At 35.1% G+C, this 72,089-nt stretch overlaps 3 protein-coding genes across 16 annotated transcripts; 2 read left to right on the forward strand and 1 right to left on the reverse strand.

The window, feature by feature from the left end:
• Positions 1 to 15,492: 15,492 nt before the first annotated feature.
• LOC112273487 (LOB domain-containing protein 15-like) lies at positions 15,493 to 17,352 on the forward strand. Of its 2 annotated transcripts, none has more exons than XM_024502358.3 (2): positions 15,493 to 15,637; positions 16,311 to 17,352. In XM_024502358.3, the coding sequence occupies exon 2, from the start codon at positions 16,366 to 16,368 to the stop codon at positions 16,930 to 16,932; it is 567 nt and encodes a 188-aa protein (XP_024358126.1). In that variant the 5' UTR covers positions 15,493 to 15,637; positions 16,311 to 16,365; the 3' UTR covers positions 16,933 to 17,352. The 2 variants fall into 2 exon arrangements, with proteins under 2 accessions (XP_024358126.1, XP_024358125.1); XM_024502357.3 differs by having other exon boundaries at positions 15,494 to 16,222.
• Positions 17,353 to 17,786: 434 nt separating this feature from the next.
• LOC112273183 (uncharacterized) lies at positions 17,787 to 26,850 on the reverse strand. 2 transcript variants are annotated; one of them, XM_073529309.2, is made up of 7 exons: positions 26,161 to 26,850; positions 25,544 to 25,621; positions 24,777 to 24,899; positions 24,146 to 24,553; positions 21,145 to 23,505; positions 20,277 to 20,719; positions 17,787 to 20,163 (listed from the first exon to the last, which is right to left on the reverse strand). In XM_073529309.2, the coding sequence occupies exons 1-7, from the start codon at positions 26,848 to 26,850 to the stop codon at positions 18,549 to 18,551; spliced, it is 5,718 nt and encodes a 1,905-aa protein (XP_073385410.2). In that variant the 3' UTR covers positions 17,787 to 18,548. The 2 variants fall into 2 exon arrangements, with proteins under 2 accessions (XP_073385410.2, XP_090101457.1); XM_090245331.1 differs by lacking the exon at positions 26,161 to 26,850 and having other exon boundaries at positions 25,071 to 26,087.
• Positions 26,851 to 47,843: 20,993 nt separating this feature from the next.
• On the forward strand, positions 47,844 to 58,871 carry LOC141044561 (uncharacterized). Of its 12 annotated transcripts, none has more exons than XM_090245333.1 (32): positions 47,844 to 48,371; positions 48,851 to 49,057; positions 49,215 to 49,358; positions 49,797 to 49,862; positions 50,045 to 50,130; positions 50,365 to 50,449; positions 50,746 to 50,781; positions 50,906 to 51,064; positions 51,205 to 51,246; positions 51,397 to 51,468; positions 51,806 to 51,882; positions 52,126 to 52,165; positions 52,368 to 52,481; positions 52,696 to 52,779; positions 52,923 to 53,051; positions 53,234 to 53,344; positions 53,541 to 53,610; positions 53,796 to 53,920; positions 54,204 to 54,317; positions 54,481 to 54,567; positions 54,855 to 54,982; positions 55,186 to 55,258; positions 55,413 to 55,454; positions 55,774 to 55,950; positions 56,320 to 56,553; positions 56,782 to 56,859; positions 57,020 to 57,123; positions 57,287 to 57,401; positions 57,540 to 57,593; positions 57,725 to 57,827; positions 57,992 to 58,077; positions 58,562 to 58,871. In XM_090245333.1, exons 2-32 carry the CDS (start codon positions 48,938 to 48,940, stop codon positions 58,571 to 58,573), a joined length of 2,967 nt encoding a protein of 988 aa, XP_090101459.1. In that variant the 5' UTR covers positions 47,844 to 48,371; positions 48,851 to 48,937; the 3' UTR covers positions 58,574 to 58,871. The 12 variants fall into 12 exon arrangements, 10 of the variants coding, with proteins under 10 accessions (XP_090101459.1, XP_090101460.1, XP_090101462.1 ...); XM_090245334.1 differs by lacking the exon at positions 47,844 to 48,371 and adding an exon at positions 48,383 to 48,540; XM_090245336.1 differs by lacking the exon at positions 47,844 to 48,371 and having other exon boundaries at positions 48,547 to 49,057; positions 58,369 to 58,871.
• Positions 58,872 to 72,089: the final 13,218 nt, after the last annotated feature.

The raw sequence follows: 72,089 nt of genomic DNA on the forward strand, positions 1-72,089 counted from the left end.
GCCTCTGAATTTCTTCAATCTTCCGTCTTGGATCCGGAATTGGCTCCTTCCATCTTGGATCTGGAATTGGCTCCGTCGTCAGAGCTTTTTCCTCTGTTTTTACCTTTAAGAGATCTTTTTACCGAAAGGACGTCCCTGGAACAGCACAAAGGATGAAACAGCCTGAAACGGAATCGGAGCCTTGTAATTGGGACAACATTGAGTCGCCCGACCAATTCAGGTCTCATATTGGATAAGAGGCCCATAGTAAGACCTCGTAGTAAGACCTGGATGTTCCCACAATTGGACCGCATTGGGTTGCCCGACCAATTCAAGTCTCATATTGGATAAGAGGACCTGGATTGGATGTCTTGAAATTGGATCCAATTGGCTCTTCGAACTAGGCTCACCCGTCATTGAATTGGTCCTTTCTCTTTCTGCTGACTTCCGTTATTGAGATCGAATGGAGCATTTCAGTAAGCCCTGGCTGACTGTAATGGGGTGACTGAACCTAGCCTCTCAGTATTTGCACTGGAATTGGTCGTTGCTCCCAATATTCGAGGTAACTGAAAATTAATAAAAGTCATCTTTTTTTATATTTTCACAGTATACTCGTGTTACAACACGACAACGTAAACTTGAGACAAGTTTCAAATATTCGAAGGAAGAGGGCTTATTTATTAATAATAGATTATCTATACTCATAGGTATATAATGGGTATTAAAGATGGCTGATAGTTGGTTTTGGATCCTAATACCAATTGATTAGAAAAATCAAAAGTAAGATTAGAATAAACCGGATTAGAAATTGTTGATTCAGACCCTGAGTAAAAGGTTAGAAGTGGAGCACTTAGTGGAAGTTTTCTTCAGCATTTTGAACATTATTTTTTGTGATGTAACTATTGAAATGTAGGATTTACTTTAGTAAGCAAGAAAGTAGTGTTAGTGCGAGCAAGGAGTGAGAAGCAAGTATTCCACAATATTGATGGAAAGAATGTAGAAACTTGATATGGCCCATACCATCAAACTTGAAAATTTCTTGAAATTTTTTTAAATCGACTAACATAAAGAAGTACCAAATCATTTGGCATAAAAGCCTTTGGTCTAAACTTACTATCATAACAAATCTTCCTTTGTTTTTGTGTCATTTCTATGATCATTAATACATTGGCTCTAGTTTCATCCAATTTTTTTAATTCTTCTAAACGGTGCCGTAATGAATCCTGATCTCCCAATCTAATATCTATAGCAATTCATAAACTTTGGACTTCCAATTCAATAGGTAATATTGCTTCCTGGCCATAAATCAATTGGAAAAGGATAGCATTGGTAGTAACTTTATATGCAGTACAGTATGCCCATAAAGCTGCGAACAACTTAGTGTCCCAATCTGTTCCCGCTCTTGAAACTGTTTTTGTTAAGATTTTACATAAAATTCCATTAGTCTTTTCTGTTTATCCATTGGCTCTAGGATGATATGGTGTAGACTTTTGATGTTTTATCTTGTATTTAGCTGTGAGTGCTTCGATTGTACTATTTATAAAATGAGTTCCTCGATTACTAACCAAAACTTGTAGACAACCTAACTGTGTAATAATATTTTCATACAAAAAAGTTGCTATTGTACTTGAACTATCATTTTTCGTAGCTACAACTTCAGTCCATTTTGTTACGTAATCCGTTGTTATCAGTATATACCATTTTTGTCCATTTTTCGAGGCTGGTGCAATTGGTCCGACAAAATCAATTTCTCATTTTTCAATTGGTACCAATAGCATTATTGAAGTTCTAGTAGGTCGACCCATTCTCTGACATGGGTCACAATGACAAATAAATTGGTGGGCATTTGCAAACAGTGTTGGCCACCAATAACCAACCTATAAAGCTTTACAAGTCATACTGTCCTCCGCAAAATGTCCACCACAATTGTCCAAGGGGCAACCTTCCAATATAGTACTCACTTCAATTTGATAAATACAGCATCACAAAACTCTATCCTTGCCTTGTTTATATAAAGCTTCACCAATCATTGTATAAGGTGCACATTTTAATATTAAGCATTGTTTAAGCTTTTCATTGAAATTAGGTGGGAAGATTTGAAATTTCAAGTATTGAATTATTTTACTATACTTCGGAGTAATTACATCTATTGCAAACAGTTCCGCATCGAGTAGTGCATCGTTAATAGATTCATTACTTAATATATTGGATAACCGAGATAAATGATTTATATTGGAATGTGATTTCGTTTGTCTTACCTAAATAATAAAGTCAAATTCCTGCAAGACTAGAACCTACCGTGCAATACGACCACTCAATTGACGCTTATTAATCATATATTTTAAAGCATCATGGTCAACATGGAAAAAAAATTTATAACCAAGAAGATAATGTCAAAACTTTTGTATGGAATAAATCATTTCCAATGATCCTCTTTCGGTTGTTGTATAATTTCTTTCAGCTGCTACCAATTGATGACTTGCATAATAAAAAGGGTGATCTAAACTTCAGTCATCTTTTTGACTTGCTACAAAATCAATCGCAATATTAGATGCATCTACATAAACTTGGAATGGTTTTGTCCAACAAGGTGCCACCAATATTGGTGCTGAAATCAAATTTTGTTTCAATGTTTTGAATGCAATTGTACATTCCTTTATCCAAAATGCACTGGTCCCATCGATTGGTGGTTTTTTCAAGAGATTTGTCAAGAGAATGCATATAACTACGAATAGATAGATAAATCACTGATAATAACTGACATGGTCGATAAATATTTGAACACCCATAACAGTGTCTGGTTGCTTTAATTCTATTATAATCTTTATTTTATCTAGATCTGTAGCAATGCCTGCCATCAAAACTATATGATCCAATAATTTATCAAAAGGTACACCAAATTGGTACTTTTTTGAATTTAAAGAAATTCCATATTTGGCACATTGATTCAAACATTGACCTAGACATTCTAAATACTTGAGTCTCGTATTAAATGTACAAAAATCATCTAGAAATATTTCCATTGAAATTTGTAGATAATCTTGGAACGCTTGCATCATTATCCTTTGAAATATAGCTGGTGCATTACAAAGCCCAAATGGCATAACCTTATAGGCAAAGGTCTCCCAATCCGTAGTAAAAGTAGTTTTTAACTAGTCTTCTTTTGCAATCCTAACTTGATTATAATCGAAGAATCCATCAAGAAATGAATAACATTCATATCCAATGACGGCATCCAATATACTATCCATGAATAGTAAAGAAAAATAATCCTTTTTAATAGATGCATTCAATTTTCAAAAATCTTCACAGATGCAAACTTTTCCATTCTTTTTTGGTACCATAACAATTGATGAAACTCATTCACTCAAAGATATCGGATAGATAAATCCAACCTCCAAAAGTTTATTCAATTCTTTTTTTACCATAAGTGAGTATTTTGGATTAAGTTGATGTTGTCTTTGGCATACTGGTATAGCGTTCTCCTCCAATATAATTGGATGCTCACAAACTTCAATTGGAATTCCTTTCAAATCCACATACGACTATACGAAAGTAGTTCTATGCATTAAAAAGTAATCCATCCAAATTTTTTTCTCCTTGTCTTTTATACCATCATAAATCTGAATGATTTGGAGAGCCTCTCCTGTACCTAAATTAATTGGTTGACATCGTGGAATTTCAGGAGTCAGATGTTCTACTCAATTTCAAAATCTTTCATAAAATTCAACACATTAAAACTTTTCAACTTCAGTTCCATAGTACTAACGTGATTGACATCCTGTCTATTCATCCAATATGCAATCATATGATCAGAATCGTCAATAATATCCGGAAGAACTAAGTACCTTCTCGGTCCCCTACATTGGTAGTTCATTCTAGTATGCTCAATAACTTACCTTGTATCAGCATAAATTGGGTCAAGTGCACGAATTTCTTCTTCTGTAGACTCATCTTTACAATCCAACGTGAATTCTAAATTGGCAACTTGAGTTTCTCCATGATATTGGGCAGGATATATTTGAAGCACAATTTTATCATTACCTTTCCCAATTGTCAATGTACCATGGTGTCGAAATAGAGAGAGTTTGCCTCAAGAAAATGCTGGGCTTCTGGCTGTCACTAATTATTCAATCAAGCTTGAAAATAAGGAAAGCCCTAAGTTTATATATAATTTTTCCCTTTTGAGTAATTACACCAAATACACAATCCTCAAGTAACCCACAACTTCCAAAATATGATAAAATCTTCTAAAACCTTGTTTATTCTTATGTGGAGATTTTTCCGAACTTCAACATCTCATATCTCCTAATCCAACCGTCCAAACAAACTCAAATTTTACATGAGGTACTGATGTATTCTTATTAACTTCTACAACAAATTTCAACTGCAAATTCATTGCAGATCTTGAGATATCTTGAAAACCCTAACAGCCGCTTCAAACCCCTGTCTTTATACATCCACGTGCAATTTTCTTCATATCTCACAAAATATAAGCTCAAATGCCACGAAATTTGTATGTATAGATTTTTAACACAAAAATTTACATTTTCTAAAAGTTTGTGCCAAAAATTCATCCGAATATTCAAGTTATGGCTCCAACCATTTCTACAAACAAAACCACTTACTTATTGCCTTTGATTTGGAAGCGCCACCTTCAACTCCTTCATATGAACTCCAAAAGCAATAATTCTTTTGTAAAAGATGTAGGCCTTAAAATCGCCATTTTAGTCGCATCTTCCGATCTTCAAAAGCTACTGTAAAACTCCTCGTACTCTCAAAAGAGTAACAGTATGTCTTAAATAAACACCTTAACTTCAAACGGCTATAATTTTTTCATTCTAACTCCAAATTCTCTAATTTTTACACAAAAATTGTACCTCAAACCCTAAACTTTATAATCCTTGCTTGTAATCTCTGAATTCCTCGAAAGAGGAACCTTAATTCCTAATAAGGCCTCGGACAGCCTCCTTGAAGTCCATTGGGCATGGTATTCGACCAATAGGGATGAAGTTCCCCATTCCTTGCCTTCATCCAACCATGCTTTGCTTTTATCCCTGCCAATTAGCTTCCTATTAATTTAAATTTTTATCCTTAGGCTTCCACCTTCTCCCAAGGCTTCATACTAAACATTTAGGTCTTATATATATATTTTTTTAATGTCAAAATCAAAAAAAGTAAAGAAACAAAGTAAAGTTTCTTATACCAACTCCTTTTAATTTAATCTACTAGCCACTCTAACACATATCTAGATTTATTAACATATAATATGTTCTAACTAATTTTTACATACTGTAAGCATTTACAGTATGACAATGGCCCTAGTCATTTCAAGCTTTAGCTTGATATAACCACTGTCACCCCAATAAAATTGGGTATGACAATATAGAACTTTGCAATTAGAAAATAATATAATCAATTTTATAGGTAATCCCCGCAATTACTGTATCAATAATTTGTTAAATACCCTTAGGTTTAACTTGACTGGAGTCAACCATTCTCAAAACCACTGTAGTAGGTAATAAGTGATCCAAACCCAGCTCCTCTATTGTAGTGGCATTCATAAGATTTATACTAGATCCTCCGTCTACTTGCTTTTTCAATAATAACACTTCATCAATTGAAACATCAATCGTAGGTGCACTCGGGTCAGGATTTAAACTTATTTCTCGGATTTCTTTATATCGAGATCTGCGACAAATTAATGAGGAATTCAAGATAGTTCGGCACTCGGGTACTACCGCCAATAGTTGCTTCATAGAGATCGTGGGCTGTATGGTGTCCAAATCTTTTAAAATATCATATGATTCTATATTAGTGATAATTCTCAATGTTCATTTCTTCTTCCCAGTCCTAGACATCGACGTAGATAAATTGGTTTTCTCTATATTAAAAATTAGTAAAGCTCATGGAACTCAATTTGACGGAGCTTATAAAATCATTTCTTTCAATGGATAAGATTATTCTCTCAATTCGGCTGATATTGGTTCCTTGGAATTCATGCCTCTTAGAGGATCTTTCGACGGAAAAGGACATTTTCTGAAACTGTATAGAGAATAGAACAGCTCGACATAGAATCGAAGCCTCCATAATTAGTACCTCATTAGGGTGCACAACCGATTTAGGTCTTATACTGAGTAAGGGGCTCATTTCAGGACTTGGATTGGATGGCCCCGTAATTGGGTCCAATTGACCCTTCATTTCAGGATCACCCAAATGTTGAATTAATCCTTTTTCCATTTGTTGACTTTTTGTATGGACAGCTTGGACTACTTCTACCCGATGAAGTGGTGAATCTTGAAGACCTTGATTTATCTCCTCTATTTTTCCTTGGCTTTGGATCTACTGATTTCGATTATTGAAATTGAACGGAGCATTACATTGTTGATAAGTATGTCCCGACTGCTTACAATTCGTACATATTGGTGCATAATCATCACTGGCTATGGGATTGGGACATTCACTGGCATAATGACCAATCTGTCTACAACAAAAACAATGAAGTGGTCTTTTTGCACCTCCATGTGGCATATTGGGTGTCTCCACTGGTATATACCTACTAAGTTTGTTCCATATAGGGTTAGAAAATGATCCTGGTTGTCTCATTGGTACGGAGGGTATTTGGTTCGATGACATCGGTGGAGCATATTACTGATAGCTCTGCTGCTCCTTCCCGTAGTTCTAAAGATTTGATGTAGATCCCTGATTAAAATTGGAACTTTGAAAATTATTGAATGTTTGATTTTATTGATTAGATCAATTTCCATTCTATCCATATGTATTTTCCATTTGAACTTGATTGACTTTCCACTGAGTCGATGGGATCATGGTCTGATTATTGAATTATTGTTGCTTTTGTAAATACCAGCAGTTTTGAATAAGATGCTTTCCTCCGCAAAAGGTACATTGAATATCCGTTTGTCTAGATGATGGATATTTTGTATCAAAATGACTTTGTCCCTTACAATTATTACACCATACATCAGGTCTCGTATTAGAAGGCTTATGTTGTTTTTCCTTATCTTTAGCCAAATTCACGACCAATTCTTCCATCTTCTTTGTTAGATTTAAAAACAAGGCTTCATTTGGATCTTTAACAGTCGCATTTGTGAACAACTCTGATTGTTGATAGGTTGGCAATGTAAAATAAAGTGTCATCATTATTGGCGCTATTGCTTGGAGTGGTGTAGCATTAATTGGTTATTCTAACATAACATTCTTCACATTAGAGGCAGCCATTTGTAGATAATTATCCATCGATACATTTCCTAATTGTATTTGTTGGCTTCTTGTACTTGGAATCATCGTGGCCTCCATTGTTAATAATTGGTCATAATGACATTCTTTCCACACCTTTGCTCGTACCAACAATGCCTCTACTATAGCTGGTCGAGCCTCTTTTATAAATATTTTTAATTCTAGTGGATGCAAACCGTTGATTAATATCAACAATATAAATGCATCTAGCATTTGATTATTTGACCATTTACGAAGTATATCCACGATCCGGCCATAATAGGACTCTACGAATTTCTTTGCAAACATCCTGCTATTCATAAAACTTTCGTAAAGCCGATCTTCAAATCCAATTGATCTAAAATGGATTAGGAAGGCATTCCTCAAGGCCTTCCAATTGGGAAATCTATCCATTAATTGCCGAATATACCATTCAAAAGTTCTATCTTTTAAAGTTGCTAGCAACTATCTCAATCATATGTCTTCAGTTCTATCATTATTAGCCACGCAGGCTGTCGAGAATTGAGATATATGGTGATTGGAATCAGAGCCCGACCAACTACTAAAAATAGGTAATGGTGCCACACTTGTAGTTCGGTCTCCTACTGCTTCTATTTATACTGCAATTGGTACTTTTGGCACTCTCGCGGCCATTGGTGTTATCACTGGTCTCCTTCCTATTTGAATCTGAATTTTTCTTCTTTTGTTTTTTCTTGGACCTACAATTCCTTTTTGTCGTTCCCGTAGGATATTTTGTATGCATAATTGCTCATGTCTTTCTTTTATTTGTTGATTAATTCTTTGATAATCCTCCCTCTTGTAATTATCACTCATAATCTTTCATTCTTCTTTACAAAATCAATAGTACCTTGAATTATAACTCACATATTTGTAACCCTAAAATTGGTTCTTCTCATGTTTTCATTCGACATATAATTCCATCTTTCATACAATCAATTTCTAACATTTCATATTGTTATCATTTCCTCGGCAGCGGCGCCAAAATATTGTTCTTGTTGCATTCAAGCTTCAGTAGACCAAAGCAATTGAACTAATAGAGGTGGGTTCAAACACAGGGAAAGACTGGTTATATGAATTGGATCTATTAGTGTCACAATTGACTGTACTTTGGCTATCTGAAATCAATTATCAAACTACAAAACACCGAGGCTTACTACTTCTGTCTTAATTCAACCCATAATCCATTCTACGATTATCAATTCAACAATACTTCTCTCTATCACAATTCTTCATAAGCAAATAATAAAGAAAACAAAGAAGTAGCACCAAGCTTACCTCGGCTTACGACTCTCACAGTCTGGCTCTCGAGTTACTTTCCTCAACCTATTTATTCTACCAAAAAGATGATCCATCGTCCAGAGGATTCCAAAGGTTATGACCTTTTGAATTCTTAACTATTTATTCCACTAACAATCTACTATTACCAACTAAACTGCCTAACCATCAGTCTAATTCTCAAGGTTATCAATAACCAACCAGTAATTTACTACAAAGTTTATTTATCTATTCTACAAAGACTAAAAATTATTTATTATAAGAAGAATAAGATCTAGAGAAGATAGAATTCTATCTTCTATTCTTATTTGTAGTTTTTGTATATTTGTAGCATTAAAAAGATGAGAACCAATAACTATCAAATTCAACTTAAGAGCTATTCTTTGCTAACTTACTAGACAAGATATTGTGATTGATACAACTTTCAAGGCAATATAAAAAATATGAAATTCTTCAAGAACAACATATTCTATTTTGAATACATGGCAAAGTATAATGCATTTGGTATCAAGATCTTAGAAGAGACTCTCAATGTTTAGTGATTTTATTAGATGTAAGAACAATTCTTCATAGTGTTTCAAATATTTCATTTGAAAGAAGTTATAGAGGCCTGAAGAATAATCAAATAATAAGGTGGTCTTTTTGTCCTAGTATGGAGCACTACCAATAGCTGAGAGGACCTATTAACTACTTTCAAAGACAATAAAGATCAAAGTATGTGACAAATATAATTTATTGCATCTTAGAATTTCTCAATATATGATAATTATACTTTATGGAATTCATTCCTAAAATGAGGGATAATATCATAAACATGTATGTTTATTAATATAAGAAGTACTAAATAGAAGATAAATATAAGTAGATTTGATATTATCTTGTAGTATAGCTTCTTAGAAGCTTTATAAATTGGTATTTGATTTTATAAATTGGTATTTGATTTTATAAATTGGTATTTGATTTTATAAATTGGTATTTGATTTTATAAATATTTATTATTGATTTATAGATTAAAAACTTGACCAACAAGTTAGCTATATGTGGTACATATAGCTATCTTGTAGTATAAGCTAACAATGTGGCATACATATAAAAAAATTATCTTATAAGTTAAGATAAGTATCTCACAAATTAGACATGTATTGGAGGTCTTATAAAACATTGTTATGTAATAATATGGCCATTAGGTGAAAGAAAAAAGAAATTATTTTATTATAAAAGAGCCTAATTAAAAATTTATAATAAAAAAATATAAATAAATGATAGGCATGTAAAAAATATCTATTAGTATTAGAATTTTTTTATGAAGATAGATCTATTTGTTTTATAAAGCCATAAATAAGGCAAAATAATGTAGATTAAAAAAATAAAAAAATATAAGCATATGTAGGAAGAAGTTAGAAGTTCATTTTAGCAAAAATTACCTCAAGAAGATAAGAATTGATATCTCAAGAAGAAAAATTTCCAACCAAGTTCAAAATCAAATCTTAAGGCATAAAATCAAGCACCTATAGCAACTATAGAATTCTTTTGCAAACTAAAGAGTGGAATTTGAAAGCAAACCTGAAGAAAGATTTTTGAGTATTGGTTTCATGTCATTTGCATTAATATTGATATTTTGAATAATTTTCAAATTTAACAATGTATTTAAAAGTTTTAAATTTTAAAAAATAAAAATAAAATTAAAAATTTCAGAATTTTGTAAATTTAATAGCTTATGCATAAATAAAAATTAGGCAATTTATTTTTGTGCTTTTTGTAAATGTGTGTGAAAAATTTGAGGTCAATCAAGCACTTAGATTGAAGCATATGAGGATTTATGTAGGTTATGGTTTTGGAAATTTGAGATTTAGAATAAGTGAGTGATTCCAAGATCTAATAATATCTACTAATTACATTGAAGCAAAATTTGGTGAGAGCAATTAAGACTTAAATATCTATACTCAATCCAATTTTTGGAGCAATTGAAAAGTTCAACAAAGAGAAATTAATATTGAAAGACCAACATTCAAGTCAAAGAAGGAAGATAGTCAATAACTAAGAGGTTTGGGGAGCTTTTCTTATAATTAATAAGTTCAATTATTTTCAATTTTTTTGTGCTTGTTAATTGCTTGTTGATTGAAATTTGGATGAAATTTTAGTAAAGATATATAATTCAATGAATATTTAATGAGGTTTCAAATAGCTATAGTAATTGATTAAAATTTATTTTAGGTTTTTTTATAATTTTTTAGGATTTAAGATTTTATTGGAATTTTTACTAAAATTAAGATTTAAAATTTACTTAGGATTTGATTAAAATTTATTTAAGATTTAATAGGATTATATTAGGATTTAAGATTTCATTGGAATTTGATAAAGGATTAGAATTTAGGATTTGATAAGTGTTTGGCTTAGGATTATAGTTTAGAATTTACTTAGAATTTGGTTAAAATTTGTTTAAGATTTTATTAAGATTTTTTTAGGATTTATTTAGTATTTGATTAGTATTTAGGATTTTATTAGGATTTATTGAGAGTTATATTAAAATTTGATTAGGATTCAATTATGATTTTTATTTTTGATATTTTTTAAAGATTTTTTTATTATATATATTTTATTAAGATTAATTTATAATTTCTTTGTATTTCTTTTGTAAGTTCTTGAGACTTCTTTTGGATTTAATTAATGATTGATTAGCATTTTTATAATTTAATTAAAGTTTATTTAAGATTCTATGAGAGTTGTTAAGATCATCTTCTTGCAAGTTCTATTTTTTTTCACAACTAGATATCTAATATATTCTCAAGTAGATTTCATATAATACGACAATATCATTATATAGCTTCTAGTTAAATAGTACATATGAAGGCAAGAATGAAGCTTTTTTCATTCTTGTCAATACCTTTCTAATCCTTAGTCTTCTTTTAAGACTTTTTGGTCTTCTTGTCTTCGGCAATAGCCATTCTTATTTAATATTATACCATCTTCGAAGGGTTTTCTAGTCTTTTTGAATGGCACAAGAATTTATTAATCTTTTAGTTCTTTAAAATTCATATCTTTAATTTTTGGTTGGAGAAGATTTGAGAGATAAATATTTCAATTGTATTTTATTCTCATAAGATAAATAATTTGTCAATAGTCAAGTGGATGGTTTTGAGGAGTAAGAAGTGAATAATATCTTGATTGAAGAGTCAGCTTGCTATCTTATTAATTTGCGCTTTTTAAAATAGGTTAGATAATGTCTAATATTTTGATGAGATTCTAGCAATTAGTCAAATCATTTGGTTGTTATTTCTTTTTATTAGGATGGACTCAGTAGTAAGTAATTATCAAACTCATAAGATAATATTGACATGTATTGTGGATGATTAGTGTAATTAAGATGTGGATGATAATAGAAGAAAAGAGAGGAATAAAAAGAACTTGAGATGATTGTTAGATTGATTTTTATATGGCTAATAGAGATTAAAGTCGTGGAATTGGTTGTTTTTTGTATAGAGTCTTGTATGAGTATCAAAAGTTCAAAAGGTTTGATCTTTGAAGGCTACAATATTTCTCCTTCTTTGACGTTTTGTTTTTCTATAAGAGATTGAAGTAGCAAGTCCTCATCAACATAGGTCGGGATCTCTAGTTGAGAGATAGCTTCAATTAGTACAATGTATAAAATCTTACCATGTCTATCACACTCAAGGTCTATTCTTCAATGTGTTGCAAGCATTGTGAGTGAAAAACAATCATCTGGAGACATTTTTCAATTGAGGTGTACCTAAACTTTGAAGTCGTCAATGTCGCATCATTGAAAATGATATTTGTTGAAATAGAAGAAATTGTTGTCTAGTCTAATCTTAAGTTGTAGTATGACATGATATAAAGTGCTACCATCCACAACTATCTGCCATTGATGAATCCACTACATCGCATCCTATTATCTTGAAATCAGAGATTTGTAGCATGTAACATAAATATAAAGGAGGTGTGTTAGTAATTATTTCTAACAACTTTAGCTTATCCCTTTAGTTGTTTGTGTTGTATTGGTTTAATTGTTTGTGTTGTATTGGTAGAGAGAAAAATATGAGTTTCCATGACTTCTTATAACATAGCACTTAGGTATCCCTTTTGATTGTTTGAGTTAAACATGTAGATGATAGACTAGATTTGAAGTCTTTGCTTGACGTCTTTTGGGGTAGATGAGAAGTTTAGAAGTTCCCAGACTTAAACTTCAAAAAGACTAGATGAAACCAAGCATTTCTTATTTGATGATGAAACCGAAGGATTGTGATCACCCAAGCTAAGGGGTTTTGCTACCTTCTCTTTCTTACCAATTACATGATGAATGTTGGGGTCCAGTGAACAATGTCGAAGCCTATAGGATTGCTAATGTAGTGTGTTCCAATTATGGTGTTGTTGTACGCTTTGGATTCTTCTCATAAGTAGGCTCTGATTGTATGACTGGAGCTAGGGATGCCATGGAGGGATGGGTTGATCCTGTTGGCTTCTTGCTCGTTGTTGTTTTCATTTTTTCGCGTGGTCGGGTCTTCCTCAGGCACTTTGCAGCTTCATGTTTGAGCTCGAGGCAGTGGCTGCATTGGCAGGGTATGCCTTCATATTCTACTTTGAGTTCCACTTCTTCCAAGGTGAATGGGATTGGCAAAATGATGGTTGATGGGATATGTTTAATTTCAAATAAAAGAATACAGAGGTTGGGCGTTGATGATTTCTTGAGGTAGTCGACTTGTATGCCCAACCACACGGCTTTCCCTATTTGAGGACAAACCGAAGAGAGGGCTCTGTAAAAGTTGTCCAATTTGGGGAAGAATATTCGAAGAGGGATTTTAATTCCTGTTGGCGTCAACGGGTTGAACTGGGGGCGCCACGGCTGCAGATACAGGAGATGGGAGCCGAAGTAAAGGGGACTCTGCGTCAGAGCTTCTCTTGCTTCAGATTTGGACACAAATGTCAACACAAAATAACCACGGTGAAGCATTCTAATGCGGGACACGATTATCGAGGGATCAATAAGGTTTACATAGATCTAGTCCTGTATTTTCAGCAGTGAAGAGCGTTTTGTTGATGCGAATCCAATAAGAGCAAGGCAAGAGAGCACCTTGGCATCTTCGTCGATGAGGGCAAGGGTTTCCGGTGAGAGATTAGGTTGAAGCGTAGGTTTAGAAGGGAATTGTGTGGCCCTTATTGCTTTGAACGGTTTCGTCCAAGGCGGTGCTCGGGCAGATGCAGTGGTATCTCCCATGGGCGAATACCTCCAGTGCCTAACGCTGTACTCACCTATGGTCAACTTCTGTTCATAAATCTATACTGAAGAAAGAAAAAAAAAAAAGAAAAAAAAGTAAAAAAAGAAAAAAAAAACCTCACTCAAACATGTGTATCAGTTTATAGGGCTACGAGATACTTCACGAATTTGCTTGAAAATCGACGCAGCTTGTTTCCTTGAATGCGCAAACATCGTCCAGCGCTTGTTTCATCAATCTAAACGTTTCCCGTACGAAAAGAACAGTAACAAACATCGTCAAAGGTCCTGTGCGAGACCCCGCCAGCAGGCCGGCGATTCTGGCCGCGTCCGTAATGTACGGGGCCCTTCCCTTATGATGCCCTCAACCCCCCGCAGTCACTCATTTTTAGCATTCGGAACAATCTGTTGTAAATAAAATTGACACTTCAAAGCTTCGGAGACTTTCATATAAACTTTACATGAAAATAGTACAAAACGTTTAATGTGTAGTTGAAAACTAGAAGTCGATTCATTCTTTACAAACTACTTCCATGCATAAAAATTTTGATGCCATTAATTGCCGAATTTGTCACTGCCAACAAGTGTAAGGCTATTCCTGCATCTAGCATGACTTTGGGATACCGTATACTTTTGATTCTCCATGACATGTGACTAAGCTTCCGCAGAAGAGATTCTGTTACATTGTAACAAGTTTTTCTTTCAATAATGTAATGAACCCAACTAAACAATCATTTTGCTATTGATTATGAACTGAAATCACAAACATCATTGTCAATCTGTTATCACTGATATCTGCACACGAAAGGTGGCTAAACTGAACTTCTAAGCACCAATTTGCTGTTTCTCTTCCATTCTAGGTACTGCAACAGTTTCCATTAAGATGAGGCTTAGAAAATGGATTCTTCACACTTTGTCCCGCATTTGGACCGAGCAACGCTATTTAGGTTGGCCTAAGTAGGATCGGTAGATCTCCACAAGCGTGCTGCGGAGCTTCGAGGCAGCAAAGCAGTGAGCCATTGTGTGCAAAGTCCACCCAGATAAATCCGAAACTAGATGCCGAGCACGAAGTGCAACTTGTCTGCTCTGATCCACAAGTTGCAACGAACACCTTTCGGCGATACTCGAATGGCAACGCAAACACTTTACTGGCTGTCGGTTATGCAAGAAAAGCTGTTCTTATCACTGCCAGACGCTGCAATTGTGTTGGATAGGATTTGTGGTCAACCCCGTGTGCATCGCAACTAACCCTCTGTTCCTCGAGAACTCTACCCAACCGAATTTAAGTGAATCTCTCCTAGAGCACATGCATGGTTTGGCGAGTTCTTGTTCGTGTCTAATGTTTGTCCAGTTTCCAAGTGGCATGAAGAGGTGGGTTTTATTTTTAGGTATATAGTATTTTTGGCAACGAACAAAACCACATTCTTCCATTGCAGATTGAGTCTGAAATGGCTATGATGTAAGATGCTCGTGGGATGTAGTTTTTCCATATTTCCTTGCAGGTGTGAATTGCAGGACTGGGAAGTTCCGGAAACCAGAAGAGCACTTGAGAATTTTGTAATAAAGAAATAAGTAGGTGAGCTGGCGATGGTGGGCTTGTGGAACGTGTGGGTTGGGTGCGGAAATCGTGCTGGTTACGGTATCTTCGCTGACCTGCGCCACCGCTTTTACCTGGTCAACCCCGCAAACTGCTGGATGCTTTTCCATTTTTAATAAATTCTTGTGGACTGAACCCTTGAGCTTGGAAGATGCACCATTATTGCACGTTGCTTCGGCTAATCTCGTGTGGCTTTGGACTTGACCAAAATTTACAGCATGCTGTTACGAAAGCACTTCGCGCCTCGAATCTCCTGAGCCGAGGCTCCCGCGACATCAATAGAATAGCGTCTAACCGTGGAGGTAGACTTGAGTGCCCACACTCGCGACTGACCGCTAGCCACTTTACTTTGATCGGTGTGACGTATGTCAAGTTTGTCTCAACTGTGTCAGTCTGTTTGATGCTTAGAAAGTTCTGTACTATCGCCGTTACCTCGGATATTGGCGCTGGGGTTTGCTCTCAGATGAACATGTGCTGGACAACCCAGATTTCAGCAGCAGTCCTCCGTCTTTCCTTCGACTGCTGGTGTTATTGACCTATATGTTCAAAACAACGCTCCTAGCATCGCTCTGAATCCTGTTTTTTCTGCGTCTGAAGTGAAAAAGTTTATGGTACAGATTACTTCTTCTATAGAATATGTTGTGCTCCTGAGTTGCAACGGAATCTTGCACACAGTGAAGGTACACATGCGATGTTCTTCAGCATAGCCATGTAAACATTTCCAAACGAATGCCACAAAGTATCCCACACTCGCTGACTAAGAGGGTATTGGGCAGCATCCACAGCATCTGCCTAGGAGCAGACTTGACAGTTTATACAAAACGCTGCGTGTGGATCGGGTGGTGATTGGTGACCACCGCGAATTGAACGATGCTCGTTCATAGTCGGTGAGTACACAGGTACTGTCAACTGATCACGGTCCTCGCAACATCCTTTTCTACTTGCTCAAACAGGTTGTTCGGATGGTACTCACAGGGCCCAGCACGGAGAGAGGAAAGTGAAGTCGCCAACTACGGAGTCCCGCAAAAAGATGCTGAACAGCCAAGGGCAAGGCTCCACCCCCTGTGCTGCCTGCAAGCTCCTACGGAGACGATGCGCCCAGGAGTGCCCCTTCTCGCCCTACTTCTCGCCGCAAGAGCCCCAGAAATTCGCTTGCGTTCATAAAATCTTCGGTGCCAGTAATGTCTCGAAGATGCTGATGGAGGTGCCGGAGAATCAACGCGCCGATGCTGCGAGCAGCTTGGTGTACGAAGCGAACGCTCGCATCCGCGATCCAGTTTACGGCTGCATGGGAGCCATCTCCGCACTCCAACAGCAGGCGCAAGCTCTTCAGGCCGAGCTGAACGCTGTCAGGATGGAAATTAATCGCTACCGCCAGCATGAAAACTCACCGACGAATGGCACTCTCACCACCACCGCATCCGCGACCGCGCTTGTATCAGGTTACCAAGAGCTCGTTCAGGATCGAGGGCGGGCTTCCGACACGAGATCCAGCAAGCCCTCTACTACGGACGTTCACACCACAGTTCATTCTCCCAGCAGCACGGTGGCCACGTCCGAGTCCAAAGATCGAACGTATTGGTCGCCCATCACGTGAGTCGACTTCAGCCTCACCCCTTTGCTCCAGATTCCTCGCTATGGATACTGCGCGGACAGTCGATTAACTGCACTTTGGCGGTAGAACTTCATCAAAAGTTAGGTACTCTGATACTCCCACTCCCCTCACCGAGGTATTCAATTGCTAGGATAGACACAACTGCAGAGAAATTTGGCCTGATCAGCTTTACTTCTCCATCAACAAAGTCCAGACCACGTAGCACAAGTCTAGAGCAGTTGGCTGTGCGGAGTTTATCTGGTGCTTCACTTGGAGCCTCATACATGATCATACTTCTTTTAGTATCTAATTAGCTTCAATTGTACAATCGTACTGTCATTAAATTGGACACTATCGACAGCGAGTGAAATTATTAAACTGGCGATCAGGAATGATAGCATCAAAGCTAGTCCAAAAGCAGCAGCCCAGCATACTCAGTGATAAGGGCTCAAGGTCATAGTGCTTCCAATTATGTCTTAAGCAAATGATTCATTTGTGGGGTGAAATGGTGCCTTCGCCAGAGTGGCGTAAGCTCTACCTCCCATTCATAGAAATAGAACAGTCCGGTGAAAGAACACTCAATTCGCAAAATTAAACTTCGCAAATACTAACTACGGAATTTTCTATTGCTCATGCTTATGACAAACTGAATATATGAAACAAGAAAGAACAAAAAAAAAATAATCAGGAATCTGCAACTCCATAGTATGCAACTCGTTTACAAACATCACTTAACCATCTCAAAACGCAACTATATTTACACTGTACTTTACAACACATGCCCATTCTCTATTTCCTAAAAATAGTTTGACGCACACAGAAAAATTTGCCCAGAGGAGGACACAACAATCTGTAAATCCAATGCAAAACGAGTAGAAACAACTGAATAATAAACACTGTTACAAGCAAAAAAACCAACAGTACACAGAACACTACCACGAGAAAACACCCTACATTCAAAACTGACATCCCCGAATCCACGTTCACATAAGCAACTTCCGCTGTTCCATAACTACCAATCTGCCTCCAGCCCAAGAGCCCCCGGCTTTCGTCCCGATCGGGAATCCCATGCACATCTCAACCCGCGCCTCCGCCCCGCCCTCCCGTATCATCACCACACCCCTCGCACTCCCAACAACCCATTTCCACCCACACCACCCCCGCAACCACAAATCCATTCGCGCACTCTCCATCAATCACATCCCTCAACCATTCCTACCGCCCCTTCACACAAATGCACGCCATGCTCACAAAACATCCGGGGAGCTTCAAGCTCTTCTTTTCCAGTCAATGTCATTACACTTCGACTTCTTACGTCGTCGGTGCCACTGCACCGTGGCCGCCTTCATTCCTCGGCCTGCCCCAACTATCTCCGCCTCGCTTCACGCCTTCGTTGTCCAACCCGACTCCGCCGACTTCTTGCCATCACCAACCCCACCCATATCCCTGTGGATGTGCACGCTCACGCCACCCTCCCTGCGCGTCCTCGCCTGCCACTTGCGACCAAAACTGTGGCGAACCCCACCAACACCATTGTCCACTCTTCTCCTCCACACGCTCCTGCAACCCCCTTCCCCGATCGTCTCCCACGCATTCCCTCCCTCTTCCTGCTTTCCGCCCTACGATGGTCTCCGCCGCCTCGGAGCTACGTCGTCCTCGCCCTCCCGGCTGCTGCTGTGTTTGCTCTCGCCTCCGGGCTTCTGGCTCTCTCTCCGACTCCCGCCCCTCGACGCGCTGCGCCGCTCGCTCTCCGCTCTCGACTCCTTCCCATCGCCGCCCCTCCCTCCCTCGTCCTTGCTCTGTGCTCGTGATCTGCCCGTCAACTCCTCCCCCTTCCCCGCGTGGCTCTCTCCCTCCTGCCTTCGCCCCTCGTGGTGTTGCGCTCTTCTCCCTTCGTGGCCACCCTCCATCGACCTCCCCCTGTGCGACCCCGCTTCCTCAGTCGAACCCGACCCCGATGCCCCTGGCTCCCGAGACCTGTCGATCCCCGCCAGCAACAGCCTGTCCCGCTCGTCCGTCAACGCTGACCCGTGGATCACGTGCGGCGAGGATCTCCGTGAAGGCGAGTAATGCCCTCGTGATCCCACCCTCTCCCTCTCCCTCTCCCTGCTTCTCTCTCGTCCTCGCGGCCACTCCTCCTCCCTCTTGTTGTTCAGCAGTCGCTTCAGACCCGCTGGCGGAGACCTCTGCGCCCTCGGGGGAGGTGGCGGCAGCGGCAGCTTCGGAGGTGACGGCGCCCCCTGCTGCCCACCGGGACCCTCCGCATCCATGCCCGCACCCACACTCGCACCCTCCCCCTCCACTTTCGCCTCGCTCCCGTGCGCACTTCTGCTCTTCCGCGCTTCGCTCCCTCCTCCCGCCTCCTCCCCCGCCTCCTCGTTGTTCGACATCGATCTTGGTGGTGTTGCGCCCACCCTGGATCTTGCGCTCGCCTCCCCCGCCGTCCCTGCCTCCACCGCACGCCGCCTCCCTGAGAATCCCCTCTCGTCTTGCTCCACTGACCCCGCGAAACCTCCATCTCCCCGCGTCCACCTGAATCTGCTCCGGTCCGGCCCGCCCATCATTCCCGGCCCCCCGCGCCCCATCGAACTCCCCACCCCGGGAGGCAGCCCGGGACCGGGACCGGGACCGAACCTCTCGCCCACCCCCTTGAACCGCAGCGCCGGATCTACGCAGTGCGACCCCATCCCCATCCCCCCCGCCACCCTCGCGTCCACGCCCAGGCACTCCCTCCCCCTCAAATCCACATCCCCTCCCATCCTCATCGGATGCGCCAGCCCCGCGTTCCCCACTCCGCCCATCATCCCGTTCGACCCCATGTCCCCCACCATCCCCGTAAACCCGCCTCCCCTCCCCTTCCCGCCCAGCCCTCGCAGCCCGCCCTGACCCCCGCCCCCTGCCTTGATCACCGTCCCGTCCGGAGCCACCACCAGTCCGCTGCTCTCCACTTTCGCCGCCGCCACGGCTGCTGCGTTCCGAGCCTTCTGCGGGTGGAACCCGAACGCCTCCCGTCCCGGCCCCGGTCCCGGTCCCGCACCCGAAGGCGACAGCGCCCTCCCTGCACCGTACGCCCACAGCGGACCCGCGCCCCCTGCATCCTCCCCCCAAACTCCTCGCCTCCGAGGCTGTCGATGCGCTGCCTCCAGCGACGACGGTCGTGCCCTGCCCCCGCTCCCGTGTCGCATCTCCTGCCCCACGCCCACTCTCCCGTGCATCTCCAACCCCACGTCCACTCTGCGGACAAAATCACCTCAGTACATCCACCACCCTTCCGCACTCACCTTACCATGCCACTCTCAAACGTGCACGACCAAATCAACAGGTTCGGCTCACGCCCTTCCACCCACCGGCTTCTCCGTGCATGCTCGCCCCTGCTCCACGCCACCTTATCGAACGCACCTCTCTCGCCCGCCGGCCCCACCACCATCCCTCTCCCGTGCCCCGACAGGTACCGATTCTCCCCCGACCCAAAGTGCGTGCTCGAATTCCCATTCCACCCCGCGTATCCGCACCCGTACGCCGACCCCCAACCCGCCTGTCCTGCGTTCGACCGAGCCGCTTGCAGTGCTTCCTCCGCGCTCTGAAACCCCTCCGGAAGCTGGTCCCACCCCGACTTCGCCCGAGATCGACTCCCGCCTTCCGAACCTTCTCTCCGAACCTCCGACTTCCGCACCCCCCTCCCACTCCCCTCCGCTCCGCTCCCGCCCTCCGTCCTCTCCAACGACGCCCCACGACTCCCGCAAGTCCCACCGCTCCCACTTCCGTTGCCGTGCTCCTCCTCGCATTTCTCCTGCATCATCCAATACACCACGTCACTCCTACCACGCCTCGGATCCATCCCCTTCCTCCACATCATCTACCACTCCCACTGCGCCACCACCATCCCATCCCATCCCATCCCTTCACCCACAATGCAACGCTTCCCCCTTGGGCACCCATGACACGGACCTACACACACCCCATCCCACCCCACACCCACTACACTCACTCACTCCCCGCACCAACCCACCTATGCACATCCACCACTGCCCATCCCTACTACCTACTCTCCCTCCAAACTTCCGTCCCGCCTCCCCCCATCCAACCACCCAACACCACGCCTCCATCCTCCCACACCTGCACGCCACACATTGCAACCCCACACCCCCAATCCTCTCCTCCCAACCTCATGCACCCCTCTGCGCCGCATTCAACCCGCACACCACCACCCCTTACCTCTCCACCTCCCGCACCTCCGTTCCGTTCCGAACTGCTTCTGCTCTTCCCACCCATCCCGCTGCGCTCTCCTTCCTCCGCTTCTCCACCATACGCTTTCCCGCTTTCCATCCCCTGTGACTCCTCGCCGCCACTGCTCCCACTTCCGTGCCTCCTCTCCCTCCCCATCATCCCGCCTCCCTCCTCCCCCTGGCTTTCCGAACCCGATCCCCCTTGCACTTCGCACACCACCGCATCGCCCTCGCCCTTCCATGCACTCTCCACCTCTACGCCGCCCCGCTGCACTCCCGTGCCTTCCATCTCCACATCGTCCCCGACCCTCATGTCAGAGTCACCATAATCCACATCATCGCCTTCCAGGTCCTCCCCGTTATCACCCTCCCATTTCGCTCCTGCCACCTGTCTCGACGGCGACCCACCACCCTCGCTCCCACCTCTATCCACCTCCTCCACCGACTTCTCGTGCTCCTGGGAACCTCCACCCACCTCATCGCACCTTCCTGCTTCTACGCTGCTCCTCACGGGGCTTCCGTTCCCTCCACCGCCATCCACGCTCGCCTCCCGCGCTGGACCCCTACCTACTTCTTCCTCCCCCTCCCCCGTCCGCCTCAACCTCTCCCCACCTTGCTTCTCTACTTCAACCCCATCACTGCATTCGCCTCTCACGTCCTCCACGCTGCACCTCCCACCCACCTCCTCCCGCACACCACACGACCCTGCTCCGAACACCGCACCTCCCGACCTGCACCCATCCATCACCGCTCCGCCTTCCTCCCCTGTCGCAACATCATCGCCTTCTATCACCTCGTCCACAACACCCTCCACCTCTGCTTTCGCCTCTTCACCGCCAACCCCTTCCGCTGCATCCACCGCACCAGGCCCCACTTCCGCCCCAACGTCGCTTCCTATGTTGCCTCCTCTGTGTCCATCGTCCTCTTGCAACGCTGATGCTCGCGCCCCTCCTTCCGACCTCAGAATAACAGTCTCCGATCCCTCTCCTGTCTCACCGTGCTCCTCCACCCCACCACTCTCACCCAACCCTCCACCACCCCACATCGACGAAACCGTTTCCCTCGACTCCCACTCCGCCGACTCCGAAACCCCATTCCCAGACCCTGCACGCGCCAACCCCGCCTCCCCCTTCCTATCCACCGCCATCGCCTCCTCCACTCCCACCTCCACCTCCAACTCGCCGCTCACACTACCGACTCTCCCTTCTGCACCGCTGCCTGCATCCGCACCACCCTGCGCTGCGCGCTTCCGCACCCCTCCCTCTGATTCTTGTACCATGTTCGCGCGCATGCTCTCCCTCTTCTCCGCCCCAATCCTTCCACCCAACCGCGACCTCTCCGCCCACCCCGCGCCGCTCTCCTCTTCCGCCACCGTCCCCCATTCTTCCATGTCCATGTTCAAGTCCCAATGCAGCCTATCGTCCCGCAACATGCTGTTCTCCCCCGCACTCGCTCCTGACTCCTCCAAGCTCGCGCTTCCGCCTCGCTCCCCAGACCTCGCCTTCACCCACTCCTTCGCCCTCGGAACACCCCCCTCGCCATCGCCCCTCTCGCCGTCCGAAAACTTCCTCTTCCAACTCCTACCCGCCGCTGCCCCTCTCTCCCTCCCCACCTCCACAACTCCCTCTGATTCGCCTACTGCACCTCCCGTCCTCTGCACCGACGCGCCTACCACCTCCTCACGCGCCACCCCCGATCCCACGATGCCTTCTCCCTCTTCCTCCCGCCCATTCATGCTGCCCTCCCCATCCACTCCTGCCACTGCCGCTCCTTGAGCACCTACGTCACCTCTCCACCCGCTTCCCTCCTCCGCTGCCTTGCCGCCACCCGTTCTCCCATTCTCCCCCACATCCCTCCTCCCCTTCCCCTGCTCTACCTCCCCCTCGCACCCGTCCGCCGGGCCCGACTGCCCCGCCCCGACGCTTCCACCACACATCACACCCTCCCCTGCACCTGTTCTCCCACCGCACGCATCTGCCGCCCTGCTCTCCGCCTCCACGCATTGCCTCTCCCTCCCGCCCGCCTGCTTCTTTTCCCAATCCCCCTGCCTCACATTCTCACACACCATCAAACCTACCCCGCCTGCTTCGCCCACAAACGCCTGTGCATCCGCACCTCCCACGCCCTTCGCACTCCCGCCCGCCTTCCCTCCTCTCCCCCCATCCCAACCTTCACCACCCCCAACGCCCTCCTCCGCCGCTGCCTTCTCCGCATCTGCCTCTGGGCTTCCTGGTGAACTCGGAGGCGGAGGTGACGGCGATCTCACCACCTCCAGCTGTATCCTCCGCTTCTTGATCGGCACGTTTGCCGCCGCGTCGCTGAACCGCCGCCCCAAAAATGGCGACGACAACTGCAACAAACACTCCCCACCATGTCAGCGTCTGCTCTTCCAAACCATAACCCGCTCCTCCAACCCGCCCAACTGCTTCTCATCTGCACCCCATTCGTCTGTCCCTCCTCCTCCTCCTCCTCCCCTCCTCCCAGTCACACAACCCTCCCATTCACAACGCACCCATCCTTTCTACGCGCTACCATCGCATCTACCCTCACTCTCGCGCGCGCCACCTCGTGTCCTCATCCGCCCATACTCAACCCCCACAGCATCTACCATACATCTCTACATGCTCTCGCTCCACGACTACGACCCCACCATCCCCCCGCCCCTTCCCACCCAATCCCTCCACCCTGCCCACGCCCCACGTCTACACTCACAAACTCAACTATACTTTACTCACACCCTCACCTCTTCCTGCTTCCCTCACCATCGTTCCCCCACCATCCACAACGTGCCACCACTTTCCACCCTGCCTTGGGAGCTCCTCGCCCACCACCCCAGCCTCACGTTCTCCCTCGCTTCCCACTAACTGCCCGTCTACTCTCCGCTCCACCGTGCCCGACCCAAACCCTCCCGCTCCACACCACAAACCACACCCACTCCCACACACCGTCCAAACCCCAACACTCACCACCCTCCTACATCCGCCACGCACCTTCTTCGAATCCGTCGGCGACGCTTCTGCCTGCACTCTCTCCGATTGCACCGCATTTGCCCCCGCCTCGCTCCTCGGGTTCTTCGCCAATGCCTTCACCCCCTGCTGCTCGCCTTTCCCTCCTCCTCCGCTGCTCCCGCTGTTGCTTCTCAGCCGCTTTCGCGCCGCCCCCATCTGCTCTTCCTTCCCTCCCTGTCCATCTCCGCCGTCCGACGCCTCCTGCCCCGACCGACACCCTTTCGCCAACTTCGTGTCGCTGCCCGCACCGTCCCTCGCACGACTCCCGCAGAACCAGCACACTCCCAACCTCTGAACCCGCTGCTCCTTATGCGGACCTCCCACGTTCACCGCGCTCGCGCAGCTGCTGTGGACCACCACGGAGCACCCACTGCAACCACAAGGCTTCACCTGCGCACCCCAACCAAACAACCCTCCCCAATCACTCTTCCTTTTCACCTCATCACACAACCCCAACCCCAACCATGCCCACCCTCCTGCCTGCCTCCCTGCCTCTCGTGTACCGCCCTCCCATCCCCGACCCCATATGTCCCACCATCTGCTCTACTCTGCCCCTGCTGCAACACCGCCATGTCCCCTCCTCAACCACAACACCAAAGCCACCCATGCCTACCAGAGCCTCGAATTGCTCGTTGTCCTCGCAACCGCAAAGGCAGCACACCGATCCTCGATCCCCTTGCTCCCTCCACCCCATCCCTGCATGCCCGACCTCTGTGCTCGCGCTCCAATCCCTTCCCTGCACCGCCCACCCACGCCCCACCACACGCTCAGACCCACCATCCATCCATCCTCCACCGACCGTCCCACGTCCACCGGATCCATCCCCCTACCCCCTCCCGACCATCACAATTCCCCCACCCATCCCCATTGGATAATAGCCAGCCAGTCGCCGTCTGGAGGCCATTACCTTGTCGCCGCCCGACGCCATCTTAACCATTGCCCCTACACAACCACACAACAGAGCCTCTGCTGCTCCACCCTTCGCAACAATACCCCACTCCGGCAATCGTAACCGCGCTGCCGACGCTCCCTACCCTGCCTCCGATTCCTCGACGTACGTATCTACTTCCACGTTTCCATCCCACCGACGTACTCCTCATACCCCTTTCATGACCCTACCGGTACGCTACACGCCGCACGAGCCCTGCGTCCTCCTCTTTCCTTACCACATTCCACATTCCACATTCATCCGCACTTAACGCGCCTGCACACCTGCTATATTCCCATACCGACCGGACCTGAGCCCTCCGTATCACACACCCTCCCCCGGCCCCCGAAGCTTTTCGCTCGCTTCCGACTACCCCCCCTGTCATATAGCTTGCAGTAAACAAGAACTCTGCTTAAATGTCATGGCAGTTGTTCCACATGCCTGAGACTAACCTGTTCCTCACATCCGATGACAGTCACCTCCTCCCTCTCCGCTCGCACACATGCCGAGCAGATGTAATCGGCCGGGATCTGCAACATACGGACAAACTTGCACTTCAGGCGCACTTCTTGCATGTTCCAAACACATCCCTCTCCACCCCCATCCTCAACCACAGTATTCTCAACACCGCCAACCCTCTCACTTCCTGTCACACATCATCTCCCGCCATTCCTGCTCCTACCCCGGAGCCCTCCACCGTCCAACTGCCACTCGCCCCACCATCATCATCAGCTACCACACCAACAATCAACCTGTCCTCAACCTCAACCCCAACGCCTCGGCTTCCCAGCCCCCCTGCCACAACACCCTGCAATTCCTCCGCCTCCGCCTACCTGCCATGTCAGTCACTACCACAACCCTGCATTCATATCCATCACGACGCCGCTCACACAACACAACGCTCCCAAGCCCTTGCTTCCTGTGCGCCAACACCACTCGGACTTCCACTACCAACACAATCTCTCTACCTCCTCACATAAACCCCCGATGCACATCACCCCACGCCCCCCGCTCCCCGCGGGAGGCCCACCAAATACGCATCCCCACAACACTGGCGCGGGGCAACCACCTGCTTGCCACTCTTCCGGAACCCCTGGCACTCCGCGTGTTCCCACACGCCGCAACGCTCGCACGCCACCATCAGCCCGTGGCTCCGATTCTTGCCACACCTGCAGTCCACCTTCTCGCCCTGCTCTATCCCCACGAACGAGTACGGATGCTTCAGCCCGCGCTCCCTCCCCGAATCGCCCCCGCTCCCCGCTGCCTGCTCTCGCCCCTTCACCACCGCCTCCCTGCCCGCCTGCTTGCGCCAGCTCTCGAACCCCACGCCGCGCAAAAACTGCACCGCCCTTCCCACGGCCTGTCCCTCGGCCTCTCCTCTCGCATCCGCCGCCTCGTCCGCGCCCGACCCTCGCAAGAACGAAATGCTCCGCAACTGCCCGCTCTCCAACCGGCACATGGCCACGGCATATCCAACCCCTGTCCCCTGCTTCTCGCGCACGCACACGTACGACCTCACCCTCGCCCTTCCGGCTCCCGCTCCCTCCCCCTCATCCAACAGGAATGCTCGGAATTCCGCCACCGTATCAGTCGCCCTCGCGAACCGGACCGCGCTCCGCTGCGCTTCCACATCGTCCGCGCCCCTGCAATCAAACTTCCTCGACTTCACGATGCGACGATCGTCGCCGTCCGGCAGCACGCACGACACCACGTACGCACAACTACCGTCGCCGTTGGGCCGCTTGTTCAAAGAAAGCATGGCGCCCGCGAGGGGGCGTCTCCCTCTCGCTCTCTCGCTCTCTTGCGCTCTCTCTCTCTCTCTCTCTCTCTCTCTCTCTCTATATATATATATATATATATATATATATATCTCGCCCACAAACTCCCTATCGTCTCACTCAGCGCCGATGGCTGTCATCATCGCCGTCGTCCGGCACCATACCCTGCCCCTTCTCAGAAGCTAGCCCCGATATCACCAACAACCCCACTCTCCACACTTCCTCGACCACTGCCGTCATTCGCTCCACGAGCTACCCAACAGCCGGCCATTTTACGCACCACGCCCCGCCGCACTCGCACCGCCAAAACCACCTCCTGCGCATACCCGAAACCACCGCAACCACAGCAGATCCAGCGCCGCGCTGCGTCCCGGCCGACTGCCCTGCGCCCCGTCCGCAAACCTACCCGACTGCACCAGACGGCCCGACGCCGGCCGATTTCCGCCTGCTGCCACCCACTCGCACCCGCAACGATGTGCCTGCAAGCGGAACCCGCAGCACAGCCACCCCCTGACAGCCCTCGCAAAACTAGACTGCGCATAAACAGCAGCATGCGTCCTGCCTCCTGCACAAGCCCATCCGCGGCCTGGGCGTGCGACGTCGCCCGCCCCAGAACTCCTGCGACTCCTCCGCGGCACCCTAACACGTTGCGCGATGATGCTGCTGCTGCTGCCCGCATCCAAGCTGGCCAGTGCGGCCGTACTCTACCGACCGGGGTGCTGGCTGGCTTGCTCTCTTTCTCCCCCCCTCCCTCCGTGGAGAGTGACGTGGTGACGCAGCAGCAGGTTTCCGCGGGGTTGCCTCCAGAATGGCTGTGATAGCTGGGGAAGCGTTGCCGGAGCCGTGGCGAGGGGATGCGCTGCTGCTGCTGATGACGATGCTCCTCCTGCTTCTCTCTCCCTCTCTTTCTGTCGTTCTTTCTTTCTCTCCTCCTCAGCGCCTGCGCCTGCGCCTGGGCCTGCGTTGTTGCAGTTGTAGTTGGATGATTGGGTTGCGTTGCGTTTGTGTTGGTGTGATGTGCTCCCTGGTTCCCTCCCGCGTGTGGCAGGAGTAATGTTGCGAGGGCAAAAATAGAAGACGGGGTTGGGGTTGGTGGTGGCGCCCCCGCTGGTCCCAGTGTGGCGAGGGAATGCCGGAATGGCGGAAGATTTTGGTCCTTTTTTTTATCTTCTGACGAGTGAGTGCTCTTTGGCTTCGTTGCCTTGGCCCTCTCTCGCTCTCTCTCGCCCGCTTTTCTTTTCTTGTTCTCTTCTTCGTGCTCCACCGTCGTCTGCACTGGGGACCCTCATCCGTGGAGGAGGAGGATTGGCTGGTTGGGTGCGGGCTTGGGGATGGCACTCCCTGGACTCTCACTCAGTCACGTGTCCTCTTGTGGATGAATGGATTTATGGATGGATGAAATATCTGCCTGGCCCTTCCTCCCAGACCCGGTTGTGTGTGTGTGTGTGTGTTTGTTTATTGATGGGCTGTGTCTGTGCCATGCTGCATTTGCTTGCTTCGTGATCATTCATTCATTCCTTCTCCTTAGCCTTTGGCGTTGGTCCCTGGTTCCCTCCAATGACCGTGCGTCGTGTCCTCCTGCAATGAGTCGAGATCATAAGTTTGAATGGTCTCTTTGCTTTGCAACCTTTATCCTTACACTTCACCATCGGCGATGGATGATGTGGGCAGGCAAGGAGGGAGGGAGGGAGACCCAGGTGTGCGTTTGTTAGCATTCCGAGATGACCTAAAGAGACGTCAGGTAGACAGCGAGAGTGTGTTATTCCACCTTGGAATGATGGATGGATTGTTGGATGGATGAATTTGTGAATTAGCGGAGGAATGCATATTGTTTCGTTCATCATGGGAACTGCTCTGCCCTGTCTTAGTTTTATGCTTGCAACTCACTCTGGCATTTAAATCCATTGTATTTTACATATTGGTTTATAAATTATTGATGGTGGTTTGAAGAACTTTATTTACATTTATACATGTATTTGTTTTGTTATAGGTATCATGATTCAAAATTGGTAACTTGTTTTTGTTAGTATTGTTTTTTCATAAACATGTTGATTTTATATTTGCTGTTGTCGTTATCATTTTCCGTTTTAATATGTACTTTTTTCTGTTTACTTTCTCTTTTCTTTTCTTTTCTTTTCTTTTTTTTCTTTTTGTGTGTGTAGTTTTAGACAGGTACATACACTCATAGTCACAGTCATAGTCATGTATGCTTACATTTATACATCACTAGTATACATTTTTTCTAATTTTATCGTGGAATGAATGTTTATTTTTTGATTTGATAATGTATATTTTAATGTATGTACCTGTTACTGGAATTAAAATATTTAGGAATATATTTATTTATATTGCCGCGCAACGTTAGATTCTTATTTTTAATTTAGTACCAAAGTTTTTGAGTAAAATCGATTGCACAGCTTGTGTGTCAGTGAGTGTGCTTTGTTGTACTTTTCGAGTCTCATAAAGGTTCTAAGTTTTTTCCTAACATCGAATTTTAATATTGCTTTTGTCATTCAGGATACAATGTTTTAACTACATATACTTTATGGGTAATACTATAATTTTATATCTTTAAGACATATGTCAGATGTGAGTGTACAACAATATGTAGATTTAGGTTGAAGGTGTTATAGAGATTGTTGAGAGCATCTTTATGATTTAGGATTTCATTCGGATTTCATTAGGGTTTATTTAGGATTAGATTGGCATTGACTTAAGATTTCTTTAGGATTTGTTTAGGACTTGGTTAGGATTGGCTAAGAACTTCATTAGGAGTTGGTTAGAATTTGGTTTAAAATTGGTTAGAATTTATTTAGAATTTGATTAGGATTAGGTTAGGATTGATTTAGAGTTTCATTAGAATTTGGTTAGAATTTTGTAAGGATTTCATTAGAATTTGATTAGGATTGGTTATGATTTTTTTAGGATTTGTTTAGGACTTCATTAGGATTTGATTTGGATTTTTGTAGGATTTGGTTAGAGTTGGTTTAGGATTTTATTAAGATTTATTAAAGATTATATTAAAATTTGGTTAGGATTCAATTAGAGTTTTTATTTTTAATTTTTTTAAAAAAAAATAGTATATATATTTCTTAAAGATTAATTTATGATTTTTTAGATTTTTTTTTAAAAAATTAAGACTATTTTGGAATTTAATTAAATATTGATTAATATTATTATATTATTCTTATTATATTGATATATTTTTAACATAATTTAATACCATCAGTCCATCACTATATCTTGTTTTATATATATATATATATATATATATATATAAACACATGTACTTACAACCAATACTCTTATATTTTTACAATAATAGCATCAAATTCAATGTATAGTTTTTATAAAGATATTCAATTTTTTTTAATAATGGTTATGATACTTGAATAGTCAACTTCAAATAAAAAATTCATTTTTTTGTCATCTAAAAACTTAGATTTAGTCTATCTTTATTGTATTTGTATCACATATTTATTATAATTTTATAAATTTTTTATATCTAAGATTTTTTTTATTATTTAAATCTAATATTGTATTATTTATTATAAAAATTAAATAAAAATTAAATATTTAAAAATCCTAAATTTTAGTTGTTATTTAAAAGTATATTATTGCATATTTATTTTTAAATCTTATAATGAATATTAATAGATAAAAAAGAATATAAAATGATAATTATAAATTTAGTAGCTTTAATGTATAGAAAAAAATTAACATTATGTAACTTGATTCATGTTTTTTAAGATATACACAATTCAATCTTTAAGTTGAACTATTATGTTAAAGAAGATACATGTCAAGGACATGAATCTTAAAGAACTAAAAGATTAGCATACTCTTGTGTTACTCAAAAAGATTTAAAAATCCTTCAAAGTCTATACAATATTAAATTAGAATGGCTATTGCTAACAATAAAAAGATTAGAAAGTCTTGAAACAAGAATAATAACTAGAAAGTCTTGAAACAAAAATAACAACTAGAAAGATATTAACAACAGTAAAAAAGGCTTCACTCTTGCTTCCATATATACTATCTAATTTGGAGCTATGTGACAACATTCTATAGGTTCTCTAATATGTATTCAATTTGTGAGACACATTATCATATTACGTGAAGTTTTGCTTGAGAATGCGCCAAGCACTTGGCTTTGGAAGGTAAAAAAAAAAAAAAAAAAAATTGCAACAACAAGTCCTAATAATCCTAATAGAATCATATATAAATTACAATTAAAGCTTAACAAACATAATCAAACATTAATCATAAGTATAGATAAGATATTTATATTATTGACACATATGGATAGATAGTTAGAACCATCTTTGAGAAGTTATAGAAGTTTGTAGAATTGAGGCTAGGTTAGTAGACTAGGTCGGATCCAACATGGAACCTTTTAGAAGGAATTTAGAGCAATTATCTAAATGGAGTATATCATCTAAAAATATTATAGAAAGTCTAGGGTGATAGAATAAAATATAAATAGGATTGACTAAGGCCTTCAAGAGCATCTAGTCAAATATGGCTTTAGATCTTTTCTCTTCATACAAATTTGGTTTTGCATCTTCATATTCAATTCTGTTTTGTTATATTTCAATTTGCTCAATTTTGTCTTTTGTATCCTATTCTGTTTAGTTTTATTCAGTTTTGTTCTAGTCCATTTTGTCTTACTTTGTAATGAGGTTTTATATTGCTATGGATTAGAAGGGTTTTGAACTCTTGAAATAGATTGAACCTGTTTTAGATCAAGTTCAATTAAAATTCTAAATAAATTATAAAAAAATATCAAAAAATCCTAAATAAATCCTAAATAAATCTTAGAATTTTTTAATTAAATTCTAATCTAATCCTACATAAATCTTTAAAAAATCTTATATTCTAAACTAACCTTAAATCTTAAATAAAATTTTTAATAAATCCTATGGTAGATTAAAAAAATTATAATTAATAATTAAATAATTGATTACAACTTAAAATTTATACATGTCTCAATAATTAAGCTGACAACAAGTATAACTATTTTTAAGAAGATCAAACTTACCAAATAGAAGACAAATCCTAAAATCCGCTCAAGTATTGGCTAGCCTCCTTTTCTAATCTTAATTCCAATCTCTTCAAGCTAAAATCTCTTAATTCTACTATTAAATACCTCTCAAAATTCACATATATATTAAAAATCAGATGTACTACCTACACATGCATATTTCATTTTAATCCAATTAGAAAATTGTTAAAGAACTTAGAAATCCTTACTCACCCTCAAAACTCTATTTCTAAGACTACAACCCACTTGAACTTCAAGAATCTTCAATCTAAGCATTTGATCATATTCAAATTTATAGCACGTAATAAAAATAATTCCAATCACAAACTCATTGATTATCACTTGTAGATATAATATTAAATTCATAAATTATCACTTGTAGATATAATAAATTATTAGTCAAATATATATATATATATATATATATATATATAATATTATTATATACTTGAGCTAATTTTAGGAATTATCTTTTATTTGGTATGTTCAATCTTATTCAATTTTTTTTTCTCGGTGCCAACTTAGTTAGTGAGAAGTTTAAATTTTTTGAATTAAAGTCAATAATTCAATGATTAGTTATTATTATTTTAATTTTCTTTAGGATTTAGAATTTTTTTAGGACTTTGACAGGATTTGTTAAGATTTTATTAAGATTTGGTCTAAATATTTGATTACAATTTAAAATTTGATCAAGATTTGGTCTAAATTTAAGTTAAGATTTAGAATTTGATTAAGATTTGATCTAAATTTGGATTAAGATTTAAAATTTAATTAGGATTGATTTAAGACTATATTAGAATTTGATTCAAGTTTGGTTATGATTGCATTAAGGTTGTATTAGGATTTGGTCTAGGATTTGGTCTAGGATTTGGTCTAGGATTTGATTAAAATTTATTTTGGATTTATTTTAAATTTAATTAAGATTCAGTTAAGATTTCTATTTTAAAATTTTTAAAAATATTTCTTTGATATTTTTTTAATTTTTAATTTTTATTTTTTAATATTTTTTTTGTAAATTCTTTAAGATTATTTTGAAATTTAATTAAAATTTAATTAGTATTTTTATAATTTAATTGAAGTTTGTTTAATAATCTATTAGATTTTTTAAGATTTTCTTGTTGCAAGTTCTATTTTATTGTCTACATTAAGGTGTATTGTGCATTTTCAAGCAAATTTCTTAAAATACAATAATATTATATTTCACCATCTATTTGAGAGAAAATATATTATTCTTAAGAATCTTCATTTCTATCATGTTGTCTTCAAGGTATCATGGACATAATCATATAAGCTAGTAATTACATATACAAATAGATAGAAGTAAGTAAAAGTAGGTAAAAGTAAGTTAATTCTATAGTATTTAATATGGAAGCTTCTTAGAAGCTTCATAGACGCTGCTTTGACTTCATAGGTGTCTTTAATTGACATTTTGGATTAGAAACGTGGTCAATAAGTTGGCCATGTGCCACACATGTTGTTAGCTTGAAGATCAAGCTAACTATGTAGCCCACATAAAGAAAAACTTGCCTTGCAAGTCAAGGCATGTGTTCTACAAAGTCAACACATATTGGAGGTCCTATAGAACATCGCCACGTAGCCCCTAGTTAGATAGTATATATAGAGACAAGAGTAAAGCCCTCTTCACTCTTGTCAACTCCTTTCTTGCTTCTAGTCTAGTTTCAAGGGTCTCTAATTTTCTTGTCTTTTGGCAATAGCCATTCTAGTTTCTCTTTCAATATATATACTTATTTATATATATTTTTTTACCTCTCTTTGAGTGAAGGTTCACTTGTTTGAATTATTTTTTCATCGAGTTCTTGTCCTTGACAGATTGATAAGTGTACACCTACAATATCAGAGTTTTGTCTAATCTTGATTAAGAATGGATTACCCCTTTTTCTTGATAAGATATAAGCATATTAGAAGTTGTGGATTACCTTCTTTTAAACTAATATTGTCCTTAGTATTTTCTTTGTTCTCAAGTCCTCTCTTCTATTTGTTTTGAGCGATATAAGACATCTTCTCTCTTCTAAGTGTTATTATGGCAGAACTTGTTGAAATGAAGAGTGTAATGGCATAAATGCAAGAGCAATTGAGGGAGTTAATGCTTGCAATGCATCAACTTAATTTACTATCACAAGCAGCAACAAGATTGGCAGGAAGTGAAGATATAGAAATGGTTGGAGCTGCTTCAACATCTGCACCAAACCATATCCTTTCTCCTACGGTGGAACGCCCTTCAAATGTTAGAGAACCAAGAATTGCCCTACTTGAGAAGTTTGATGGCACCAGATCTAAGTTTCGAGGATTTATCAATCAAGTGCAACTTGTGATTGAACTTCAACCCCAAAGCTATCCAACTTCAGGATCGCAAGTTAGATTCATTGGTATGCTTCTTTCAGGTTCAGCACTATCGTGGTTTTTATCTTTTCTTGAACGACAAGATCCAATATTGTATAATCTAGAGGCTTTTTTGGCGGAGTTTTGATCCATGTATGGAGAACATGATGCAATTTATGTTGCAACCAATAAGATCCATATTTTATGACAAGGCAATCGATTAGTAACGTTATATGCTTCACAATTTCGACAACTTGCAACTGATATCAAGTGGGATGATGCTGCACTTATTAGCCAATTTTTCTATAGATTACAATATGAGGTAAAAAAATTAATGCTCAACTTACCTGATCCTCAAACATTGAGTCAAGCAATTGACTTTGCTGTGAAGTGCGACAATCACCTTTTTGAATTTCGATATGAGAACCGTACAAGTGGACCTCAACGTTACTATAATTCAATGGCAACACCAACACCTCTTCAACACATACATTCAGAAGTAGAGGATATGCAAATTGATGCAGTACGTTTCAAACCTCTTACTGAGCAAGAAAAGACTCATCGTTGTCAAGAAGGATTATGTTTATATTATGGAGAAGCAAAGCACACTGCTCAACATAGTCCAAAGAAATGACGCAATTACAAAATGAAGAGTATGGCTGTGAAAGAAGACAATATGTCGAAAAACGAGTTTGTCTAGCTACAATAGAGATTGTGTGGCTGGAACCTTGCACAACATCTAGTAAAGGTCCTATTCTCTCCTCAGAGCCCTCTCCTTGTTTTACATTAAATGTTATTTTAGGACCTAAACATTACAAAGTCTTTGCCTTGTTAGATTCAGGAGCCTTAGCGTGTTTTTTAGATGAAGAATTTACTAAAAGACATAGCATATCTTTAATAAAGAAAACTAAACCTGTTCATGTAGAAGTCATAGATGGTCGTCCATTGTCTTCTGGAGATATTACTCACGAAATCCTTCCTATAGAACTAATAATCAATGGTCATAATAGTTTTGTAGTATTTAATATCATTAAATCTCCCTCTAATTCAGTCATTTTAGGTTCATCGTGGTTAGAAAAATACAACCTTCAAATAGATTGGATTTCCCAAACTCTTACTTTCTCTAAAAGTATAACTAACAGTGTAGTTAATCAAGTAGTGAGTCGTAAGTCCAATTCAATTAAATCCGTATTTATAGGTGCAAAAGCTTTCTTGCATGCTGCTATGAAAGAATCACCATATATTATTTATGCCACACCCGTTTCTACTCGTGAAAAGACTTCAAGTGGCATTCTAAGCCAATATCAAGAATTTCAAGATGTATTTGAAAAAAAGAATGCGGATACACTCCCGGAACATCGTCCCTATGATTGCTCAATTGACCTTCAAGAAGGAGTACAACCGCCATTCGGACCAATCTACAGTTTATCACAAAATGAGTTGGCTGAACTCAAGGAGTATATTGAAGAAAATCTAGCTAAGAATTTCATACGCCACTCTAAATCTCTGGCAGGAGCTCCAATTCTATTTGTGAAGAAAAAAGATGGGTCATTGCGGATGTGTGTTGATTATCGAGGACTCAACAAGATTACCATCAAAAACAAGTATCCACTACCTTTAATATCTGGACTTTTTGATCAGCTGAATCAAGCTAAGATCTATACAAAAATAGATCTTTGGGGAGCATACAATCTAGTACACATCAAAGAAAGAGATGAATAGAAGACTACGTTTCGAACTAGGTATGGACATTTTGAATACAACATCATGCCTTTTGGACTTACAAATGCACCAGCAGCTTTTCAACATCTAATGAATGATGTTTTTCGAGAGTTTTTGGACGATTTTATGATTTATTATCTAGACGACATCTTGATCTATTCTAAGAATCCAGAAGAACATGAACTTCATGTTCGTCGTGTGTTACAAAAATTAAGAGATGCAGGACTCTATGCCAAGATAGAAAAGTGTGTATTCTATACTACTCAAGTCGATTTTTTAGGTTACATCATTTCAAATGATGGACTTATGATGGATCCTAAGAAAGTTCAAACTATTATAGACTGGAAGATCCCAAAAATGGTAAGAGATGTCCAATGTTTTTTGGGATTTGCCAACTACTATCGGATCTTCATCAAAGACTTCTCTCGAGTTACAGCTCCACTTACACGTTTCACTTGTAAAGACAAACTCCAATGGAATCAAGAAGCGGAAGTTGCTTTTGAATCTTAGAAGACAACGTTTGTTTCTGCACCAATCTTATATCATGTTGATTTTTCCAAAGCCTTCTTTATGGAAACAGATGCATCGGACTTTGCTCTGGGTGCAATTTTATCACAAATGGGAACAGATGACAAACTTCATCCAGTAGCCTTTCATTCAAGAAAATTCTCAGTAGCAGAAATCAATTATGAGATCTACGACAAAGAACTTCTTGCAATTGTGGATTCTTTTCAAGAATGGCGTCATTATCTAGAAGGCGCTTCCAGTCTAGTCACCATGTATACGGATCAGAAGAACCTCGAATATTTTATGTCAGTACGCGTATTAAATCGTCGCCAAGCTCGTTGGAGCATGTCTTTATGAAGATTCGAGTTCATCATCACTTATCGGCCAGGAAAACAATAAGGTTTGTCCGATGCCTTGTTTAGACGTTCTTATCTTGTACCAAAAGAAGGAGATGCAGATTTTGAGCAACAAAGAATGATTCTCTTGAAACCGAAGTAATTTCATCTTTGAGCAATAAAATCAACATTGACTGTTGATTTAACTTTTCTTAAACAAGTCCAGTTAAGTATGTCTTCAGACCCTCTTGTTTATGATATCAAGAATAATTCTTCTAAATCTCATGATCTCTCTAAATTTGGATTCAAGAACAACCTATTCTATTTCGAAGAATGCTTATATGTTTCAGAAGGAGAAGCACGTTTACGTGTTCTTCAAGCTCGTCACGACTTCCCAGTAGCAGGATATTTTGGATATAATAAGACTTTAGAGCTGATATCTAGGGATTTTTGGTGGTCTCAAATATGGAAGACAGTTAAAGATTTTGTACAATCATGTGATGTTTGCTCAAAATCGAAAACTCCTCGTCATTGACCTTTTGGACTTCTTCAGCCATTATCCATTCCAGAACAACCACGGTCTTCTGTTTCTATGGACTTCATCACGGATCTTCCAATCTCAGGTTCTTATGATTCTATATTCGTGATAGTAGATCGTTTTACCAAGATTGCACATTTTGTACTATGTACAAAATCTATCACAGGTGAAGAAACAACTAAGCTCTTTCTTGACAATATCTATCACTATCATGGATTACCCATGGATATAATATCAGATAGGGGAACTCAATTTGTATCAAGATTTTGGCGAACTCTTTTCAAGATTCTTAAAGTGGATATAAAACTATCTTCGGCATTCCATCCTCAAACTGATGGACAAATGGAGCGTGTTAATCAAGTTTTGGAGCAATATTTAAGATGTACCATTAATTACCAACAAGATGATTGGACAACTCTTTTGCCATTGGCAGAGTTTGCTTACAATAATACGGTACATTCCTCTACAAAACAAACACCTTTCTTTGCTAATTATGGTTAGTATCCACGACTTGATACTTTTGACTTTTCAAAAGTTGATAATCCTGCTGCGAAAGATTTGGCAATTCATTTATCAGAGCTACATGCAACGATGAAGGCACAATTAAAAGAAACTCAAGAATAACAAAAGGTCAATGTGGATGTCTATCGAAAGGAAAAACCATCATTTGTCTTGGTGATAAGGTATGGCTACTTCACCGTAATATCAAGACCACTTGTCCTTGTGACAGATTGGACTATCGAAGGTTGGGACCATTTTCTATTTCTGCACAAATCAATCCAGTTGCATATCGTTTACATCTACCGGAGTCAATGAAAATCCATCCAATATTCCACGTGTCTCTTCTTGAATCATACAAGACAGTGGACATATCAAGAAGACAACAAGCTCCACCTCTTCATATAGAAGTGGACAATAATGAAGAGTTTGAAATAGAAGAAGTCTTAGATTCAAGGCGGCACCGAAATAAATTAGAATATCTTGTCCATTGGCGCGGATATGGTATTAGTGAACGTACATGGGAGTCAATAAAGAATCTTATAAATGCAACAAAGGCGGTGGAAATTTTTCATCGACGACATCCATCAAAATCAAGATGAAAACCTTCTTTATAAAAGAAACAACATCTCACCAAGATAACATTCTACTTTCAATTCTTGTTCGTTGCTTCTTTGTAGTAGTGATGCTCAGGAGATGGAGAACCAACAACCAGCGGATTTGACTCAAGAGCCTTCATTTGCTGATCTACCGGACGAGACATTACAATTGTCACAACCTTCAAGACGACGCAATCGAGATGAAGATCTTCAAGAACGACATGTTCTTCCTCGAATAGATGGCGAGATACAACGCGTTTGGTATCACGATTTGGGAAGGGACTCTCGATGTTTGGTGATTGTGCTAGAGGTAGGAACAACTCTTGATGGTGTTCCAAATATTCTATTCAAAGGAAGTTACGAAGGCCTCAACAATGATCAAATAACTGGGTGGTCTTCCCGCCCTAGTATGGGACACTACCGATGGTTGAGAGGCCCTATCAATCATCTTCGAAGAAAACAAAGATCAGAGTATGTGGCGAATACAATTCGTCACATCATAGATTTCCTCAACTTATGATGACCGCTCCTCGTGGAACTCGTCCCTAGAAGGGGGGTAATGTCATGGACATAATCATGTAAGCTAGTAATTACATATACAAATAGGTAGAAGTGGGTAAAAATAGGTAAAAGTAAATTAATTCTATAGTATTTAATATGGAAGCTTCTTAGAAGCTTCATAGATGCTGCTTTGACTTCATAGGTGTTTTTAATTGACATTTTGGATTAGAAACGTGGTCAACAAGTTGGCCATGTGCCACACATATTGTTAGCTTGAAGATCACGTAGAAAAACTTGCCTTGTAAGTCAAGGCATGTGTTCTACAAAGTCAACACATATTGGAGGTCCTATAGAACATCGCCACGTAGCCCCTAGTTAGATAGTATATATAGAGACAAGAGTGAAGGCTTCTTCAGTCTTGTCAACTCCTTTCTTGCTTCCAGTCTAGTTTCAAGGGTCTCTAGTTTTCTTGTCTTTTGGCAATAGCCATTCTAGTTTCTCTTTCAATATATATACTTGTTTATATATATTTTGTTACCTCTCTTTGAGTGAAGGTTCACTTGTTTGAATTGTTTTTACATCGAGTTCTTGTCCTTGACAAAAGGTTGTAATAGTCACTATGTCTTTTTTATTAAATCAATAAACAATAGCTCTTTAATTAAATCTCTTGATTATTGGTTCTCCATCTTTTTAATGCCACAAATACATAGAAACTACAAAGAAAGATAGAAGGTAGAATGCAATCTTTCTAGACATATATTTTATATAATAAAGATTTGTTATTCTTCTTGTTGATTTTGATAAATGTGATTGATGAAAAGAATCAACCTTCTTTATTGCATTTGCAAGATTCTTTGATGGTTATAATGTTCATTTACTAATATCATATTAGTATCAATGAACAAGATATTCAAACATATTTTGGTGTTGCCTTGTGTCTAAAACTTCGTCAATCTTAAACTCTTCATTATTATCAAATCATATAAGAGGAGGTAATATTTGTCTTTTTCTTGGTACATATATAATCTTATATAGCTTAAAAAGAGACACATGTAATATATGATGGATCTTCATAGATTCTGGAAAGTGTAATGAATAAGCAATTGGATTTATCTATTCACAAATAAAAAATAATCAATGTCTTCTGTAATCCAACTTGTTATAAGGGCAAAAAGTCTTTATATTACAACAAAGTAATCACATCTTATTGTTAACATAGAATTAAGGTTATTCTTTGCAAGAAGCATATGTGTTAATTTTTTATAGTTCTTAAGCTTTTTTTAGTTGTGCCTTCATTGTTGCATGTAGCTTTACTAATAATTTGTCAAATCTTTTATTTCAAGATTATTAACTTTTGAAAAGCCAAAAATATCAAATTATGGATAATAACCACGATTAATAAATAAAAAAATATTAAATAGAAAAATAAATCATATGATAATAAAAAAATTCTATTAATAATAAAAGAGTTGTTCAATTATCATGTTGGTAGTTGATGGTATATTTTAAATAGTATTCCAAAATTAGATTTATGAGATCTTTTTGTCTATAGATTTGATAATTAAAAATTAAATATGATTTAATATCAATCTTTCGAATTTAAAAAATAATTTTTTAAAATCTTTATAAAAATTAAATCTTATTGTTCAATATAATATTCCTATATAATCTATTCTAATAATACATATTATCAATAAAAAGCTTAGTTGTTTCTTCACTTATGATAGATTTTGTACATGGTATTAAAAATAAGTCATCTTGATAAAATTATCTACTATTAAAAATATATAATTATAAGAATCTGAGATTCAAAGATCTATAATAAAGTTTATAGAAACAAAAGACCATAGTTGTTTCAAAATAGGTAATGGCTGAAAAAGTCTATAAGATTGATGATAAGGAATTTTTAATCTTAAAAAAAATTTACATGAATGTACAAATTCTTTGACTACCTTCTACATTTGATGCCACTAAAAGTCTCTAAATATTAGCTTAAAAGTCTTATTATATCTAAAATGTCATATTATTGAAAAATTATAATGATCTTGAATAAAATATAATTGTGCTTTGTTTTTTGAAATAAATAATATTTCTTAAAATAAAATAGATTATTCTTGAACTCAAATTTAAAAGTATCATCAAACTTAGAAGAATTATTTTATTTAAAACTTAGAATGATTTTATGGCTCAAAGATAAAAATGCTTTAACTTTAAGAAAATCATTTTTTGTTGATTGAAAGCTGCATTTCTTTCTTTTGGTGCAAGATAAAAATATCTAAAAAAATGTATCTGAGAAACCTTATTGTTTTTTGAATCAATAAGAGATTTTAAAATTAAATCTTAAAAAATATATGCTATAAAAAGCTTGATAAAAATTAAAAATATGTGTTACCAGGAAATACTTGAAGTTTTTGTAATCTACATATTCAATGATTGAATTAGAAGCGCCTTCTATGTAATGATGTTATTCTTAAAATAAATCCATAATTGCAAAAAGTTCTTTATTTTAGATCTTGTGATTGAACTTGACCAGTGATAATTTCTTGGAATAAAAAGCTATTAGGAAAAATTTGTCATTTGCTTCTATTTATGAAAACAAAGCCCTAAAAGTAAAGTCTAATGTATTTTTTTCTATAAAAAAATTCTTTAAAAAAGTTGATACAATATAATATTGGTATAGAAATAAATGTTGTCTTCAAGGCTTCAAAAGATGCTTTAGTTTCTTTATTCCAAAATTTTCTTTATATTTTAGACATGTAAAAAGAACCACAATTTTTTTTTTTTTTTATTTTTTTTTTTTTTATGAAGCTTCAATAATAATTAGAAAATTCCAAAAAAATATTACAAATCTCTTATTATTTTTGGAACCTTCCACTTTATAATAGTTTGAACCTTCTTAGGATCCATTATAAGGTATCAATTGAAATAATGCATCCAAAAAAATCAACTTAAGTAGTATGAAAAATACATTTTTTTATCTTAGCATATAGTCTTGTATCTCTAAGTTTTAATAATACAAGACAAATATGAAGTTCATTTTTTTTTTATTCTTTGAATAGATTAAAATATTATCTAAATAATAGATGATAAAATCATCAAGAAATTCTTGAAAACCATTATTCATTAGTTGTTGAAAAGTAGCTAATGCATTTGTGAGTCAAAAAAGCATAATATTATTTTTGAAATACCAATATTTAGTTCAAAATGTAATCTTCTATTTATTTCTTTATTTTATGTATACCAAGTTATATGCTCCTTATAGATCTATTTTTGTATAGATCTTTTTTGATTTAATTCATAAAGAAGTCTTAAAATTAAAAGTAAAGAATACATATTCTTAATAGTAATCTTGTTGAGTTGTCAATAATCTATATACATTTGCAATGATCTATCTTTATCCTTTAAAAATAAGATAGAAACTCTTATTAGAGATTTAAAATGGCATATGAAGTTATTAGCCAAGTTCTTGTTAATATACTCCATAAATGTATCCAATTTATTTTATGATAAGTTATAGATTAGTTCAAATAGTCGTTGAGTTCTTTCTTAAAGATCAATTGAAAAATCATGAAAACAGTGCTTTAAAAGAATATATATATTCTTCTTCTCAAAAATATTTTAATAATCTTAATATTAACTTGGAATACCACTTATAACCTTTCTACTATCAAAAATGGATGTGACATATATGGCAAAAGGTAATTTTTTTACATCATACATGCATGAAAGTTCTTGCACCTATTAATAAAAATTTGGTTGTATTGGACGTATAGATTTTTATTTTACTAATAAAATATTATGCTGAATTATAAAAAAATTTAAGATTACAAGAACTCTAGTCTATTTGAGAATTATATTTTATTAATCATGATAATTCTAAAATAATTATCTTGGAGGAAGATTTAATTATATTAAATATTACTAAGTTATTATGACTATTAATTGCTATATCTAAATAAATAATTTTGTGAATAATATTTGTACAAAATAATAAATAATTATATATTATTTCTACATGCACTAATTTGATTTTCTTGATTAAAAGTATTTCTTATTTTTTAACAAAGTCTTTGTTTATAAAAGAAGTTGAGGCTCCTAAATCTAATAAAAAAAAGACTTTGTAATTTTTTTGTTCTAAACAAACTTCTATTGTAAACAAAGTGAAGGATCTGAAGAAAAAATAAGACTTTAACTAGGTGTTGCATAAGATTTCAATTGCAAGGTCTTTATTGTAGTTAGATAAACTTGTTTCTAATATATCATTTTTTTTGGCAATACTATTCTTCATTTTTTGATTACATTGTTTTTTTGGATAATATTGAGTAATTAGCTTGAATTTTCTAAAATTTATGCACAAACTTTTTTAATGATATCAAGTTTTTTCTTGCTTAATAAGAAGTTTAAAATATACAATATTAATTTTCTTGAGCTTTAGCTTTGATGAATAAGCTTTCAAAAACTTACAAAGTATTACTATGACTTGACTTATACAACTCCAACTAAATCTTTGTTCTTTGCATCTTTCAAAGAATTGATTGTTGCATGGAATAGCTTGAGTAATAAATTGTTTTAATGAGCTTGCTCTTGACATTATTAACAATAAATCTTTAATATTTTCTTTTAATCCATACTAAAATTGATTGATAAAGGCTTTATTATTTCAATCCACATTGGAAGTAAGGTTTTAGAATTCAATAGCATATATGATGGTTGAACATGATCTATAAACGCATATAAGATAGGAGTTTGATCTTTGCAATCTTTTTTTAATTAATTTTTCAAATGTGGCTATAAAAATTTCTAAGAATAAATTCAAATCATAAAATAATTGTAAATCTTTATATTATTATAGATACAAATTAAAAGAAAGCACTTTCAGATAGAAGTGCATCTATGAATCTAACTTCAATAAATCCATTAGAGTAATTCTTTCCAATACTTTTAGTAGCAAAACTTCTTAGATTTAGTTATAAACTTGCTCTATTTAGTTATCTCAATTTCACAATTTCTTGGTATAGACTTTGAACGTCATTGTTGACTTCTTCGATAAGCGTAGGAATTATATTTCTATGATTCACATTAGAAATACAAAAGATTTCTATCCTTAGAGATTTTTTAAGCTTGTAAAGATCTATAATAGTTGCAAACCTATTTTCACTTCTACCAAGAATAACATCTATAACATCTATAATTTTTTCTTCTTTAGAAAATTTAAACAAATTCAAATGTCAAATTACAAAAGAATAATCCACAACCTTTAATATCTAATGAAAATTTGTACAAAGAATGATAGTCCACTCTTATTAAAAAAAAAAATTGTGTTAAAAAATTAAGTATTAGTTTAAAGGTGGATAATTTGCAACCTTCAAAATATATTAATAGAAGTGTGCTAATTCACTTATTTCTAAAACAAAACAAAAATATTGAGTTAGTACTTTTGCCAAATTGACAAGGACGTGAATTTTAAAGAACTAAAGGATCAATATACTCTTGTATCATTTGAAAAGACTAAAAAATCATTTGAAGCTGGTATAATATTAAATTAAAATGGCTATTATTAAAGATAAGCAAACTAAAAAGTTTTGAAACTACAATAAGGACTAAAAAGGTATTAATAAGAATAAAAAAGGCTTTATTTTTGTCTCCATATATACTATCTAACTAGGAGCTACATGGTGATGTTCTATAGGACCTCTAATTCATGTTTAATTTGTCAAATGTGTGTCTAGTTTACAAGACAAGTTTCTCATATGTGTGCTAGATAGTTAATGTTTATCATAAGCTACCAACATGTAAAACATGTGAATAACTTGTTGGCTAAGTTTCTAATCTATCAATCAACTACAAACACATTTAAAGTTAAACTTGTATCTATAAGCTTCTAAGAAGCTTTGCCAAAAGATGTTATTAAATCTATCTACATTCATCATTTACTTAATATTTCTTATCTTTATAATTGTGTATATTTGTGAAAATATAATAAATCAAAATAATAAAATTATTATTTTTTATTAATTTTATTCGAATTATATTTATATCTTTTTCTATCATTTATTTTTTAAAAATTCACATAAAATATCTATAATTTTTATTTAACTTATTTACTTATAAATTTATTATATAATCTCATACAAAATACAAAAAATTTAGTTTTCTAGCTTTAGAAGTACTTAATATAAGCTCCTATATATTTAAAGTATAAAATCTAAAATATATTTATTAAAATAAATAATAATAATAATCATAATAAAACTTATTTTGTGATGCTATCTAAATATACAATATACAATAGATTCCTATATTTCTTAAACAACTAATTATAATAATAATTAATAAAAATACATTAAATTTATAATAATATCCTTAAAAAATAAAAAATATACTTTTTAATATATCTTTAAACTTTATTTTTTAATATATGCCAAATAATTAAAATATTATTTTATTAATTTTTATCTTAAGAAACTAATATAAAAGAAATTTTAAAAGTAATTATTTTAGTCTCATAATTTATGATCCTTAAAAAGCTTCAACTTGACTTTTTTGGTAGGTAGTATAAAAGGATCCAAGATTGAAACTGCTTTAGCCTTATTAATACCCTTCTTGCATATTAACCTTGATATAAGGATTTTAAATTTATTTTTATTTATTAATTATTTTAAATTTATTTATATCTTACTTGTATAATTTTTCTTATTTCATTTATTTATTTTCATCATACATGACTAAATTATTAATTCAAAACATTTTTTAGATTTATTATTTTAAAAAAATATTCATAAAAATATATATCCTTTAGGATTTGATGCTAATATGGTTCTATAAGCCCTTTTTTCTTCCTTTAATGAAGTTTTGCATGCTAAAATTAAATTATATTCACTAATTTTCTTTTTTAAATAGATATAATAGCAATTTAAGTTGTAATAACATCTTATATAAAGTCATACATGTTTTTAATCCTAATTTATTTTATTTCTACACAATTGTTTTTAAAACACTTAGAAATCTATTATTTTTTATTTAATTATAATTAGTTAAATCAATTTTTTAAAAATAAAATTCTATAATAATTCAAAGACATATCAAACATTAATCAATATGTTAAATTTCTTTCTTTTCAATTTTATTAAATAAGAAAAAAAAAATCTCATAGTGCTATTTTATCATTTTTATATAACAAAGCAACAATCAAATGTATAAATAATAGTTACAGCAAATTTAACAACCACAAAGAATTATCTTTAGTTTCTAATTTAAAATTAGTACTTGTCAACCATAAAACAATTTATTGAGATTATTCAAATAATCTAATATGATAGTATTTACCATCATGCATAATGTTCAAATAGCATCAAATTGTCAATAAGTCTGTCATAGGAAAGATCTTTAGTTTTTCTACAACTTTTGATGCTTAGTTTTTAAATATAACATAATACAATACTTAGTCTACAAGACTCAATCAATTTGTATTTACTAATCCTATGTTAATCTCCTTCTATTATCTTTCAATATTCTCTACATCCTTTTTTTTCAATACTTTGTGCAATTCTTGTTGTACATCAAAAAAATTAACCTTTAGATGCAGAAAAAAATAACTATATAAGAAAATAATGAATAAATCAAAACTTTCTGTCTCAAATTTTGATATTTGAGATTTTTGCTACCATTGCATCATTTCAACCACCATTTAATGCCAGTCATTTGAAAAATATGTACAAAATCTTATATACATAGAGAAATAAGCACAAAAATGGAGTTGTTTTATTGAGATATAATTTTACATACATAAAAGTGAGATTGTATTAAGCTAAGAAATAGAGTCAGTTGACCTTCTAAATACAATATATTCAATGCTTTAAATATATACCACATTTGACATATGTTGTATTATAAATATAGTTATTAGTAAAAACAAAAGAATTCCATATTTCATTTACAATCAGTGTACAAATATTTAATATGAAACTATGTCATATTATATATATATATATATATATAATTCTAATAAAGATGGATGATATTATCAATAAAAATATGAAATATGATTTATTAAATAAGTAAATTTATACAGATATATATATATATATATATATATGACCTTTAAAAACATTCAAATGGTTAATAACTTAAATTTGGGTTTGTTAAATAAGTCTTTGGATAAAGATTGTAAGATATGATATTTCCTCAATGGCTGTGGCTGATATCTTATCCAAGATGTACCTTCTATAGGTGCAACCAAAACCTACTAAATTAAAACAAAGAAGATGAGCATTGACTTCCAACAGACTAAGATCTACAACAACTAGGATGTCAATTTAAAAAAAAAAAAGCAGTTTTTTTCAAATGTTAGTGATAAAAATTGAAGTTAAAATTTATGTGCGTCTAATATTTGTAATAATATATTTTAAATAATTATTTTATTTATAATTAAGTAACATAATTTTTGTACAAGCATAGTGATTTTTATAGTAAAGATATTAAATTAATTGAACTAAAAATTCTGTTTATTATATAAATATTAATAAAAATTGATTTTCTTTTCATGTTTCTCTTGCCACAAAATATTAAGTATTAAATATTAATAAGTAATATATAGGAAATATTTTTTATTTTTTAAATACTATAATTAGAAATTAAAGAATTATTAACACAAAAGAAAAAACTATAGAAATATTAAATTAATGAAGTTAATTGCCTCCAAGACTTATTTAAATAATAATTATATGAATATTTAGTTCATAATTTTCTTCTCATTTAAAAGACCTTATAATCATATTTTTATCACAATAAGTTTATATACATCTTTTTATGCTATAATTAATCAGATAATATATCTAAAACATTATTTAGATTATTATGACTACCAAAGATGATATATATATATATATATATATATGCACACATACACCAAGTGGTATTTATCAATGTGGATTATTTCTTAATTATTTAAAGATAAAAATAAAAAATCTTTAATTTGAGTTTGATTTACATGTAAATATGAGTGTATATACATGTAAATATGTTTAATGTCTTTCTTTAAAATATTTACTTATTTCAAGTATGAATTTTATTTTATTTTTTATTAAAAGCTTATTGTATAAAGAATTGAATGTAACTAACTTTATTTTACTTCAATTAACAATAAATTTTAATTTTTAAATTCAAATAATCCTCTTCTAAAACTTGTACTTGGTTTCTTTGTCTTACATATTTATTCAAAATAAATAAATAAATAAAACCTTTCAACAATCAAATCACATCCTTTTGTTTATTAATAATTATTTCAATCTTACTTTATAAAAACATTTAAAATTTCCATTCTAAATTACCTTACAATCAAAATGCACATGGTTTTACATATATCTTCTTGAAATCATTTTCTCTTTTCTTTTTTTTATACCAAAACTGTATAAATAATGTAAGTTATTCTGGAATATATATGAGTGATTGTTTATATGTGGTATATTACTCATGTATTACTTGAATCTTATGTTTAAAACTATATAATAAACGAAATGGAAAAATGAGAACTTTCAATTGGTTTTGATATTCAAGATTTTTTTGTCAAACCAAATTGGCCTAAACAAGTTAATGATTTATTAATAAAGTGAATATTTTTTTAGCTAGATTATTTTATTTAAATATTGAGCAAAAACTCAGACACGCAACAAACATAAATTAATACTAGTTACCAAATAACATCATAAGAAAATTTGCACCCATAATTTGTGTTAACACACTATTATTATAAAAATAAATGAATAAATAAAATAAGAGATTTTCATTCATCGATAATTTTTATGGAAACATTAATCAACACAGGATTCAACATAAATGCACAGTTGAATAAAAAAAAAATGTAACAGAGGATTACGCCTCTTTTGTATTTGCTTGTAGGTTTGATCAAGCGTAGCATTTCCATAATCTCGTAAATTAAAAGGGGACAACTCAATTAATAAAGCTGAAATTATCAAGACAGAAAATATGACTGAACCAAATGTCAATGATTGGACTTACGTTGAAGATCAACTTTCAGAAAAATTATTACAACTTACTTTACTACTTCAACATTTTGCAAATTCTGAAAACAATGACTTGAATGAGGTAAATATATATATATATATATATATATATTCACACACACCCACACAAAACATGTGTGTGTGTCTGTACCTTGTCAAGCTTCAAGTATTATTTCTGTTATAACAATACAATAACTTTTCAGACTTGACTTGTTCTTGCACACTAATTAAGTTTGCAGAAATCTAAATCATTGGTGCAGAGTGCAAAAAATGTGAATAGCGACATTGAATATATTTTGAAAGATGCAACTTTTCAAATTCAAAATTTCAAAGACTTTGTTCATCAAAATGCCCAGAAAGAGCTTGATATGAAAATATTAGAGGTTAGAAATTCAAATACATCTAATATTGCTTTTTAGAAAAATACTGTAATTAGGTTTTGACCGTGTTGGATTATGGATTTTGAAAGGTTTCCTATAATCATTAAGAAGGATACTCTTTTAAAATTCACGTGAACACAAAACTGATTAGATAGATAGAAAAACCTTCTCTTTGTACCCATCTGAAGAAAATCCTATTTCCAAAGTATTTTGAATGAACTGTCATTAGAATATCAGTTTTTGTTCCTTTTTTTTTAAATCCTAAAAAAATGTGTATTTTTTAGATTTGGTGATTAGTAACAATAATTTTTTTGCAAAAAGACCTAAAAAATGTTTAAACGGAATTCTTTTGTGTTATACGTTTTTTGAATCTTAAGCTTTTCCTTTTCTATCAGAAATGAATAAATATGAATAAATAAAAAACTGAGCATGCATGTACAGAATTCAAGAGTAAAATTGAAGGCTATGAGAAAAAAATGCGACAAAGAACTCGAATCCAAGGAGATGGTAATGAAGATTAAATTGAAACCTGATTTTTTTAGTTGGATGAACACTAGAATCAAATAGCACAGTTACAAAAAAATTATAGTCGCTCCTGAGAATTGCAATATTGTTGACTGTAGACTCCTTTTGTAGTAAATCAACCCTGTTTTAAATTTATTATTTGCATTGATTTGTTGGAATATCAGAAAATGCAACAAACTGTGCGTTTTATTTATGGAACATTTATTATTTTCCAAAACCATTCCAATACTGTCATTCAAAATCTGAATAGGTATACTTAACTCTACGTTGGTTGTAAAAAAATGGTGTAATTCTACCTTTATATATATATATATATATATATATATATATAACACAATATTTAATGTCATGCAATTCATGTTAGCATATAATTATCTTCTCAAGTAAGAAAAATATAATATGCAATTAATAATTAAAAAAATATGCTAGCATTTTAAGTTTCAAAATTTTGCTCTGTGGTTTTGGATTCCTTGAAGGATTATAGACAAAATATTTTTCTTAAAAATTTACAAACACACACTTCAAAAGAATATGAAAACATCATCAACACTTCAAAATTAATCATTAAGGTGTGTTTTGAATATTTATAATTCATTCGTTCAATCATTCAAGTTTAACTTTAATAAGTCAATTTTACCAATTATTTATAAGAAGATTCTGAATTTTAAATGTTTATAATTTTTCAGTTTATTTTTTCAATTCAAAAAAATAAAAGCCTTTGTCATGATTATTATTTTTTGTACCTTGAATACAGAGATATTGTTTTCTAAGTGTGTTTTCTTAAGTAGAAATTGTAGACACGAATGTATTCTAAAATTTTGACTAATAGCTTTATCAATTATTTTAATTTTAAATTGGCTGATAGGAACATGAGGATTCTTGCAAAAATGCCATTCAAATGGTAACTTCTACTATTTTCAGTAAACATTTCAGTACTGTTAATATTGCAAAAATACTTCCTATTGTTTAAGTTTATTCTGTACAGGTTCTAAAATTGTTTAAATCTTCAATTTTGTCTTTTTCAGTTCAAAAATGAAAAGAAAAAAATATGCTTAAATGTAAAGGAGGTTTTTTCTGAGTTTCAAGTGAGCATGTTGTGTATAATGACAAATTATAAGGAGAAGTTTATTTTTTTACAAAAGAGAGTCAATGTTGAATTGCTGATGATTGCAAGTTGTGTCAAGGTAACCTCCTACCCACACATACATGTATGTGTATGTATGTATGTATGTATATATGTATACACACACTGTTAAGTTTTACAATATTTTTGAATGACTGATTCTCAATTTATAAGAATCAAAGTGGTGTTTATATTCTACAGGAAATGCACACCAGTTTTTGCAGAGAACTCAACCACATCAAGGTAAAATGTACAAACGGATTGTAATATTTATTTCAGAGACTTATATTCATGTGAAATAATATATTTAAAAAATTAAGAATAGTGTTGAATATTGATCAATTTTCATTATTTTTTTGAACCACTACATTTCAATCCCTAATACTATCGCAGGTAATTTGTGATGAAAAAATTCATCAGTATCACCAAAAAAATTATTTATTGAAATCAAAGTGGCTGAATCAGGTATTTTTCAATAAACTTAATTTTATTATTTTTTTTATCAAATTTTATCTTTTAGTCTGCAGTAAATTTGCATGTGTTGTGAACTAGACAACAAATGGTGTAAAAATCAACTCAATTTCAAATTGTAGCTTTTCTATTGTGAAGAATTATGAATAGTATTACAAAAACGTAATTCATAATAATTAGTTTTGGTATATTGAAAAGCAATTCAAACATTTTATTTTGTATGTATTGTATGCATCTTATTATTTTTTCTGTTATTATAATCTTCCCACTTCTAAACTATGGTCAAAATTTAAACTCATTTATTTATTACTGTATGCACATGGTTTGATAGGTTAAATTCTTCAAAGATCTTACACTTTGTGTGAACAATGTAGCCTCAAAAACAAATTTCATCAATATAAAACTTCGGTATATGGTAGTTTACATTATACATAACTTGAAGTGCTTAATACAAACAACGCTACTGTTTACTATGAAATTCTTCAATTCAACTTACCAAAGCAAGCAATATATATATATATATATATATATATATATATATTTAACTCGGTTTTTTTGGTTTTCTACATCCAGCATAGCAATTTATAATTTGTTCATTTAAAAAAATCTACATATATTTATTTTTTTCAATTTTTCACTAAATGGATACAGGGATATGCTTTTGGCGTATATGATGTCTTTCCTCTCCATCGTAAGATTTAATATGAATAAAATTTTAAATGAGTATTTGAATATGTGCTTGATTAAGTATAGTTGAATCTCAGTAGAGAATACAAAAATCACACCATAGCTCTATGTTTTTCAGATGGTAAAGTATCACAATATGCATTTTTCTTATCATATTTTGTTTAGCATAATTAAGTAATAATGATCAGTTTATTGAAATTTAATAGGAAAATCAATTATATTGTAGTAAAAAGAAAGCATTTGATACTGTTAAAACATTAAACAGAATGAGGCAATTACATGAGTTGAACAAAATTTCAGTTAATGATGAAAAGACAAAGGTCTACAATTCCTCACACTACCTATACTCACCAACATCTGATTTTCAATAAACAAATAATCCTGATGTTATTTATTCCTAAGATTAAAATGGGGACCATTGGAAGAATTACATAAATTACTGTTTCATTAATGAATTACTCATCAATATATATATAAATACATCCTATTCATTCAAAAATAGTCTTGAAACAAATATTGGGTGCGACATCCTAGATATTGAAACTACAAAATGATCTTCAAATGGCATATGCAAACACTCAAGAATTAAGGGTCAACAATGCAACTTTGCAAAACAAGGCATGTGCATTTCTTTTGGAAATATTGACATACAAAATACATTTCTTAAGTATTTATTCTTTAAAGTTACACATGTAGCCACACATATAAAATCCTTGTCTTCATTTGAATAATAAATCGACTTGTCTAAAAACCTGTATCAGCTTGCTTCCATGCAAAATGAAATTCAAACAAATAGAGAACAATATCAAAAAATGATATCAGATTTTAAATTTAAATTTAAAGTGAAGCAAAGTCAAACAGCTCAAATTAAGATGGAGAAAATAAACCTAGTAAGCCACTTTTGCTGTGCTGGACTCACTGAAATTAACACATAAATAATTATATTGGTGAAAGCAATTTATAGTTTATCTTGATTTCATGATATGCTAATCACGTTCAACATTTCTTTAATCAAAGCTTCTCCATGCAAGCAAACAAACTAAACTGAGAAAGTTTGATTGTGAATGTGAAGATGTCTCAGTCCACAAATTATCTTTGTAACTGTATTGAGGCCACATTTAAAAGCCAAGGTGAAGTAAATAACAGAAAGCTAATTCTGATCAAAGATATATTGAGTGCACAGGTGACAAAAATACATTGCAGAAATATATATATATATATATATATATATATATGTCATCACATACATATTCATATCTATATACACACATGTGCAAAGTATTCATCAGTAATGTTTTTCACTATATTATATCTATTTTATTTCCTGAAAACAGAAAAAAAAAGTGAACACTTCTAAACCTTTGTGTGCATGTTTGCAGTTCCAAACACACACTACAAAGTGGACAAATCAATTTGTTGCACTAGAAAAAATTGTTGAAATCTACACATGTATGAATATGATTATATGTATATGTATATATATATATATATGTGTGTGTGTGTGAGAGATGTGTTTGATATATTTCAAAATAGATAAATACATTTTAAGTTAACTGAAGATAACTTTTATGCACTAACATTCTTTTAGTAATATTGAATCACTTTTCTGCTCAACATTTAATATTCCACTTTAGGTAAAAGTAATAATCTGATGCGGGATTTACGAAACAAATTCACAGAAGTTCAAAGAGAGTTTTTAAATCGTGTCCAAGGCCATGCTTTGAAAACTGATTCAACTACTTCAATTTGCTACTCTAAAGTACTTTGCTGATGCTCATTCAAATTATGATACAGGAACAAACCAAAATTACAGCATCTGATTATAAGAATCTGCTTTAAATTCTGTTTTTAAATTTTTCTAACATGTACAAGAGAAAAATAAAATTTCCTTGACAGTAAAGAATGAATAGAAAATAGTGATGATTTATGTACATATATCCCCACTATTCATTGATTTATTTTATTTTAAAAATTTAAATAAAATCCTGATATTGCATTGTCAATTTTGTAAAATTAACGAAAAAAATTTAATGTTTTAAAAGATATTAAAAATTGAAGATAAAATAGAAAAAATAACCGCATTTGGAAAATGTATTGAAGCTTCAACAAAATCTATCTTGTTATTATATCCAAACTATTCAAACAAAACAAAAGAGGTATATAACACTCATAAATAGACATGATAATGCATCAAATGTTTCAGATTTATTTACCCACATCAAATATGAATGATAAACTAGCTGTTAAATATTGATTTAGAAACCACATTAATTCTGATTACTGTAATTTAAAGGTTTTTCTTTGTTAAGTATTTTTCAGGTATGCAGAGCATTTGTATACATGCTAAAAAACATTGAATCTAATATGTCACACAATTTAAAGTTCATAAGATATTCCAATGTGATGGTGAGAGATTTTATCCAAATAATTTGAAATATAACTCGAGTTTAATGTTTCTCATTTGATTGTATAATATGAATGGAATCACAGTAAAACTCTATTTTGTTTTAATGTTTAAAGTTAAAACATACATACACAATGTGCATATCTGTGAACATTAAAAACGCTTTTGAGCAGTTTTTACGAACAATGGATTTTTAATATTATTGTTACTTTTGGACATATATGAATTTGTTTTAAGACCATAAATTTAAATACGGTTTTAATTCATTTATGTTGATGAAATTAACCAGAATGAAACAAACATGCAAAAAATCTTTAATAATTTGTGCAATATGAAAAATTCTATTACAAACCAAAGAACTGAAAATCACAAGATCATGATTTTGAGCCACAGCAGACTTTTGAAAAGATTGGATGAGTGGGTTTCCCATTAAAATACTAATGTTTCTGCTGTAAACAGCTTTGAATAACCAATTCACCCATGATAATTATATGGCATGCATTTCTGATATGATGGACTTAAAAACTAGAAATATCTAGAATGTTATCTTGTTTATAGTTTTTGCCTCTCTCTATATACAAAATACATATAGGTTTGTTGGAATATGTGACAAATTGTAGGCTAAATGATGTTCTTATCAAACAAGGTGTTCCTTACCATAAAGCATTAAAAGTCAATAACAAAAATGATGAGGTATATACATATATAGTTTGTTTGAGTAAATGATTAAATAAAAGGATAAAAGTTATGCAAACGGTTTTTTAATGTTTATTTTTTTAAACAATAAAAGTTTGGTTAGTATCTGTTTATTTATAATGTGTTTGATATCATCTATTTTGTTTTATAGGATAAATTGAACCATGCTTTGGTATTCATGAAGAAAGAAATGGTGCACACATTCATTTCTGGATTGTTTCTAATATATGCACAGTGATATATATATATATATATATATATATATATAAAAGAAATAACTAAAAATAGAATTTATTAATGAATGTAAAATGATTAGTTTAAAGTTTGCAACAAAATTGCAAATTAATTAAAATTTGAAATGAAGATTACATAGGATAAAAATATTTTAATATGGCTTATTGATAAATATATATATATATATATATATATATATACATATATATAAACTAAAACAAGGTGTTTTACATGAAAGGTTTGACAGTAAAGCTAACTTTATTGTTATATGTGACTAGGACACCAAGATTGACAAAGTCACGAAACAAGTTTTATTACATGAATACAAAATATTGAATCATTACATTAAAGGAATCTTTTTGTGTCATTCATACTATAAACCACTGATTTTGGATATGAAAACTGCACTAGTTACAACTTCTAAAGACGTTTTCAAATTTACCCAAAATGTAAAGGTGAGAAATGTAAAAATACATGAATATTATAAAAATTAGAAAATTAGAAAATCAAAATATGCACAAACAACTTTCACACTAAAATACTCACACATACACATACATACACGTACGTAAATATATATATGTGTACATATATACATACATATGCATATATGTATATGTATTCCAAAAAATACATGTATGATCAAATAATTAAAATGATTTAACATAGAATCATATATAACCCTACTTATATGTACAGTATAAGGTATTACATCCATCTTGAAATAACCTCAATGATATATTTTAATGGTTGATTTACAATAAGCTATAGTTTTGCATAGTAAATTAGCTTAACTTTTACTTCTATATTTGTCTTCAATGTAGATGTTGAATGAAGTTACAACAAATAATTTCAATAAACAAGCAGCATCAAGTAATAGGTGTAAAAGTATTTTCAACAAAAAACTACAAAAATTATCTATTACTCATGAACAAACTCTCATGGAATATTCAAGAAAACATAATATTGCAATTGGTACATGTGCAAAAGAATGGGAAAAGTGGGTGCAAACTAATTTGAGCTACATGTATCACAAACAATCTGTACACATTGAAAATGTACTATTTGATACATGAAACATATAAGATAATAAAAATGTAACAATTTATTCTTAAATTTTAGTTGTAAGAATTGATTAGTTGCATATGGGTTTTGGTTAGGTTTGAGGCACAATAATGTACCAGTACAGTGACACCAACTATTGAGGTGAAAAGAATTTGTTGGTCATGGGAATGTCTAATTTTTTCACAACACTGATCAACCTTTGTGTTTTACAATTGTTCTAGATGAAATGGAAATATGAAAACTATATTGAATCACTTAAAAATACACTGAACAATTATGAAACTATTATTTCTGAGAAGGTATTCTTTGCTATCAAATGCAGTTATTTTATTAAACAAATTACATGTATATGTGTATGTATGGGATATATATATATATATATATATATATATATATATGTGTATATATATGTATGTATACACATTAATAATATATTAATCATGTGAAATAAACTCATAGGAGAAAAAAATACAAGACATGATGGATCTACCAATAATTGTTGAAGGATTTGAAATACAAAATAATGTGATTAAAAATGCTCATAATATTCTTGTAATATCATTGTAAGGCAACATGTATTCATCATAACAAAGGCTTATTACATTAAATGTAATATGTATTTATATATTTATATATATACACATATAGAACCCTTTAACAAACATTTCAATGATCAAAACACTCAAACAAGAATATTGAACTTAATTATTTTATTGTGATGCAAAGATTAGAAGCACAACGACTTCTGTCAAAGAATAGAAAGCTGAATTTGTTAGAGAAAATGTCCACTAATCATCTACAAAACATCACATGTTACAAAGATGAATTCCTGCAATATCAGGTTACTATCTTAACACATTATTCTGCTATTTGAATTTGAATGTGTTCAACTTTTTGAAATATTAAGATAATAGTTTTCAATAACAAGAAAAATTAAAATATTGATCTCAATAAGCTTATTTCTGCCATGGTTTCGTAGAAGGAGAGTACAAGAAAACAAAAAGATGCAGAAGACCAATTGAATTTGCTGAAGGTGAATATTCAACTAATTTTAATTTCATTTTGATGAAGGTAATTGGGATGCAATTTGCAGTCTTTCATTGTCATTCTAATTATTATTAAGCATATAATGCATTCATTAGAAAAAACTTGATGTTTCTGCAGATTAAACATGAAAGTAGAGAATCTCGTGCAGAAGATCTTGCTAGCATTTTGAATCTGAAACAAATTTCTATTGCAAAAGACATCAAAATAAAAAGACTTTTAGGTACCTTATTGGAAAACATTTGTAAACTATTTAAATCATATATTACACACTGAACCAAAATTAAGATTTTTGGACATCTCATATTAAAAATTACAACTTAGAATAATGTTCAAATGCACAATTAAACAATCTTCTTATGTAAAATTGCATGATCAAATGATCAGATGAAAATAAGATAATGAAATTGGAATTATGCAATCGTGAAGAAAATTATAATAAGATTTTTGGAAATAAATTCACACTACTTAAGGTATAAATTGCAGTGAAATCTTTCCATGTAATAATGGTAGTAACACAAAAATCTATTTTTGAGTCAATCCAATATGCAAGTATATGATATGTTTTAAGATTCAATTTAGTAAACTTGAATTTGTGTCTAGTATTTGTAAATCCCTCTTTCTCTTTCTATATATATATATATATATATACATGTATATTACTTGGGAAGCATTTGCATTAAAAATTATGTATACAAATAAATAAAGTAAAAACTAAAAATTCAACTTGATGTTATATGATGAAATAAAAATTCATAAAAAAGTGAAATTGAAAATCTTCCACAAATGTGTATTTTTCTTGTCTAAACTATTTTTGAAAAAAGAATCCAAGTTATTGCTCAGAAATCTTTTGAGAAAGTATTTAGAATCGATTTCAATGAAATCCTCTTCATGAAACACACAAACATTAAAAAAATTATTTTAAATAATAACTGGTTTTTATTTATTTTTTAACAGAATGAGAATTAAAGGAAAATTTTGATATCTTAAGTCATATATTCAGAAAAATGTTTATACTTCATTCAAGTAATTGTTAGTTAGAAATCTCTTTGAAGAAACAAAAGTTTTTAAGCATAGACATTGATCCTACTTTTCATTTATCATAGAATTAAAATATACTTAGATCACCTTTAAAGGTCACTGAATGTTTCAGCTGACGAACCTTCTCTATCCATTAAACTGGTAATGAAATGATTAATATTATGGGAATGAATTAAACTATCTGTAATTGCAAATAACAATATCAAAAGGAAACTTCAAAATTCAATCATTCAGTAACAGAGTTTCTCTCAATAAAATCTTCAAAACAAAATGATGTTAATATGTCTTTGCACAGATTTGTAAGGAATTATTCTTAGTTATAAGTACATATCAATTAAAGAAAATAAATGAATAAGAGAAATTTTCATCATATCTTTAAAATTGACAATTTTTCTCCTTTTTGTGATCAAATCATACAAATTGTTGTGTACCATATATCACATATTTCACCGTCTTCAGTAAGTCAACATTTGATAAGAAATGCTTAGAAATTGAATTTATTATATGTGAGTTTTTAAAAAGACAAAGTTCATATGAAAAAACATTGTTGAAAACTAATTTGAATATAAATTTTAAATCTCAAAAATAGATACTGAAAAAATGTCATAAAATAGATATTGAACAAATGTCATAAAATACAAAATGAATAAAAAACCAAAGTGATATGAGACAAAGAAAATATTCATATCACTAATTATGAAAGCATTTTGAAATTATGAATAGTAGCATTTTGAGATAAAGTCATTGTTGCTTTCATTTGATATCTTTTTGAATTTTGGAAAATTTTAAAAAATAATTGAACATAATGAGTATTAAATAATCATGAAAAATTTCTATATAAATATAGTTTTTCAAAGAGACATAGCTGATAAATAATTAAAAATTTATAGTTGAAATAAAATAGTAATAATGACTTTATAATATTTCAGTTGGCAAATTCTTTGGTACTCTCATTTAACAATTTTCTTTGTTCTTCTTCTTTATCAAAAACTTATTTCTATAATTCATATTACACTAACTTTTATATAGAGAGGGAGGTTGTGGGCATCTTTGAAACTTTTTATTTTAAAATAAAAAATTGTCAAGGATATGAACTAGAAAAAGATGCATAAACTTGGAAAATTTGTATCAAAAGAAAAGTGGAAAAATAAAAATAAAGTAGTATGTATATAAAAAAGAAATTAGAATCGCTATTGTCAAATGACAAGGAAACTAGAGACTCTTAAATCTAGACTAGAAGCAAGAAAAGAATTGACAAGAGTGAAGAGGGCTTCACTCTTGCTTCTATATATACTATCTAACTAGGAGCTACATGGCGATGTTCTATAGGACCTCTAATATGTGTTGACTTTGCAAGACATATGCCTTAGCTTATAAAGCAATTTTTTTATGTGTCGACCATATAATTAGCTTGTTCTTCAAGCTACCAACATGTGTGGTACATAGCCAACTTGTTGATTACATTTGTAATCTAAAAAGCCAATTAAAGATACCTATAAAGTCAAAGCAACATCTACAAGGCTTCTAGAAAGCTTCTATAGAAAATATTTTGGAATTGACACACTTTTACCTACTATTACCTAAATCATATAAGTAACAATTTGTTTTTATGTGTATATCCGTGTTATTCTGGTTGTATTCAAGCTTCAATATACCAAAGCAATTGAACTAATAGAAGAGGGTTCAAACACGGGGAAAGACTGGTTATATGAATTGGGTCTATTAGTGTCACAATTGACTGTACTCTAGCTATCTAAAATCAATTATCAAACTACAAAATACCAAGGCTTACTACTTCCATCTTAATTCAACCCATAATCCATTCTATGACTATCAATTCAACAATACTTCCATATTCTTATCCATTCATCTTCCACTTACTCCCTTTGTGATTTATATATATTCAATTACTGATCTCCAGCTTACCTATTGTATTCAGTTTTTAAATTCATCACATAGAATTCAATATCTCAACTTATGACTCTCATACTCTGGCAATGCAGACTAACTTCTCAGTATTCAAAAACTATCCATTACTCACCAACAACAAAGAAAAAAAAAAGAGGTAGCACCAAGCTTGCCCCGGATTACGACTATCGCAGTTTGGCACTCCAGACTAATTCCTCAGTATTCAGAAACTATCCATTACTTGCCAACAACAAAGAATCAAAAAGAAGTAGCACCAAGCTTACCTCGGCTTATGACTATCATAGTCTGGCCCCGATCTTCCTTTCTTCAACCTCTTTATCCTATCAAAAGATGGACCGTTGGCCATTAGATTCCATAGGTTATGACCCTTTAAATTCTTAACCATTTATTCTGCTAACAACCTACTGTTACCAATTAAACTGCTTAACCATCAGTCTAATTTTCAAGGTTATCAATAACCAACCAGTAGCTTATGACAAAGTTTATTTACCTATTCTATATAGTCCTACTTCTAATTGTACAGTGCCCTTGCAAACATTATTTAGCCTCAACTTATAAAGACATAGCAGCATTGACTTCTTCAGTCAATGGCGTTGATTTACCATCTTTTGAATTGGTGACCTTCTCCTCTTTACATCTTCATCATTTGCCTCAATGTTTAAGGGTTCTCTATCCAAATACGTCATCAGATCTTCATTCAATAAATCCAATTCTCGTACCTAAGACTCATGTCGGGCAATTTGATTATCACGCTCCTCCAACATCTTCTGCCATTCTTTTGCCAGTTTCAAAGGTGTCTCCGAAGATGTTGTCACTGAAACTGGTGTATTGGTCTGCACTAAATTATTGGCCTCTTTTGCTAATGCGGCTAGTTAATTCTGCAACATCGCAACTTCTACTTGCAGCCGTTCTTGCCGTTCCTTCCAATTGATCTTCAACCTTACTTTCTCAGATATCATGTTCGCTATCTTCTCCTTAACTACAAATGAAAACATGATGCTTGTCAAGAACCTCCCTCCTACTTCTTACTATGGTCCAATCAATTGGGTCGACTCCCCTTTATTTTCCACAATTCGTCATGATGAAATATCCTATTATCATCATTATTTACCCCCCCTCCTTTTTGGAATAGAAAACCCATCTTAGATTTATGTATAGTAAAGTTTAAGTTGATTGCCATTGATCCATGTTATAAATTTAGTATCCATAAAATCTTCCAATTGCACAAAACCATTTGGAAATCCGTCAATAACTCAATATGGCCCATACCATCAAACTTGAAATTTTCCTAAATTTTTTTTAAATCGACTATCATAAAGAAGTACCAAATCATTTGGCATAAAAGCCTTTGATCTAAGCTTACTATCATAATAAGTCTTCCTTCGTTTTTGTGTAGTTTCCATGATCATTAATGCATTGGCTCTAGTTTCATGTAATTTTTTCAATTCTTCTAAACGGTGTCGTAATGAATCCTGATTTTCCAATCTAGTATCTATAGCAATTCATAAACTTTGGACTTCCAATTCAATAGGTAATATTTTTTCTTGGCCATAAACCAATTGGAAAGAGGTAGCATTGGTAGTAACTTTATACGCAGTACGGTATGCCCATAAAGCTGCGAACAACTTAGTGTCCGAATCTGTTCCTACTCTTGAAACTGTTTTTGTTAAGATTTTACATAAAATTCCATTAGTCTTTTCTATTTTTCCATTGGCTCTAGGGTGATATGGTGTAGTCTTCTGATGTTTTATCTTGTATTTAGCCGTGAGTGCTTCGATTGTACTATTTATAAAATGAGTTCCTTGATCACTAACCAATTCTCGTAGATAACCTAACTATGTAATAATATGTTCATACAAAAAGGTTGCTACTATACTTGCACTATTGGTTATCGTAGCTACGACTTAAGCCCATTTTGTTACGTAATCCGTAGCTACCAGTATATACCATTTTTGACCATTTCTCGAGGCTAGTGTAATTGGTCCCACAAAATCAATTCTCCATTTTTGAAAAGGTGCTTGAGCCAGAATTGGTACCAATGGCATTGCTGAAGTTTTAATAGGTCGACCCGTTCTTTGACATGGGTCACAATGATGGATGAATTGGTGGGCAACTGCAAATATTGTTGGCCACCAATAACCAATCTATAAAGCTGTCCTCCGCAAAATGTCCACCAGAATTGTCCAAGGGACAACCTTCCAATATAGTACTTACTTCAGTTTGATAAATAGAGTGTTGCAAAACTCCATCCTTGCCTTGTTTAATTAAAGCTTCATTAATCATCATATAAGGTGCATATTTTAATATTAAGCATCATTTAAGCTTTTCATTAAAATTGAGTGGGAAGGTTTGAAATGTCAAGTATTGAATTATTTCACTATACTCCAGAGTAATTACATCTACCACAAACAATTCCGCATCGGGTTTTGCATCGTTAATGGGTTCATTACCTAATATATTGGATAACTGAGATAAATGGTCCGTATTGGAATGTGATTTTCTTAGTCTTATCTACATAGTAAAGTCAAATTCTTATAATAGTAAAATCCATCGTGCAATACGACCACTCAATTGAGGCTTATTAATCATATATTTTAAAGCATCATGGTCGAGATGGAAAACAAATTTATAACTAAGAAGTTAATGTCGAAACTTTTGTACGAAATAAATCATCTCCAATGCTTCTCTTTCAGTTGTTGTATAATTTCTTTCAGCTGCTACCAATTGACGACTCGCATAATAAATAGGATGATCAAAACCTCGGTCATCTTTTTGGCTTAGCAAAGAACCAATCGCAACATTAGATGCATCCACATAAACTTGGAATGGTTTTGTCCAATAAGATACTACCAATATTGGTGCTGAAATCAATTTCTGTTTCAATGTTTCGAATACAATTGTACATTCCTTTGTCCAAAATGGACTGGTCCCATCGGCTGGTGGTTTCTTTAAGAGATTTGTCAAAAGAAGGCATATAACTGTGAATAGATAGATAAATCGCCGATAATAACTGACATGGTTGACAAATGCTCAAACACTCGTAACAGTATCTCGTTACTTTAATTCTACTATAATCTTTATTTTATTGAGATTTGTAGCAATGCTTGCCATTGAAACTATATGACCCAATAATTTACTAGAAGGTACACCAAATTGGTACTTTTTCGAATTTAAAGAAATTCCATATTTGGCACATTGATTCAAATATTGACCTAGATATTTTAAATGCCTGGCTCTCATATTAAATGTACAAAAATCATCTAGAAATATTTCCATTAAAATTCATAGATAATCTTTGAACGCTTGCATCATTACCCTTTGAAATGTAGTTGGTACATTATAAAGTCCAAATGGCATAACCTTATAGGCGAAGGTCCTCCAATCCATAGTAAAAGTAGTTTTTAACTGATCTTCTTTTGCAATCTAAACTTGATTATAACCGGAGAATCCATCAAGAAATGAATAACATTCATGTCCAGCGACAACATCCAATATACTATCCGTGAATGGTAAAGAAAAATAATCCTTCTTGATAGCCGCATTTAATTTTTAGAAATCTTAAAAGATGCAAAATTTTCCATTCTTTTTTGATACCATAACAATTGGTGAAACCCATTCACTAAAAGAAACTGGATAAATAAATCCAACCTCCAAGAGTTTATTTAGTTCTTCTTTTATCATAAGTGAGTATTTTGGATTAATTTAATGTTATCTTTGGCATACTGGTGTAGCGTTCTCTTCTAATATAATTCAATGCTCACAAATTTCAGCTAGAATTCTTTTCAAATCCGCATACGACCATGCAAAAGCAGTTTTATGTATTAAAAAGTAATCCATCCAAATTTCTTTCTTCTTGCTTTTTATACTGTCATAAATCTGAATGATTTGGGGAGCCTCCCCTGTACTTAAATTAATTGATTGACATCGTGGAATTTCAAGAGTCTCTAGAATAATATTTTGTTCTATTCCAAAATCTTTCATAAAATCCAAAAAATTAGAACTTTTTAACTCTAGTTCTATAGTACTAACATGATTAACATCCTATCTATTCATCCAATATGCAATCATATGATCAGAATCGTCAATAACATCTAGAGGAACTAAGTACTCTCTCGATCCCATGTACTGGTATTTCATTCTAGTGTGCTCAACAACTTACCTTATATCAGCATAAATTGGGTGAGGTGCACAAATTTCTTCTTCTGTAGACTCATCTTCACAATCCAATGTGAATTCTAAATTAGCAACTTGGATTTCTTCATGATATAGGACATGGTATATTTGAAGCACAATTTTATCATTACCTTTTTCAATTGTCAATGTATCATAGCCTCAGTCATTTTGAGCTTTAGCTTGATACAAGTATGGTTGCCTCAATAAAATTGGATATGACAATATAAAGCTTTGCAATCGGAAAACAATATAATCAATTTTATAGGTAATCCCTGTAATTACTGTATCAATACTTTGTAAAATATCAATAGATTTAACTCGATTAGAGTCAGTCATTCTCAAAACTACTGTAGTAGGCAATAAGTGATCCAAACCCAACTCCTCCATTGTAACGGCATTCATAAGATTTACACTAGATCCTCCGTCTACTTGTACTTTTAATAATAATACTCCATCAATTGAGACATCAATTGTTGGTGCACCCAGATCGGGATTCAAACTTATTTCTTGGATTTCTTTATTTTGAGATATGCGACAAATTAATGAAGAATTCAAGGTAGTTCGACACTCAGGTGCTACCGCCAATAGTTGCTTCATAGAGATTGTGGACTGTATAGTGTCTAAATCTTTTAGAATATCATATGGTTCTATATTAGTGATAATTTCCAATGTCCATTTTTTCTTCCCAGTCCTAGACACCGACACATGTAAATTGATTTTTTTTATATTAAAAATTAGTAAAGCTACCAAAATTGAATTTGATGAAGCCTATAAAATTGGTTCTTTCAACGGATAAGATTGTTCTCCCAATTGGGCAGATATTGGTTCTTTGGAATTCACGCCTCTGAGAGGATCTTTCAATGGAAAGGACGTTTCTCAAAACTATGTAGAGAAGGAAATAGTTTGATATGGAACCAAAGCTTCCATAATTGGTACCTCATTGGCATGTACAATCAATTCAAGTCTTATACTAAGTAAAGGGCTCATATCAAGATCTGGATTGGATGTCCCCATAATTGGATCCAATTGGCCCTTCGCTTCAAGATCACCCAAATGTTGAATTGGTCCTTTCTCTTTTTGTTGACTTCTTGTAAGGATACCTTGGATTACTTCTATTCGATGAACTCGTGAATCTTGAGGACCTTGATTTATCTCCTCTATTGTTTCTTGGCTTTGGATTTACTGATCTTGATTATTGAAATTGAACGGAGCATTACATTGCTGATAAGTATATCTCGACTGCTTGCAATTCATACACACTGGTGCATAAACATCACTGGTTCTGGGATTGAGATATTCATTGGCATAATAACAAATTTTTCTACAATAGAAACAATAAAGTGGTCTTCTTGTACCTCCATCTGACATATTGGGTGTCTCCATCGGTATATACCTACTAGGCTTGTTCCATATAGAATTAGAAAATGATTCTGGTTGTTCCGTTGGTACGGAGGGTACTTGGTTCGATGATTTCAGTGGAGCATATTGTTGATACCTCTGCTGCTCCTTTCTATAGTTCTAGGGGTTTGATGCAGAACCTTGATTAAAATTAGAACTTTGAAAGTTATTGAATGTTTGATTTTGTTGATTAGATCGATTTCCATTCCATTTCTATGTATTTCTCATTTAAACTTGATTGACTTCCCACTGAGTCAGTGAGATCATAGTCTGATTACTGAATTGTTGTTGCTTTTGTAAATGCCAAAAGTTTTAAGTAGGGTACTTTTTTCCACAAAATATACATTGAACACTCGTTTGTCTCGGTGATGGATATTCCGTATCAAAATGACCTTGTCCCTTACAATTATTACACCATACATTAGGTCTCATATTAGAAGGCTTATGTCCTTTCTCCTTATCTTTAGCCAAATTCATAGCCAATTCTCCATCTTCTTTGTTAGATTTAATAACAAGGCTTTATTTGGATTTTTAATAGTCGCATTTGTGAGCAACTTCAGTTGTTGATAGGTTGGCAATGTAAAATAAGGTGTCATTGTCATTGGCGCTATTGCTTGGAGTAGTATAGCATTAATTGGTTGTTGCAACATATCATTCTTCACATTGGAGGCAACCATTTGTAGATAATTATCCATCGACACATTTCTCGATTGTTTTTGTTGGCTTCCTGAACTTGAAATCATCATGGCCCCCACTATTAACAATTGGTCATAATGACATTCTTCCCACATCTTTGCTTGTGCCAACGATGCCTCTACCATAGTCGATCGAGCCTCTTTTACAAATATTTTTAATTCTAGTGGATACAAATCATTGATTAATATCGACAATATAAATGCATCTGGCATTTGATTATTTGACCATTTACGAAGTATATTTGCGATCCTACCTAATAGGACTCTATTGATTCCCTCGCAAATATCTTGCTATTCATAATTTTTTTTCTAAGTCGATCTTCAAATCTAATTGGTCTAAAATGGATTAGGAAGGCATTCCTCAAGGCCTCCCAATTGAGAAATCTATCCACTGGTTGCTGAATATACCATGCAAAAGTTGTATTCTTTAAAGTTACTGGCAACCATTTCAACCAAATATCTTCAGTTCTACTATTATTAGCCACACAGGCTGTCAAAAATTAAGATATATGGTAATCAAGATCAGAGCCCGGCCAACCACTAAAAGTAGGTAATGGTGCCACACTTGTAGTTCGGTCTCCTACTGCTCCTATTTATATTGCAATTGGTATTTTTGGCACTTCCACGGCCATTCGTGTTATCACTAGTCTCTTTGCTATTTGAATTTGAATTTTTCTTCGTTTGGTTTTACTTGGACCTATAATTCTTTTTTGTTGTTCTCATAGGAGATTTTGTATGCATAATTATTCCTGTCTTTATTTTGCTTGTCCATTAATTCTTTGATAATCCTTCCCTTCATGATTATCACTCATAATCTTCCATTTTTCTTTACAAAATCAATAGTGCCTTGAATTATAACTCACATATTTGTAACTCTAAGACTGGTTCTTCTCACGTTCTCATTCAACATATAATTCTATCTCCCATACAATCAATTTCTAACATTTCATATTGTTATCATTTCCCTAGCAACGATGCCAAAATATTGTTGTCATTGTGTTTAAGCTTCAATATACCAAAGTAATTGATCTAATAGAGGTGGGTTCGAACACGGAGAAAGACCGGTTATATGAATTGGGTCTATTTGTGTCACAATTGACTGTACTCTGGCTATCTGAAATCAACTATCAAACTACAAAACACTAAGGCTTACTACTTCTGTCTTAATTCAATCCATAATCTATTCTACAATTATCAATTCAACAATACTTCTATATTCTTATTAGTTCATCTCTCACTTACTCTCTTTGTAGTTTATATATATTCAATTACTGATCTCCAGCTTATCTATTGTATTCAGTTTCTCAATTCATCACTTAGAATTCAATATCTTGACTTACGACTTTTATAGTCTGGTAGTGCAGACTAATTTCTCAGTATTTAGAAACTATCCATTACTCACCAACAAGAAAGAAACAAAAAGAGGTAGCACCAAGCTTGCCCCGGCTTAGGACTATCATAGTGTGGCCTTGATCTCTCTTTCTTCAACTTCTTTATCCTACCAAAAGATGGACCATCAGCCAGTAGATTCTAAAGATAATGACCTTTTGAATTCTTAACGATTTATTCTACTAACAACCTACTGTTACCAATTAAACTACCTAATCATCAGTCTAATTTTTAAGGTTATCAATAACCAACCAGTAACTTACTACAAAGTTTATTTACTATTCTACAGTCCGTGACATTACTTTTCCTTCTAAGGACGAGTTCTACAAGGAGCGATCTTCATATGTTGAAGAAATCTTAGATGCGGTAAATTATATTTGTCACATATTCCGATCTTTGTTTTTTTCAAAGATAGTTGATAGGCCTTCTTAGCCATCAATAGTATATTATACCAGGGTAAGAAAAATACCTTGTTATTTAGTTGTTGTTGAGGCCTTTGTAACTCCTTTCAAATAAAATATTTGAAACATCTTCAAGAGTTGTTACTATTTTTATTAAAATCACCAAACATCGAAAATCTTTTCTTAGGTTGTGATACCAAAGACGTTGTATCTTTCCATCTATTCGAGGAAGGATATGTCATTCTTGAGAATCTTCATCTTGATTTTGTCATTTTAAAAATTATGACAATTACAATGTCTCATTTGATAAGTCTATAAATAAAAGTTCTTAAATTGAATTTACTGGTTATTGATTTTTTATCTCTTTAGCATCACAAATACACAAAAGCTACAAAAAAAGATAGTAGGTAGAATACAATCTTCCTTGGACCTTATTTCTTTTATAGCAAAGACTTATTATTTTTCATCTTGATTTAGATGAATGTTGTCAATAAAAAACCTCCATTGCCTTTATTGCATTTGCAAGATTTTTTATTGGCTCTCATGTATGTTATTTAATATCATATCCATGCCAATAGATAAGATATTCTAATTTATTTCAGCACCGCCTTGAGTCTAAAATTTCTTCTACTTCAAATTCTTTATTATTGTCCACTTCTATAGAAAGAGGTAGAACTTGTCTTCTTCTTGGTATATTTATAATCTTATATGGTTCAAGAAGAGATACATAAAAGACAAGATGGATCTTCATTGTCTCTGATAGATATAATCGATAAGCAATTAGATTGATTTATCCACAAATAAAAAAAGGTCTAAGCCTGTGGTAGTCCAACTTATCTCAAGGAAAAATAGTCTTGATATTATGGCAAAGCAACTATACCTTGTCACCTACATTGAATTATGGTTGTTCCTTTTGATAGGCATCCACATTGATCTTTTGACATTCTTGAGCTTGCTATAATTACACCTTCATTGTTGCATATAGCTCTAACAAATAATTTACTAAATCTTCTACTACAAGATTATCAATTAATCAAAGTCAAAAGTATCTAGTCATGGATGGTAACCATAATTGACAAAGAAAGGTATTTATTATATAGAAGAATGAATTGTGTTATTATAAGCAAACCTTACCAATAGCAAGAGGGATTTCCAATCATCTTGTTGATAATTGATGGTACATCTTAAATATTGCTCAAAACTTGATTTATAAGCTCTGTATGTTCATCAGTTTGAGGATGAAAGGCTGAAGAAAGCTTTATGTCCACCTTTAAAATCTTAAAAAGGATTCTCCAAAATCTCGATACAAATTGAGTCCTCCTATCCGATATAATATCATTTGACAATCCATGATATCAATAGATATTGTCAAAAAAAAACTTAGAAGTTTCTTCACCTATGATAGATTTTGTGCATAGTACAAAATATGCTATTTTGGTAAAACAATCTACTATCACGAATATAGAATTACACAATCTTGAGACTAGAAGATCTGTAATAAAATCCATAGAAATAGAAGATTATGATTGTTCTGGAATAGGTAATGGTTGAAGAAGTCCATAAGATCAATGCTCAAGAGTTTTTGACTTTAAACAAGTATAATATGATTAAACAAAGTCTTTTATAGCCTTCCAAATTTGTAGCAATAAAAAATCTATAGATATTAGCTCCAAAGTCTTCTTATATCCAAAATATCCTATTGTTAAAAAGTCATGATTTACTTGAAGAACACGTAAACATGATTCTTTTTTTAGTACATATAGGTATCTTTCAAAATAAAATAGATTTTTCTTAAACTCAAACTTAGAAGTATCATGAGACTTAGAAGAAGTATGCTTATGAACAAGAGGATCAGAGGACATACTTAATTGAATTTGTTTGAAAAAATTTGAATCAATAAGCAATGTTGATTTCACTGCTCAAAGATGAAATTATTATGGCTTCAATAAAATTTTCTTAGATTGATCAAAAGTTGCATCTCTTTCTTTAGATATAAGATAAGAATTTTTGAAAAGAACATCAAACAAACTTTGTTGTTTTTTTACTTGATAAGTGATATTAAACTCAAATCTTTATAAAGACATACTTCAATAAGCTTAGGGACAATTCAAAACACAAGCCAACATGAAATACTTGAGGAGCTTGTGATCTGTATATATAGTGATTGAACCACAAGAGTCTTCTAGATAATGACACCATTCTTGAAAATAATCCATAATTGCAAGAAATTCTTTGTCATGGATCTCATAATTAATCTTGGTTGCTAAAAATTTCTTAAAATAAAAAGCTACTAAGTGAAGTTTATCATCTATTCTCATTTGTGATAATACGACATTCAAAGCAAAGTCCAATGTGTCTGTTTTATAAAAAATGCTTTAGAAAAGTCAACGCAATTCAAGATTGGTGCATAAACAGAGGTTATCTTTAAAGCCTCAAATATTGCTTACACTTCTTGATTCTATTGAAGTTTGTCTTTACAAATCAAATGTGTAAATAGAGCTGCAATTCAAAAAAAGTCTTTACTAAAGATCCGATAGTAATTGGCAAATTTCAAAAAATATTGGACATTTTGGATCGTTTTTGAAATCTTCCAATCCATAATAGTTTGAATTTTCTTAAGATCTATCATAAGTCTATTTTTTGAAATGATATAATTTAAAAAGTCAACTTGAGTAGTATAGAATATACACTTTTTTTTCTTGGTATAGTCTCCCACATCTCTTAATTTTTATAAGTCATAACGAACATGAAGTTTATATTTTTTTATGTTCTTAGAATAGATCAGAATGTCATGCAGATAACAAACAACAAAATCATCTAAAAAGTCTCAAAAAATATCATTCATAAGATGTTGAAAAGTTGTTGGTGCATTTATAAGTCCAAAAGACATGATATTATATTCAAAATGTCTATGCTTGGTTTAAAATGGAGTCTTCTATTCATCTCTTTTTTTGATGCGTACTAAATTATATGCTCATCATAGATCTATTTTTATATAAATCTTAGCTTAATACAACTGATCAAGAAGTCCACATATTAAAGATAGTGGCTATATGTTGTTGATGGTGATATTATTGAGTCTTCGATAATTAAAACAAATCTGCAATGATCCATCTTTTTTCTTCACATATAGAATTAGAGCTTCTGTTGGAGATTTGGAATAGAATATCAAGTTTTTGGCCAGATTCTCTTTAAAATACTCCTTAAATTCGGCCAATTCATTTTGTGATAAATTATAGATTGGTCCAAATGGTACTTGTATCTCTTCTTGAAGATCAATTGAATAATCATAAAGATGATGTTTTGAAAGAATATCTACATTCTTTTTTTCAAATATATATTAAAAATCTTGACATTGGTTTAGAATACCACTTGAAAACTTTGCACCATTAGAATCGGATGAAGTATAAATGACACAAGGTGATCCTTCTTTTGCAGCATACAAAAAAGTCCTTGCAT

The sequence above is a fragment of the Physcomitrium patens genome, chromosome 20 (assembly GCF_059467195.1).
Source record: "Physcomitrium patens ecotype Gransden chromosome 20, ASM5946719v1, whole genome shotgun sequence".
NCBI lineage: Eukaryota > Viridiplantae > Streptophyta > Bryopsida > Funariales > Funariaceae > Physcomitrium > Physcomitrium patens.

Coding starts and splice junctions, on each gene's coding strand:
- LOC112273183 (XM_073529309.2), bottom strand. CDS start 26,850: ATGCTTTCTTTGAACAAGCGGCCCAACGGCGACGGTAGTTGTGCGTAC. Junction 25,622..26,160: donor TCCGGAAGAGTGGCAAGCAG/GTGGTTGCCCCG, acceptor CGTATGTTGCAG/ATCCCGGCCGATTACATCTG. Junction 23,506..24,145: donor CGCCGACGGATTCGAAGAAG/GTGCGTGGCGGA, acceptor TGTTTGTTGCAG/TTGTCGTCGCCATTTTTGGG.
- LOC141044561 (XM_090245333.1), top strand. CDS start 48,938: ATGACTGAACCAAATGTCAATGATTGGACTTACGTTGAAGATCAACTT. Junction 49,359..49,796: donor TTGATATGAAAATATTAGAG/GTTAGAAATTCA, acceptor ATGCATGTACAG/AATTCAAGAGTAAAATTGAA. Junction 51,469..51,805: donor AATCAAAGTGGCTGAATCAG/GTATTTTTCAAT, acceptor ATGGTTTGATAG/GTTAAATTCTTCAAAGATCT.